The sequence below is a fragment of the Bos mutus genome, chromosome 6 (assembly GCF_027580195.1).
Source record: "Bos mutus isolate GX-2022 chromosome 6, NWIPB_WYAK_1.1, whole genome shotgun sequence".
In the NCBI taxonomy this organism is placed as follows: Eukaryota; Metazoa; Chordata; class Mammalia; order Artiodactyla; family Bovidae; genus Bos; species Bos mutus.
Window position 1 is genome coordinate 84,873,575 of NC_091622.1, and position 72,089 is coordinate 84,945,663.

Genomic DNA, 72,089 nt, shown 5'->3' on the forward strand with positions numbered 1-72,089 from the left:
TGGTTTTAGTTTGAAATTCATTCGTATCTCTTGAGTGACATTGTATTATGTTCACTTCCTATGCTTGTGTTCATATGAACATATGATTGTGCTCACTTCAGGAGAAAGAATAGCCAACTTGTCTTATTGGCTTTCAAAATCAAAGAATTATTTCATCTATAATAAACAAGCCATTATTTTAGCTTAAAATAAGACTCTTGTTTATTTCTTTGACTTCCATTAACCTTTGCAGGATCCATGTGAGTGTCAATGTTGGCTTGAACAGTGTTGTTTTCCTGGCAACCACGTCACCTAGTATGTCATTATTACCTCATGTCAGAATGTTCTCACTATCTGGGAAATTTCACTGGGTAAATGCTTTGAACTAAACACATCTGTAATAGCTGAATGGGGCAGAATTAAGACAGTTACAAAGTGAGGTGCTATCTAAGGTAGATCATAATTGCCTCCCAGTTCTAGGCATGGCTATGTTTGCTCTGCTTTTTTTTTCTTTCTTTTTTGTGTGTGTTTTAAGTATTTATGTCAGATTAATCATATTTAATTTTGTACTCCTTGGTATACATATGACAGATAAATTTTATAGAACAATTATAAGGCAATATTCTCAGTATATTTCACCCATTGATTCAATTTTTTTCAAAAATAATTTGGACATAATTTTCTATTAAGGATTATGAAAAAAATAAGGAAAAAAAATGTATATGTATACCTTATGTATACCCTGACTTACCTTAGTTCATGTCCATTGAATTGGTGCTGCCATCCAATCATCTCATCCCATGTCACCCTCTTCTCATTCTGCCTTCAGTCTTTCCCAGCATCAGTGTCCCAATGAGTTGGCTGTTCTCATCATGTGGCTGAAGTATTGGAGCTTCAGCTTCAGCGTTGGTCCTTCCATTGAGTGTTCAGTGTTGATTTCCTTTAGGATTGGCTGGTTTGATCTTGCAGTCCAAGGGACTCTCAAGAGTCTTCTCCAGAACCACAGTTTGAAAGCATCAAAATAACATTTCATATAATATCTTAACAAAACTTCCTTCTATACCTATACTGTCCCTCCTCCCTTTCTTCTCCCCACTGGTAACCATTGTTAAAGAACCATGTTATTTAAAACACCCATAAGATAGGCATTAATCACTGAGTAGGGTCTTCATATATCTTCAGTTTTCACTGTAGGACATCAGATCTTTCAGGGCTATGAAAAGGTAAAGTAAGAAAGATTTAATTTAAATTCACTGTTTAAAATCTGCTCCACTCAATAAGTCATGATGGCCAAGGTCTTGTAGTTATTAACTGAGAACATCCAGATGCTAACCTGGGGGTTGTTTTTTTATCTAAAGACTAAATTCATTTTACTTCTGCATCTTGCTGTTTTGCAATTTGTTATTTGTTTTATATTTGTGTGTATGGGTGTGTGTTTAATGATAACAGAGAAGACTGGATAGCTTAACAAAATCATAGATTTTAGCTTCAAATACCAGATTAATTCTGACACCAAATTGTGCAAATAGAAAATATTGCTTTGAGGGAAACCATGTATCTTAGAAAAGAATTTAGATGACACTTTTCTGGACAAGTGAAAACTAAAATGCTTTTAGGGCCTTTGCCACATCACATAAATACATAAATCAACACGAGACTGTAGGTGGGCTTATGTGGAACTGGAGATTATATGTCCCAGCTAAAGATATTAATTCTTTAAAAAGTGAAGATCACACAAAACCCACCAATAAAAGCACTGAAAATTCTGCTGTCCAAACAAAACACTTCAAAAGCCAAATTCCAGTCACAAAATTCTACTTTACCACTTAATTGCACACAATAATCAGCGTCTTATTTTCAAAAGTAAATTATTGCATTAATCATTCAAAAACAAACAGACACTTGACTTCATACATTTTACACATACAGTCTCCAAAGTAGGGAGAGGAAAATCAGTTCATTTAAAATAACTTCATTATTTCTTGTGAAGTAGGAGGTGCCTACCACTTTGCATGTCATTCAAAACTAGTAGTTATTTTTATTTAAGTTAAAAATAATACAATGAAAACCTTAATTATCGATTAAGCTCATTTAGGTCAAAAAAATATAAGGGTAAAGATAGAGTCATACATACACTGCTGTTGTTCGGTCACTAAGTCATGTCCGACTCACTATGGAAAAACTATTTTTATTTTCTCTTCATTTACCCTACAGAACTGCTTTTGAGCTGTGGTGTTGGAGAAAACTCTTGAGAGTCCCTTGGACTGCAAGGAGAACAAACCTTTTAATCCTAAAGGAAATCAATCCTGAATATTCATTGGAAGGACTAATGCTGAAGCTGAAGCTCCAATACTTTGGCCACCTGATGTAAAGAATTGATTCATTAGAAAAGACCCTGATACTGGGAAAGATTGAAGGCAGGATGAGAATGGGATGATAGAGGATGAGATGGTTGGATGGCATCATTGACTCAATGGACATGAGTTTGAGCAAGCTCTAGGAGATGGTGAAGAACAGGGAAGCCTGGTGTGCTGCAGTCTATGGAGTCATCAAGAGTTGGACATGACTGAGCGACTGAACAGCAACAACTCTACAGAAACTTTAATTGCCCTTAAATTTCTCCAGCATTTTTTCTGGAAATCATCAGGATATTTCAAGGCTACCATGATAATCTCTGATTTCTTCTAATACTCTTCTAGTATTTGTTCTCTTTATTCACTGGGTTTAACCATGTAACTGTGATGGACTAAGGATAAGTTCATTTCCCTTGAGGGATGACTCAATAGTTTAATCCAGGACTGTCTTGATACCAGTTTGCAAGGTCATTTCTCCAAGATCAGTTTATTCTTCCAGGACTGTGAGTAGTTAGATTTTGCCCATTAAAACAAACAAACAGGAAAATGGCTTAAAACAACATATCAATTAAGTCAACTGAAAGGTCATTCTACAGTTTATCTCCTATTCTGTTTATCAGTCAAATTATGTCCAGCCATATGGAATAAAATAGATTAATCACAGATTCTGCAATGAAATTATATGACATAATTAAGATAAAATGCAAAAAATTCTAATAAGTAAATGCTAAAGAAGGAAAGCTATGACAAACCTAGACAGCATATTAAAAAGCAGAGACATCATTTTGCTGACAAAGCTCTGCCTAGTCAAAGCTATGGTTTTTCTAGTCATGTATGTATATGAGAGTTGGGCTGTAAAGAAGACTGGGTGCCAAAGAATTGATGCTTTCAAATTGTGGTGCTGGGGAAGACACTTGAGAGTCCCTTGGACTTCAAGGAAATCAAACAAGTCAATCCTAAAGGAAATCAACCCTGAATGAGATGGTTAGATAGCATTACCAACTCAAGGGACAAGAATGTGCATAAACTCCAGGAGATAGTAGAGGACAGAGGAGCCTGGTGTGCTACAGTCCTTGGGGTCACAAAAAGTTAAACACGACTGAGCAACTGCACAACAGCAATAACATAAGGTATTCCAAATTTGACTACAGTCTCACTTCCTTTATTAAATTTCTAAATAAGTTAAAAGTTAAATCCCATTGCAACCTCGAATCCAAAGAAACTAAATAGCAAAATAAAACTTTCTTGCCCTTGAGAAATAAAGGTTCATACTCCAAAGTATTTCTCTCAAGTTCTAAATCTCCTAAGTCATTGCCAGATAGGTTCTTAGTAATTTATTAGAGACAGGAATGCTTTCAGCAATTACAACCTAAAATCTTCATCATTTAAACAGGCCTGGTTCTTCAAGATCTCAGAAAATCTAAGACCCTGTAATGTACATTGTGTATGCTTAGTTGCTCAGTTGTGTCTGACTCTTTGCAACCCTATGGACAGTAGCCCGCCAGGCTTCTCTGTCCATAGGGATTCTCCGGGACAGAATTCTGGAGTTGGTAGCCGTTTCCTTCTCTAGCAAATCTTCCCAACCCAGGGATCAAACCCAGGTCTCCATCATTGGAAGCAGATTCTTTAACATCTAAGCCACTAGGAAAACCTGTAATGTACATTATATTAAGAATTTCAGGAGAGAAGTGGGCATGGTACAGCCTTTAAAAGAATGGCATTGCCATAGAATATGACGAAAATTGGTTAGATCCAACTAGATCCAAGGTGGTGGAAAATTCAACTTCTAGTGGTGTTGAGGTCCTTTAATGGACCAGAACCTGGTGGTCCTGAGTCGACGATAAGAAAGTAAAAGAGAGAGAGAAAGAGGCTGATGTTCCTTGGTTTATGCAGAAAACCAGTAAAGCCCTTTGACACAGAGCTTATGTCGCTCACGAAGGCACCTGGCGCCCTCTTTAGGGGGTGAAGGCACAATGCATCTTAACCAGAGGGTCTAAGAAGCCTGGGCAGGAGAATGAGCACGATGGGTCCCTGCACTCCAAAGAATTAGCCTGAGAGAGAGAGAGAGAAAGAAAGCAAGAAAGGGGACCAAAGCTCTGATGGAGCAAAGGTGTTTTAATCCACATGGTGTGGGCATATATACTGTCTTACAAGGTAGTTATTCTCAGCAAAGATAAAGATTAAAATTACAGATTACAAAACATAGGCGATCCATATTAAAGAGAGAGAGTTGTAAACAATCACTTTTACTGTATGATTCACAAGAAGGAAGAGGGTACTTATCACCGTATTGAAAAACTAACGAAGGAAATGACTGGATTCCTCAGCCCCCGGGAGAGGCTTGCCTCTCAATTCCTGAATATTCAGGAATTAATAAGGAACAGAGGATTCCTGACAGATCCAATACAGCAAGATCAAGATTATAGCATGAACTTGATGGCATTTGAGGAAAGAAAAAAATATTCATAGTTTTAAATTTTCTAAAGTGCCAGTTAGGAATACCAGACCACCTGACCTGCCTCTTGAGAAATCTGTATGCAGGTCAGGAAGCAACAGTTAGAACTGGACATGGAACAACAGACTGGTTCCAAATAGGAAAAGGAGTACGTCAAAGCTGTATATTGTCACCCTGCTTATTTAACTTCTGTGCAGAGTACATCATGAGAAACGCTGGACTGGAAGAAACACAAGCTGGAATCAAGATTGCCGGGAGAAATATCAATAACCTCAGATATGCAGATGATACCACCCTTATGGCAGAAAATGAAGAGGAACTCAAAAGCCTCTTGATGAAAGTGAAAGAGGAGAGTGAAAAAGTTGGCTTAAAGCTCAACATGCAGAAAACGAAGATCATGGTATCTGGTCCCATCACTTCATGGCAAATAGATGGGGAAACAGTAGAAACAGTGTCAGACTTTATTTTTCTGGGCTCCAAAATCACTACAGATGGTGACTGCAGCCATGAAATTAAAAGATGCTTACTCCTTGGAAGGAAAGTTATGACCAACCTAGAGAGCATATTGAAAAGCAGAGACATTACTTTGCCAACAAAGGTCCGTCTAGTCAAGGCTATGGTTTTTCCTGTGGTCATGTATGGATGTGAGAGTTGGACTGTGAAGAAGGCTGAGGGCTGAAGAAGTGATGCTTTTAAACTGTGGTGTTGGAGAAGACTCTTGAGAGTCCCTTGGACTGCAAGGAGATCCAACTAGTCCATTCTGAAGGAGATCAGCCCTGGGATTTCTTTGGAAGGAATGATGCTAAAGCTGAAACTCCAGTACTTTGGCCACCTCATGAGAAGAGTTGACTCATTGGAAAAGACTCTGATGCTTGGAGGGATTGGGGGCAGGAGGAGAAGGTGACGACAGAGGATGAGATGGCTGGATGGCATCACTGACTCGATGGACATGAATCTGAGTGAAGTCCGGGAGTTGGTGATGGACAGGGAGGCCTGGCGTGCTGCTATTCATGGAGTCGCAAAGAGTAGGACACGACTGAGTGACTGAACTGAACTGAAAGTGCCAGTTAGTTTATAATGATTCACATATTGAGATATCATATGAACCTTCAGGGTTATCTTGAGAAATAAAACCAATACTATAAATATAAAACATACATACATGTGTATATATATATATAGATAGATATACATATGTACACACACACAGAAATATACAAATATCTTTCAAATCAATAAAAAAAGACAGGACATTGAAAAATAAGCAAAAATTTGAAAAGACACCACACAAAAAGAATATTAAAATAATAAATTTTCATGAAAAGTTATTGAACTTCATTAGTCTACAGGGAAAATATATTAGAATTACAGCATAATATACACTTACCAAGATGACTGTGATGGCATTACATTAAATACTAAATGGCATCCCACTCCGGTACTCTTGCCTGGAAAATTCCATGGATGGAGGAGCCTGGTGGGCTGCAGTCCATGGGGTCTCTAAGAGTCAGACATGACTGAGTGACTTCACTTTCACTTTTCACTTTCATGCCTTGGAGAAGGAAATGGCAACCCACTCCAGTGTTCTTGCCTGGAGAATCCCAGGGATGGGGGAGTCTGGTGGGCTGCCATCTATGGGGTCACACAGAGTCGGACACCACTGAAGCGACTTGGCAGATATGAAGAATATGGAACAAAATCTCTCATGCACTGCTATTGTAGTTATTAATCAGCACAACTAATTTAAAAAAATTTTTGGTGGTATGGCTTAAACCTGTGGATATTACATTTTCTAGCAATTTCATCCTTAGGTTGAACTCAAGGAAAATGCATTGGAAATGTTTATTTATACATACCAAAAATATGACCAAGAGTGTTCATAGCAGAAATATTTGTTAAAAGCCAAACACGAAACTCTTCAAATGCCCATCAACACCAAATAAATGTTTGTATATTTCCACTGCTGCCGCTGCTGCTGCTAAATCACTTCAGTTGTGTCCGACTCTGTGTGACCCCATAGACGGCAGCCCACCACGCTCCCCCATCCCTGGGATTCTCTAGTCAGGAACACTGGAGTGGGTTGCCATTTCCTTCTCCAATGCATGAAAGTGAAAAGTGAAAGGGAACACTATATAGAGATAAAAACATGAACTGATGCAACATGGGTAAATCTCCCAATTATAAGGTTGAGTAAAAAAGAAAGTTAAAGACTCTGTCTGCATCATTCCATTAATCGAAATATCAAAAAACAGAAATCAAATCTTTAATTTTATAAATCAGAATTGTGGTTTTCACTGTGGGAAATACTGATGGAAGAGAGTGCATGGGAGAGGAGAGCTTTTGCACTGATATTATTCTGTGTCTTGGAATATGAATATGGTTACCCAGATATGTTCACTTTGAAGACTTATCTCAATACTTAATGTATCTGTGTGTCTGTTGTACAGAAAAGTTAAACTGCAATGATGGTGGAAAATTCAAATATCAGGATAGATTTTTTTGACCACTCAAATACTATGCCTTGACCAAGAAGCTGCTATGAAAAGCTTTTATTTTTTATCTAGTTGCTATATTATTTTTTATTTTTTCTGGTTTACTTCCTAATGAGGCCCAATGTTCTTTAAGCCTAAGAACCCCAAGCATGCCAATAAGAACAATTCAGGCCAAACAATGAGAGTACAGTTTTCACACATACTAATCTTTTAGAAATTTAGATCTTATATAATGGAAGGAATAATTATCCAGGAAATAAGCAAAAATGTTCTCAGTGAAACTGAATCTGCCTCAATTGTTTAAGTTAGTGAATAGTTCACACATTGAGCAAACTGTACTTGAAAAGTTACCCATTTCTGTTATTTTGAGACACAGTGGACATTCGGCTAAAGGCCCAGTGCTGAGTTGTATAATTCAATTAACTTCCTTCTTCTTTTCAAATTATATTATACCACTGAGTTTAAGTTTGTTTTTTTTTTTAACATTTTCAAGTATGAATTTAATCAGTACAAAAGGAATGTCATTATCTCTCTACCTAGCTATCTAATTTATCTTACTTGAAAAAGAAAGCTAACTAATCTTTATCATATGAAAATATAATAGATAATACAACCATTAAATCTCCTTTGATATTTATGAAGACTGCATAATCTGGGGCCTTGTCCAGTCTATCTTATCAAAATCTCCAGTGAGAACCCTGAGAACTTTCCTTTCTTTACAAATAATTTGAATAAGTTCAGGAATTTTGGTACTTGTACCCCTAGCAGCAGCGGAAGGGAGGAGATACAGAAGATACAAGCTGTGAGGAAATATTTTGTTCTTTCTGCTCGGTCCTTTTCCTCTCATGTTCATTCAAGTTGCACGGGAAGTTTCTCCATAAGATTTACGACAGCTTGTTCTCTTCCTTCCTGAATAGGAAAGAACAGAACAGAGCACAGTCAGACCTTGCCTTATGAATAGGCAGCATTACAAAAACAATTAGTCATTCATTTAGACTGTATGCATTTTACCCATGACATTGCTTTTAATTTTATTATTTGAAATGTATGTTAAGCTAGATGAGCTTGAAAAAAGCTATTTCATCTTTATTTAAACAACAAGCAAGTACCAATTATGACATAGCTTATAAAGGAAAGACATTCACAAATCTAACCTTATAGGTTTGCAGTCAGTGTCCCTTCAACAGCTGGATTCTGAGACTGGATGAAGCGTGGAGCCTTTATATTGTCAGCTTGGGCATCATTATCTAATTATATTTATGAGAATATTTTGAGAGATAGTGAAGTATGTAATATCTGAAGATTATTTTTAAATTTTATGTAGTATCATATAGTGATTAAGAATGACATTTAAGAGTCAAGCAAACATAGCTTTGAATTTTAGTGCAAAGTTTCAGTTTCTTCACCTCAAAATGAGTACATTAATACTTCTGCAAGATTGTCTGACACTTAATAAGTGTACACGCTGCTAAACTTAAAATAGATAACGAACAAGGATCTACTGTATAGTATAAGGAATTCTACTCAGTTTTCTATAATAACCTAAATGGAATAAGAATTTTTAAAAGGAAACATATATATGTATAACTGATTCAATTTGCTGCACATCTGAAACTAATACAACTTTGTGAATCAACTATGTTATTGCTGCTGTTTAGTCACTCAGTCATGTCCAACTCTTTTGTGACTCCCATGGACTGTAGCCGGCTAGATTCCTCTGTTAATGAGATTTCCCAGGCAAGAATACTGGAGTGGGTTGCCATTTCCTTCTCCATAATCAACTATACTTCAATATAAATTTTTTAAAATAAATGATCAATAAAAATTGGAATAAAATATAATTTATGATCCCTAAAAGATTACTAAAGGATTACTGTTGGAGACATCAGTGTGAACTCTGTTTTACTTAATAATGGTACAGATAGCCACCTATAGAAATTTTTATAAATATATGCACATACACAGTATACACACATCAAACTCTTTGTTCTGTTAGCTGAGAGGGCTTAGGATCAATGACAACAGAGAAATAATAAACACATCTAGAACCAAAATCTTGATTTTTATTAATTCTCCAAAAAAGGGAACTAGAGTTTCTTAGAGAAATGGCTGATTCTACAACTAAGACACAGAATATACAAGATGAGCCTGGAGCATTTCTCAGTGCCAGACATTAATAAAAATGCTCAAAATAAGTAAGTAAATAAAAACAACTCTACAATAATGGGAATATATCAAAAGTATTCAGAAGCCAACTAAAAGAGCTCCCAACAGACAAACTGGAACAATTTGAGCAAGGAAATATAGTATTAGCAACATAACCAAAAGTATAATAGGAGCTCATAATGATTTGAATAAATCATTAAGTAAATAAGTGGTTGAGAATTTAAAAACCCTTCACATAGATTGACTTTAATTTCTGTAGATACTTCACTTTTTAGTAGATAAAGTGTTACTTCCTGCTTATTAAGTGTGAGCTACAGACTGTGATTTATTCCAAAGTGTACAATATAGAAAGGGAGGGAAAAAAAAAAAAAAAGAGTAACTTTGCAGTGGAAAGTACTGATAAACATTACTTCAGTCAGGTGACCAACATTGATAAGCTGTATAGTTACTATACATTCTTGATGTGATGTGGTATGAATGGTAACATTAATAAATCTATGGTCTTTTCCCCCAAAATATTATCTCAGTATAATCATGGGGAAAATATTATATAAATCCCAATAGAGGGACATTCTACAAAATAGCTAATCAGTACTTCTCAAAACTATTAAGGTCATCAAATACAGAGAAACTCTAAGAAGCTTTTCATATCTAAGAGGAATCTAAGAAGACACAACAATTAAATGCAATGTGATGCCCTGAATAGTAGCCTGATAAAGAAAACTAATATTAGAGAATAATCAAGTAAATCTTAGCAATATTTGGATTTTAGTTAATAATATCAATATGTGTTCATTTATTGTGATAAGTATGTCATATTAATGTAAGATTAATTATAGAGGAAACAATGTGAGGTGTCCAGGTGTGAGGCTGTCTGTACTATTTTAGCAGAAATTCTGTAAATCGAAAAGTGTTTTAAATGAAAAGTTAAAAAAAAAGCACAGTTGTTATATTCGGAAAAAAAGAAGAGAGATATAGCTTGTGTTCTTGGATTGGAAGAATTAATATTACAAAGTCCATACTACCGAAAGCAATCTAGAGTTTTAATGCAATCGCTAACAAAATACTCAAAACATTTTTCATAGAAATAGAAGAAATAATCCTAAAATATGTATGGAACCACAAAAAACTGTGAATTGCCAAAGTAACCTTGAGAGAAAAAAAGAACAAACTGAAAATATCATGCTCCCTGATTTCAGGCTACCCTACAAAGTTACAGTGAAAGTCATTCAGTTGTGTCCCACTCTTCGTGACCCCATGGACTAGTCCATGGAATTCTCCAGGCCAGAATACTGGAATGGGTAGCCTTTCCCTCCTCCAGGGGATCTTCCCAACCCAGGGATGGAACCCAGATCTCCTGCATTGCAGGCAGATTCTTTACCAGTTGAGCCACAAGGAAAGCCCAAGTGTACTGGAGTGAGTAGCTTATTCTTTCTCCAGGGGATCTTCCCGTAGACTCCAGTTCAATCCCTGGGTCAGGAAGATCGCCTGGAGAAGGAACTAGCAACCCACTCCAGTATCCTTGCCCGAAAAATTCCATGGACAGAGGAGCCTGGTGGGCTGCAGTCCATGGGGTAGCGAAAAGTCTGACATGACTGAGTGACTAACACTTAACTTCACAAAGTACGTAATTTAAACAGCATGGTACTCACACAGAATCAGGCACATGGTCCAATGAAACAGAATAAAGAGCTTATGAATAAATCCAGGCACTTATGGTCAATTAATATGTGTCAAAGGAAGCAAGAATATACAAGAGAAAAAGTAGTGTCTTCAATAACATATTCTGGGGAAACTGGACAATTATATGTAAAAGAGAAAAAATAGAACATTTTGCAACACCTTATACAAAAATAAAATTAAAATGGATTAAAGACTTAAATGTAAGATCTGAAACCATAAAACTCCTAGAAGAAAATACAGGCAGAACACTGTTTGACAGAACCCATAGAAGTTATGTATATACTGATATGTTTGGTTCTGTCTACTAAGGCAAAAGAAAAAAAAATAAATAAGTAAATGGGACCTAATTAAACTTAAAAAAATTTTGTACAGCAAAGGAAAGCATAGATAAAATGAAAAGACAACCTACTAGGAAGGTGGGAGAAAACATTTCCAAATTATATGACCAATAAGTGATTAATATCCAAAATATACACACAGATACAATTCAATATAAAAAAAAAAAGAACTGAATCAAAAATGGCAGAAGACCTGAATAGATATTTTTCCAAAAAAGATATATTTATTTCCAAAAGGAAAAAAAAAATCTCAACAGGTATGTCCTTGGTAATCCAGGGGCAAAGAATCTGCTTTCTAGTACAAGTTACTCAGGTTTGATCCTTGGTCAGAGAACTAATATCCCACGTGCCGGGAGGAAACAAAGCCCATGCACCACAACATGCACAAACAGACTTTCTAGTCTGCATGCTGTCTGTATGCTGTCACAAAAAGCACAGCCAAGCACAGCAATCAAGATTTAAAACCCAGAGCAGCCAAAATTTAAAAAAAATAATGAATAAATAAATAATAAAAAGTTTGTTTTTTAAAGTTCAACATTGCTAATCATCAGAGAGAAACAAAAAACACAAGAAGATATTATCTCACACTTGTCAGAAGGCTATCATTTAAAAGACTAGAAATAATGAGTTTTGATGAGTATGAGGAGAAAAGGGAACCTTAGTACACATTGTTGGTCGGAAAATAATCTGGCACAGACTCTACGGAAAACAGTATAGAGGTTCCTTAAAAAACTAAAGATAGAAGGCCCATGTGATCCAGCAATCCCACTGTTGGGTATAAATCCAAAGAAAACGAAAACGCTAATTTGAAAGATATATGCACCCCAACGGTCGTAGCAGCATTTATAATACATGAGATGTGGATACAACCTGTGTCCTTCCACTGATGAATGTGTAAATAAGATGATGAATGGATAAATATGCACATGGAATAGTACTGAGTCATAGAAAGAATGAAATTCTGACATTTGCAATAATGTAAATACACTTAGAGAGCATTATGCTTAGTGAAATGAGTTAGAGAAAGACACATACTCTATGTTAACCTTCCTGAGTGGAATCTATAAAGTAGAACAAATGACTATAACATAACAGAAACAGATTCAGAGATATAGAGAACAAACTAGTGGTTACCAGGAGAGGGAGGTATGGACAGACAAAATAGTGGTATGTGTTTAAGCTATACAAACTACGATGTGCAAAATAAATAGACAACAAGGTTGTATTGTACAGCGCAGAGAGATATAGTCTTTATTTTGTAATAGCTTTAAACAGGGTACAGTCTATAAAAAAATTGACTCACAATGCTATACATACGAAACTAACATAATATTGTAAATCAACTATGTTCAATTAAAAATAAAAGAATGCTAATGTATCTCTTAGATATAAGAGATCTCTTGTAATGAGACATCTCTTATAAAAGTTTACCTTAAAACTTATACATATTTACTAGAAGATTTATATTCCAAGGGAAAATCCATCAAAGAGACCAACAGATAGACCTAAAAGTAGAAAAATGGGTAGAAAAGACATTGGATTGGAAAGGTGTAGCGGAGATTCAGCCTAGAGAATCTCTTGTAGGCACCAGATTGTATATGAAATATTGAAACTATTATTAAGGGATCCACATCTATTCAGATACAAGATGAAGAATCTAAGATGCTCCCAAACGTAACCATATCATGGCAATAGGAAATTCTCAGGAATCACAGGAAGCTGTTGAATTCTGCAAGGACTCACCATAGGAAGTAAGTTCCTGCCCTCAGCTTAGGTGCTCAGAGAAGAGCTCCTATTCCCAGGGAATAGCCATAGGGAGATTAATGGTGATCTTTCCTCTTTGGAGACTTGAAAATTACATACTCAGAATTTAGGAATTTGGATAAACAGAAATTAGGATAGAAACAACATTTCCAAAACCTGAACCATACTATCTGAGGCATGAACCGTATAATTCCAAGAGAGGCAAGGCCAGATGAGCTATGACTCAGGGAACAACTTGAAATTCTGAAGACAGACAGTAATGGCACAAAGTGTTCTGGGTCAAATTTTAAGGAAAGGGAAATTGGAGCAGAGGTAGGAAACACAGTATCAGTGTTAAAGCAGCATTTCTTGAGTCATGTTAGTAGGAAGTAGAACTTAATTTTAAACCACAAGGAAAATGCAGGAATAGTTTATTAAAAGGTGACAGTTTGTCCTAGTTTTAGGGACTCTCAGAGTGAGTGATTAACCACATTGAAAAATCAAAGCTTAGAAGCACATTTTTTTTTCCTTTTTAAAACCATTCAATTGCCTAAATTAAATCCTAACTGTCCTTATTTCACCAAACTGCAGATCAGACTTCTTTCCTCAGATTTTCAGTTTAGGTTCCTCAAATCTCTGTACGGAACTGAAGTTCAGTCTCAGACATTTCCTTCTTATAAATGGCATCAAATTTCTCATTTTGGGCCACTGTGAAATAATTCTTCCAGTCACCTGCAATCCCTAAAAATTACAAATAAGAAAACATATGAAAGAATAAAATATTTTCTTTATGAAGGAAAAGCCATTGTATACCAAAAGAAAAGACTGAAAGACTTTAAAGGAAGCCTTTCTTTGTATTTGGATACTTTAAAATTCATCTCTTTTTTTATTGGTAATTACTGCCATCTGTATATAAATAAACAGCAGGCTTCTCTGGTGACTCAGATGGTAAAGAATCTGCTTGCAATGCAGGAGACCCAGGCTTGATTCCTGGGTCAGGAAGACCCCCTGGAGAAGGGAATGGCTACCCATTCCAGTATTCTTGCCTGGAGAATTCCATGGACAGAGGTGGATTACAGTCCATGGGGTCACAAAGAGTTGGACACAATTGAACAACTAACTCTTTGACATGTTCATAATTAAATAGACCCTGGTTTTAAAGAAACATTATACAAAGGGTTAGTTTTGTTGTCTAAATTTGCAGCTGTACAATAATTTCCTGAAAGAAATTATTTTAGTGTTTCTAATTGTCCCAGATCATGGGGTTACCACTGGTCACTGAATCGATGATCAGGGAATATTTTACAGTCTTTCATGAGTTGCTTTTGGAAACTGTACAAAGAACTGGTCATGAGTATAGTCACACTGTGAAACAGAAAGTTGATAAATATCATTTCCAAGAAATAATAAATGAGGATGTTAGGATATTTGGATGATTCTTGTGTTCCCTGAACTCACTAGATACATCTTATTTTAATTTTAGAGGAGAAGAATAGCATTAAAATCAAACATATAAAATCACTGAACAATTTTTATAGAAGTGAAACTGTTGGGATATAAATTTACATTTAATCTTTTATTCTTGGATGCTTAAAAATATTTATTTGAAAATAAATGTTTAATGTACTGCTGGTGTGTTTGGAGGAAAACATTAATTTTGCAATTTATTTAACATTAAATTGAACTTCCCTGGTGGTCCAGTGGTTAAGAATCTGCCTGCCAATCAAGGGGCCATGGGTTCTGTCCCTGACCCAGGAAGATCCCACACGCCATGGGGCAACTAAGCCCATGCGCCACAACTACTGAGCTCATGCTCTAGAGCCCGTGAGCTGCAGCTACTGAGCTTGGATGCCACCACTGCTGAGCCTACATGCCCTAGAGCCTCTCGTCTGCAACAAGAAGCCACCACAAAGAGAAGCCTGTTCTGTGCAACCAGAGAGTAGCCCCCAGTTGCCAAAACTGGAGAAAGCCCATGTGCAGCAATGAGGACTCAGAGCAACCAAAAATAAGTAAAATTTAAAAATAAATAAATACATCATATTGAACTTCAAGTCTTATTAAACCATGATGGTTTCATGAAGATTTTAAATCATTTTAACAAGAGATGTCCCCATAGACAAAATTGTTTCCCTGGTTATTATACTTTATTCTATTTTCACCAGAAGTTGATAGTTCTTTGGAATGTATGTGAGGATAGTTCATAGTTGGGATAGTACACCTCTAAAGATGTCATTGAAAAGAGGAAGTGTAGATTTAAACAATAAAGAGATATATAAAGCATTCTAATAATAAATTCTATTTTGAGTATAAATATTCTATACACAAAAACGTTTGCTTCACAAGAGTGAGGAAGTATAAAAATTTTTTGATAAAATAAATTCTGGCCAAATCCCAGGATTTTCTGTTTTGTTGCAGTTTGGGACATAAGCATTAACATTGGACTTTATCATCTCCCTATCGTCATTAATATTGTGTGACTAAACTATGACCTTGATTATCCAGGGTGGAATCCTTCAAAACTGTTCTTAGCCCTTTGTTCATACTTCACTTTTCAGAATTTTCCAATATCCATTCTCTTGTGTTACAATATGAGCTTCTTGAGCATATATGTGTTATTTACATTCTAGAAAATATGATCTGCATATAGTTATTCATTAAGACCTTTTCTTGAATATTAACTAACAAATAAAAGGTATCTTTTAAGTATTATTGAACGCATGAATAAATAAACAAATAGATGTTATATTAGATAAGAACATACTAAACTGCAAGACAATAGGACTTGCTACTTTTGTGTATATAATTTTTGGTCAGAAAAAAATACAGTGTAAGCTTACATATCTTCTATGAAAGTCCTCCCCCAAAGCTTGTGCTTCAGATGTTATTCTTTTCTCCATTTTATCAGTGATGGAACCAGAACTTTGGCAGATTTATTAGTGTATGCAGTGTCAAAGGTTCAGGGAATGGCACAGCCTGGGTAAATCCCAGAGCAAACTGACCACAAAAGTTGTGTCCTTCACTACTCCCAGAGGGGTGGAAAGAGTGTCTTTCTTGTGTACTCTCTTCCTTTGAAGTTGTAGAAACCGTGGAATCCAGACTGAGGTTATTTCTATACCCTAATGAGATATCATCTAATGGCATAAATTTTCATGACTGGGGGAAAGCTCTCTTGGAAGTTACATTCAATGACCTGGTATAATGAAAATTTGCCTTATTTAATTAATAAGGGTTTGGGTGTTTTGTTTTTTTTTTTTCGTCTCTGTTTCTTCCACCAGGAAAACACGTGTGTGTTGTTGTGTGTTGTGTTGTATCAGTCTTTGTTCAAACTTGTAATGCACCATTTACAATGAAAAATTAGCCTTGACCTCTTATACTAGAGCTTACTTTTTAAGTAGTGTTTTGAAAATTAAAAAAAAACATAATTTGAAAACACTAGGTGTACACTAAGGTACAGAGAAATATGAGTTAGAAAATTCTGTAATCATATAATACTTTCGGAGAAGGAAATGGCAACCCACTCCAGTGTTCTTGCCTGGAGAATCCCAGGGACTGGGGAGCCTGGTGGGCTGCCATCTATGGGGTCACACAGAGTTGGACACGACTGAAGTGACTTAGCATCGAGGGTCTTAATCCACATGTTCATACATACAATATATTTCCAGGTTATGTTTACTTTCAGGCACACCAACTGAAATTTTATCTTTCTCTCCAGTTCAGTAAAGAATATTGAAAAGATAGGGTGACATGACTAGGTGGATAAATTCTCACATTTAAGATAATAACACATTTTTGACCCAAAACACATATGATAACCCACAATTTATAGTACTTGACAATTGAAATAGAGCTGTATTTTGACAGTGAATGTCGTATTTCTCTATTGTTATCTTAAGTTAAATTTAGATTCCATGTTTACCATTAACATAATTCAGATAGTATTTTTAGGGAACAAAAACTTCCCACATTCCCTTTCTTTTTGTGAATCCTTCTTAACAAAATAACCACTGCTTTCTAATGATAATGAGTCTATAGAGAAGATGCTACTGCACTGACTGACATTAATTTATTACTGGGAGGAAGGAGGAGGCCTGTGCCCATTTAAATAAAGATTTAAGTTTTAGGAATAAAAAAATACAGAATGACTCACATCAGAAGTGACAAAACCACCCCCTTTTTGCAGGGTTGTAAAGAAAGGGAGAAAGATTATTAGGTACTCAAGGTGTTCAATAACAGGTCTACATGCATTAGTCCCTTTAATAATTTCCAATCTAACTCAGCGACTTTTATGGTAGGTATTTTTAGTGTCCTTATTTTACAGATGAAAAAATTGAGCCCCAAACTGGCTAAATAACTGGGTAGAGATTACAAAGCTCACCCTCATTTCAGAGCAATTCATAAGAAAGCAGAAAGGAAAAATAAACTGAAGAAAATAATTACCTTTGCGCATAAATGAGGACTTGCTGTGGTCCATCACTTCACTTGGTAGATGTGTATAATTCACTAGAGGGTTGTCCTTCATCATTTCAAATGATGTGTGATAGATTATCTTATCCAAGATCTCATCATCCAGGTTTTTCTCTAGAAATCGAACAACCTTCTTGATCTCTTGCTTTGGATTCTATCAATAGGGTAGAGATACACCCAAGAAAATGGTAAACAATAAATCATTAAAATAGTATGAAAAAAATCATGAAAATGAAAAAAGATCAATAATTTATGTTTAGTAAAGGTAGAGTGGAAATATTTTGTTTATTCTGTCTTATTTTTCATTCAAAGTACAATAATAATAAACTTTAACATAATTATTAATAGCATTTAGTAAAACAGATTGTAGCAAAAATTTTCAGCTCAATTTGCAGTTAAATTTGAAAACTGAATGTTTTAGGGACCCAGTATCTTTATTCCTTCTATCTTTATTTTTCTGTTACTCCTCCAAATTGGTTTCTTGTTTATAATAATAATATTTAATAAAAATAATGTAATAAATTCAGGCAAAACTGAAGATATTTTTAAAATTTATTAACACTGATGAAATCTTGCTTAGATGTACATTATTAAAAACAAACCAGTGAAGTTGCAAAGATAGCAAATTATTCATTAGTCATTGAGAATAAGAGGAAAAAAATCTCAGAAATGAATAATTTTTTCAAATTCTAATGGCATTAACTTAATATCTGGAACCTTTTAGGAAGCTAAGCAAAAATATATATAGATATGTCTAGAAAGATTTTGAAGGGATTAACATCTAAGCTTAATTTAGAAAGATGTGTCCGAGTTTACCAAGATGCAGTCTCCTGAGCAGTTGGAGAGTAAATTTCCAGTAAAGAAAATATAACTCTTGGAAGCATCAACTCACTGTGTTCAAGTGAAAAAAAAAAAGAAAAGTGGTTGGAGTTGGGGTTGAGTTGTTCATAGGAGTGAGAGAGGCTACGAGGCAGTAAAGATGAATTGAGATAAAATTTAGAGCATCACTGGATGTCCTGCTGAAGGATTTGGATTGTATCTGTTATGTAGTAGGGACACAACTCTTTAATAATGTGTCTTATTCACTCTGTGTGTGTTGAGTGTGTGTGTGTGTGTGTGTGTGTATTGAATGTTTTTGCATGTTTATGTTTTGGTAAAGAGTTTCCTATAATGGAAGTTCTGACAATATTTTATGTATCAGGCCTTGACAAGAGAACACTGAGATGGCTACTAATGTGATGCCAGGGGTTAGCATGACTTAAATGTCAGAAATGATGATAGTGGAGAAAAGACTAAGAGAAAAGTCAGTAGTGAAAACACAGAAAAAACATATGGACAGGCAAACAAATATAGAGCAATTTCTGTTACATATTTATAGTGTTTGAAGAATAATTTGGCCACGGCCAAAGTATCAATGACGATGCTAATTTACAGACAAGTAGAAGTTAAAGCAGAGAGTGCTAGCTTCTACTTCTTTTTCACCTCATTGATTGAGAGTTTGAGAATTGATGCAGACATTCATAAACCTGATGTAAATTACTAGACTTCTCTCTGAATTTTATTCTTGATCTATAGTTATAATTTTGTCATATTATTGTTTTTATATGAAAACCATTTCTGTAACATTGTCTAAAATATAACCATGATAGGAAAAAATGTTGTCTAAAAAGTTTAATGTATAGTAAGTTTGAGTGGGATTCAAAATATCAGGATATTCTTATAGAACTGACTAGGCCAGACTGTAAATTAATATGCATAAATTGACCTGAAAAAGGCATTTTCAGTGAATAAGGAGAGAAATATTTGACACAAGAGTGTAATGTGGGGAGCAGCATGATGTCTGACTCAGAATTTGGATACCAGCTCAGCCTAGGAAATGTATTACTTTGTTTATCCTATGGAGAAAAAGAACTACATCCAGAAGTTAAATTTGCTCTCTTCATAAAGTGAATAAGTTTCACTTTGGTCTCCAGAAAGTAAAAATAAAATACTTGGCACAGAAAGACAATTTTCTGTCTTATGAAGAACTTATAACTTAATTCTGATTAGTCAAGCACCCAAGGGAGAGCACCACTTTTTAAAAGTGGTTTCATAAAACCACTCTAGTTTTACAGCTGTGTATTGTGTTGCCAGCAAATTGTCATAAAGGGGCAATGGTAATGTTTAGATCACAGATTCTCTATGAGCTACAAGTAAGTGTGATAGAGAGTGGGAGCCTGAGCAGAGTAGAAAAGGACTCTTATTGATAAGATATGAGAAATGCCCTGAGAGTTTCTCAGAAATACATGCAACAAGAGAGATTTTACATAAGGTAAGGTTTCTGTGCTGAGTAGGATAAAAAAAAAAAAAAAGTGAAAGTGTTTCTCACTCAGTCCTGTCCAACTCTTTGTGACCCCATGGACTGTAGCCCACCAGTCTCCTCTGTCCATGAAATTTTCTAGGCAAAAATACTGGGATGGGTTGCCATTCCCTTCTCCAGGAGATCTTCCCAATCCAAGGACTGAACCAGAGTCTCCCGTATTGCAAGCAGGTTCTTTATTGATGTCACTCAAATATTTGTAAGGAGAAGGAAATGGCAACCCTCTCCAGTACTCTTGCCTGGAAAATTCCATGGATGGAGGAGCCTGGTAGGTTACAGCCATGGTAGGTTACAGTCCACGAAGTGTCAGACACGACTGAGCAACTTCACTTTCTTTCTTTCTATAGATCTTTTTGGAGAAGGAAATGGCAACCTACTCCAGTGTTCTCGCCTGGAGAATCCCATGGACAGAGGGGCCTGGTGGCCTACAGGCTATAAGGTTGCAGAGAGCTGGACACAACTAAGCAACTAACACACATACACACACACACACAAATGTTTGCAACCACTACTCATTCATTCATTCAAGCAATCACTTATGCATACAATAAGTGGCCATGAGCACCTATATATATGGTAGGTGTTGTAAGTACTGTGGATGCTGTTACAAGAAAGGTAAATATGCCTTCCATCAAGAATCTGAAATTCCACAAGATATCCTTATTTGCATGTTCAGGCTTTTACAACTAGATAAGCTTGGTTTCCGTGTGTGTGTGTGTGTGTGTGTGTGTGTGTGTATTACCTAATAAAATAGCCTGAGGATAGGCCTGGAACTTTGCAATAGTATTTAGGTTAATACTAGTTCATATGGGAGACTAGAAAAATCTTTATGAATCCCTGAACTAACAGTTAAGAAGAATGTAAAAGAGAGGAGCACACTTAAGATATAATATGTAGGGCATGTGAACCAATGGGATGTTCAGGAGAAAATGAAACCATATTCACTACATGATAGTCAGTGAGGACAATTTACTTTCAAACTTTCAATACTGAATGAACAACCAAACATCATTAACCAAAAGACAGAATAAAAGAAAAGGATTACTTTTTGGACAGAGAGAGAAGCAAGATGAGTTTAATTTTCAACATGTTAAATTTGAGGGTCGTTTAAATGGCAACCCACTCCAGTACTCTTGCCTGGAAAAATCCCATGGACGGAGGAGCCTGGAAGGCTGCAGTCCATGGGGTCGCTGAGGGTTGGACACGACTGAGCAACTTCACTTTCACTTTCATGCATTGGAGAAGGAAATGGCAACCCACTCCAGTGTTCTTGCCTGGAGAACCCCAGGGATGGGGGAGCCTGGTGGGCTGCCATCTATGGGGTCACACAGAGTAGGACACAACTGAAGTGACTTAGCAGTAGCAGTTAAGAAAAACAAGGATCTGAAGTCAGGTTAGAAGTTAAAATGGAGTTTTTGGTGGGTAATTAGCACATAGTTTTGGCAACAGTGGGAATAGATATGATCATCAATCTGTAACAAAGAGTTTAAAAAAAATGAGGACCAAATGATAGAGATTCACAGGAAAACCATGACAGAATGATAACCCATTAAACGAAGGAGACAAATTTGAAAAGAAAGGTGCTCAAGAGAAACACAATGATTGAAAAGGATAAGAGGATTAAAACGTCACTGATTTCACAATTAGATTCATTAAAGATCTTAGCAAGATCTGGGTAAACAGACATGGAAAATAGGCAAAGCAATTATATCATTTGAACTCCATAGATTAATTGAAAAAACTATTAATCCTTTTGCTCCAGGATGTAGTTGAGGAATTTTCTATAATGTATTTCTACTATTTTACCTCTTTCATATCTTCATAGAATAAGAAAAGTATCGGGTGTCCTTCCTTTTTCTTCCACCAACTTTTAACATGATTAAACCAGGAACCATAGGCCACTAAAACCAGAGAAATAACTTATTTCCATAAACATTTATCAAATTGAAGATTTGTTTGTGAAAAATAAGTCAAATTATACAAATATTTTGTCGAATTTAGTAATCAAGGAACTGAAACTATAAAGTCTATGTAAACAAGTATATATAATCAGCTACTTATGGATGCACAAATTTCAGATTTTTAAATATATTAATTGCAAAAGAAACATTTCAAATGGAAATACATTGTCCTCCAATAGGTTACACTTGGCCACATGCAGAAGAAAACTATTCTTTTATGAAATACTCATATCACTTATGTATCTAACTACTGTAAATGTATGTATAAAAGATTTAACTAATGATTTGGGCAAATAAATTTTTGTTGTGAGTAGGAACTGAGAATGGGTTTTTATCGACTGAAAAGAGATTTGAGAATATTTTCATTAAGCTGATGTTTAATAGCAGGATTATATATTGAATGTCAGCAAATATTAAATGTATTTGATTTAATTTGAAATGATTTTTGAATGTACTTGTTACTGATTTGGAAAAAGAAGTGTTTTGAAAGGGAAATTCATACTTGTAATGGTTAATATTATTAAAAATAATTTTTAGTGACATTAATTTTTAGCTAAGACCATCCTACCATTTCCAGTCAAGAATTTCTCTAGATATTCTCCCCAGGTTCCAGGAAGAGGCTGCAAATTATTCATTAAGTCAAAGTGGTAAAATGAGACAGCAACATCCTTGGCATTTCGAGCCAGATAAATGATCTATAGGGGGAAGATGAAGAAAATCAAATGCATGATATTTTATTTAAGAAAAAAAGTAACATACAGTAGGCATGTAAAACAACAGATCTGAAATCCATGAAATTAAAAACAGTGAAATATTAAGAAAATTAATAGAAATGAAAAAGTTGGTTCTTTTTTTAAAAAACCAACAAAATTGATAAATATCTAACAAGTGTGACAAAATAGAGAGGACATAAGTTACTGATAATGAAAAGTCTTTGGATGTGCAGGCACAAGAGATATGTGAAAAATCTCTAACTTCCTTTCAATTTTGCTATCAATCTAAAATTCTTTAAAAATAAAATCACTGTAGAAAATAAAATCTGTTAAAGAATAAGGAGGGAGTATTTTTAACAACTTTTCTTTTTTTTTAATTTACTTTTTATTGAAGGATAATTTCTTTACAGAATTTTGCTGTTTTCTGTCAAACCTTAACATGAGATAGCCATAGGTAAGTGTTAGTCGCTCAGTCATACCCAACTCTTTGAAACCCCATGGATTGCAGCCCACCAGGCTCATCTATCCATGAGATTTTCCAGGCAAGGATACTGGACTGGGTTGTCATTTCCTTGTCCAGAATCAGCCATCAGTTCAGTTCAGTTCAGTCGCTCAGTTGTGTCCGACTCTTTGCGATCCCATGAATTGCAGCACCCCAGGCCTCCCTGTCCGTCACCAGTTCCTAGAGTTCACTCAAACTCACATCCATCGAGTTGGTGATGCCATCCAGCCATCTCATCCTCTGTTGTCCGCTTCTCCTTCTGCCCCCAATCTCTCCCAGCATCAGTCTTTTCCAATGAGTCAACTCTTCACATGAGGTGGCCAAAGTACTGGAGTTTGAGCTTTAGCATCATTCCTTCCAAAGAACACCCAGGATTGATCTCCTTTAGAATGGACTGGTTGGATCTCCTTGCAGTCCAAGGGACTCTCAAGAGTCTTCTCCAACACCACAGTTCAAAAGCATCAATTCTTTGGTGCTCAGCTTTCTTCACAGTCCAACTCTCACATCCATACAGGACTACTGGAAAAACCATAGCCTTGACTAGACAGACCTTTGTGGCAAAGTAATGTCTTTGCTTTTCAATATGCTATCTAGGTTGGTCATAACTTTCCTTACAAGGAGTAAGCATCTTTTAATTTCATGGCTGCAGTCACCATCTGCAGTGATTTTGGAGCCCCCCAAAATAAAGCATGACACTGTTTCGACTGTTTCCCCATCTATTTCCCATGAAGTGATGGGACCAGATGCCATGATCTTAGTTTTTTGAATGCTGAGCTTGAAGTCAACTTTTTCACTCTTCTCTTTCACTTTCTTCAAGAGGCTCTTTAGTTCCTCTTCACTTTCTGCCATAAGGGTGGTGTCATCTGCATATCTGAGGTTATTGATATTTCTCCTGGCAATCTTGATTGCAGCTTGTGCTTCTTCCAGCCCAGCGTTTCTCATGATATACTCTGCATAGAAGTTAAATATACAGCGTTGACGTACTCCTTTTCCTATTTGGAACCAGTCTGTTATTCCATGTCCAGTTCTAACTGTTGCTTTCTGACCTGCATATAGGGTTCTCAAGAGGCAGATCAGGTGGTCTGGTATTCCCGTCTCTTTCAGAATTTTCCACAGTTTATCATGATCAACACAGTCAAAGGCTTTGGCATAGTCAATAAAGCAGAAATAGATGTTTTCCTGGAACTCTCTTCCTTTTTTGATGATCCAGCAGATGTTAGCAATTTGATCTCTGGTTCCTCTACCTTTTCGAAAACCAGCTTGAACATCTGGAGGTTCATGGTTTATGTATTGCTGAAGCCTGGCTTGGAGAATTTTGAGCATTTCTTTACTAGTGTGTGAGATGAGTGCAATTGTGTGGTAGTTTGAGCATTCTTTGGCATTGCCTTTCTTTGGGATTGCGATGAAAACTGACCTTTTCCAGTCCTGTGGCCACTGCTAAGTTTTCCAAATTTTGGTATATTGAGTGCAACACTTTCACAGCATCATCTTTCAGGATTTGAAATAGCTCAAGTGGAATTTCATCACCTCCACCAGCTTTGTTTGTAGTGATGCTTCCTAAGGCCTACTTGACCTCACATTCCAAGATGTCTGGCTCTAGGTGAGTGATCACACCATCGTGATTATCTTGGTGGTGAAGATCTTTTTAGTACAGCCATAGATATACATATATCCCCTCCCTTTTGAACCTCCCTCCGTCTCCCTGCCTATCCCACCCCTCCAGGTTGATACATAGCCCCTTTTTGAGTTTCCTGAGCCATACAGCAAATTCCCATTGGCTATCTATTTTATATATGATAATGTAAGTTTCCATGTTACTCTTCCATACATCTCACTGTCTTCTCCCCTCTCCCCATGTCCATAAGTCTATTCTCTATGTTTGTTTCTCCATTGTTGCCCTGTAAATAAATTCTTCAGTACCATTTTTTTAGATTCAGTATATATGTGTTAAAATATGTTATTTATGTTTCTCTTTCTGGCTTACTTCACTCTGTATAATAGGTTCTAGGTTCATCCAACTCATTAGAACTGACTTTTTATAGCTGAGTAATAATATTCCATCATGTATATATACCACAATTTCTTTATCCATTCATCTGTCGATGGACATCTAGGTTGCTTCCATGTTCTAACTATTGTAAATAGTGCTGGGATACATGGGTCTCTTTCAGTTTTGGTTTGCTGAGGGTATATGCCTAGAAGTGGGACTGCTGGGTCATATGGTGGTTTTATTCCCAGTTTTTTAAGGAATCTTCATACCATCTTCCATAGTGGTTGTATCAATTTACATTCTCACCAACAGTGCAAGAGTGCTCCCTTTTCTCCACACTCTCTCCAGCATTTATTGTTTGTAGACTTCTTGATGATGGCTTTTCTGACCAGTGTGAATTGATATCTCATTATAGTTTTGATTTGTATGTCTCTAATAATGAGTGATGTTGAGCATCTTCTCATGTGTTTGTTAGCCATCTGTATGTCTTCTTTGGAGAAATTTCTGTTTAGGTCTGTTTCCCACTTTTTGATTGGGTTGTGTGTTTTTCTGGTATTGAGATGTATGAGCTGCTTACATACTTTGGAAATTAATCCTTTGTCAGTTGTTTCATTTGCTATTATTTTCTCCAGCTCTGAGGGTTATCTTTCACCTTGTTTATAGTTTCCTTTGCTGTGCAAAAGCTTTTAAGTTTAATCATGTCCCATTTGTTTACTTTTATGTTTATTTCCATTACTCTAGGAGGTGGGTCATAGAGGATCTGCTTTGATTTACATCATAGAGTGTTCTGCCTATGATTTCCTCTAAGAGTTTTACAGTTTCTGGTCTTACATTTAGGTCTTTAATCCATTTTGAGTTTATCTTTGTGTATGGTGTTAGGAAGTATTCTAATTTCATTCTTTTACATGTAGCTGTCTAGTTTTCCCAGCATGATTTATTGGAGAGCCTGTCTTTGCCCCATGGTATGTTCCTGCCTCCTTTGTCAAAAATAAGGTACCCATAGGTGCATGGTTTTATTGCTGGGCTTTCAATCTTATTCCATTGGTCTATACTTCTGTTTTTGTGCCAGTACCATACTGTCTTGATGAATGTATCTTTGTAATATAATCTGAAGTCAGAAAGATTGATTCCTCCAACTCCATTTTTCTTTCTCAAGACTGCTTTGGCTATTCAGGGTCTTTTGTGTTTGCATATGAATTGTGAAATCTTTTATTCTTGTTCTGTGAAAATTTTCATTGGTAATTTGATAGGGATTGTAGATTGCATTTGGTACTATAGTCATTTTCACAATCTTGATTCTTCCTACCCAGGAACAGGGAATATTCTTTCATCTGTTTATGTCCTCTTTGATTTCTTTCATTAGTGTCTTATAATTTTCTGTGTACAGTTCTTTTGTCTCCTTAGGTTAGTTTATTCCAAGATATTTAATTCTTTTTGTTGCAATGGTGAATGGGATTGATTCCTTAATTTTTCTTTCTGGTTTTTCATTGTTAGTATATAGAAATGCAAGTGATTTTTGTATCCTGAAACATTGCTAAATTCACTGATTAGCTCTAGTAATTTTCTGATACTATCTTTAGTGTTGTCTATGTACAGTATCGTGTCATCTGCAAAGAGTGAGAGCTTTACTTCTTCTTTTCTGATCTGGATTCCTTTTATTTCTTTTTCTTCTCTGATTGCTGTAGCTAGGACTTCCAGAACTATGTTGAATAATAGTGGCAAAGGCGAACACCCTTGTCTTATTTCTGGTCTTAGGGGGAATGCTTTCAGTTTTTCACCATTGAGAATAATGTTTGCCATAGGCTTATCATATATGGCCTTTATTTGTTGAGATGGGTTCCTTCTATGCCCATTTTCTGAAGAGTTTTAATCATAAATAGGTGCTGAATTTTGTCAAAGGCTTTTTCTGCATCAATTGAGATTATATTATGATTTTTATCTTTCAACTTGTTAATATGGTGTATCACATTGATTGATTTCATATATAGAAGAATCCTTGCATCCCTGGAATAAACACAATTTTATCATGGTGTATGAGCTTTCTGATGTGTTGCTGAGTTCTGTTTGCTAAAATTTTGTTGAGGATTTTTACATCTATGTTCATTAGTGATATTGGCCTGTAATTTTCTTTTTTTGTGTTGTCTTTGTCTTGATTTGGTATCAGGGTGACAGTGGCCTTGTAGGATGAGTTTGGAAGTGTTCCTTTCTCTGAAATTTTCTGAAAGAATTTTAAAAGGATAGATTTTAAAAGGATAGATTAGCTCTGCTCTAAATGTTTGATAGAATTTTCCTGTGATGCCATCTGGTCCTGAGCTTTTGTTTTTAGGGAAATTTTTTTTTTTAATCACAGCTTCAAATTCAGTGCTTATAATTGGGTTGTTCATAATTTCTGTTTCTTCCTGGTTCAGTCTTGGAAGATTTAACTTTTCTAATAAACTTTCCATTTCTTCCAGGTTATCTATTTTATTGTCATATTGTTGTTCATAATAGTCTCATAATCCTTTGTATTTCTGCATTGTCTGTTGAAATCTCTCCTTTTTAATTTCTAATTTTGTTGATTTGATTCTTCTCTCTTTTTGTCTTGATGAGTCTGGCTAAAAGGTTTGTCAATTTTGTTTATCTTCTCAAAGAACCAGCTTTTAGTTTTATTAATCTTTACTATTGTTTCATGTTTTTTTTTTTTCACTTACATCTGCTCTAATCTTTATGATTTCTTTCCTTCTACTAATTTTTGTTGTTGTTGTTCTTCTTCTTCCAGTTGTTTTAGGTGTAAAGTTAGATTGTCTATTTGGTGTTTTTCTTGTTTCTTGAGGTACAATTGTATTGCTATAAACTTCCCTCTTAGAATTGCTTTTGCTGCATCCCATAGGTTTTGAGTTGTTATACTTTGTCATTTGTTTCTAGAAATTTTTCGATTTCTTTAGTAACCTGTTGTTTATTTAGAAACATGTTGTTTAATCTCCAGGTATTTGTGCTTCTTATAGTTTTTTTCTTGTAATTGATATCTAGTCTGATAGCACTGTGGTCAGAGAAGATGCTTGACACAATTTCAATTTTCTTAAATTTACTGAGGTTTGATTTGTGACCCAAGATGTGGTCTATCCTGGAGAATGCTCCATGTGCACTTGAGAAGAAGGTGTATTCTTCTGCATTTGGATGTAATGTCCTGAAGGTATCAATGAGATCCATCTCATCTAATGTGTTATTTAAGACTTGTGTTTCCTTATTAATTTTCTATTTTGATGATCTATTGATGTGAGTGGCATGTTAATGTCTCCTACTTTTATTGTATTACTGCCAGTTTCTCCTTTTTTGTCTGCTAGTGTTTGTCTTATGTATTGAGGTGCTCCTTTTTTGGCTGTATAGATATTTACAATCATTATGTCTTCCTCTTGAATCGACCCCTTGATCACTTGTCCTTCCTTATCTCTTTCAATCTTCTTTATTTTAAGGTCTATTTCATCTGATATGAGGATTGCTACTCCAGCTGTCTTTTGCTTCCCATTTGCATGGAATATATTTTTCCATCCTTTTACTTTCAGTCTATATGTGTCTCAAAGTCTGAACTGTGTTTCTTATAGACAGCATATATATGGGTCTTGTTTTTGTATGTATTCAGCCAGTCTGTGTCTTTTGTTTAGAGCATTTAATCCATTTACACTTAAAGCAATTATTGATATATATGTTCCTATCGCCATTTTCTTAATTGTTTAGGGTTGATTTTGTAGATCTTTTTTCCTCTCTTGTTTTTCTTGACTGCATAAGTCCCTTTAACATTTGTTATAAAGCTGGTTTGGTGGTACTAAATTCTCTTAACTTTTCCTTGTCTGAAAAGCTTTTTATTTCTCCATCAATTTTGAATGAGATCCTTGCTGGGTACAAGGTTCTCTTGCTGGTTGTAGACTTTTCCCTTTCAGTTCTTTAAATATATCCTGCCATTCCCTTCTGGCCTGAAGAGTTTCTGCTGAAAGATCAGCTGTTAAGTCTTTGGGGTTTCCTTTGTATGTTACCTGTTGCTTTTCCCTTGCTGCTTTTAATATTCTTTTTGTGTGTGTGTATTTGAAACTTCCCTCATAGCTTAGTTGGTAAAACATCTGCCTGCAATGTGGGAGATTTGAGTTCAATTCCTGGGTCAGAAAGTTCCCCTGGGGAAGGAAATGGAAACCCATTCCAGTATTCTTGCCTGGAGAATTACATGGACAGAGGAGCCTGGCAGGCTACAGTTCATGGGATCGTAAGAGTCAGACACAACTTAGCACTATCTTTTTCTTTCTTTGTGTTTAGTCTTTGTTAGTTTGATTAGTATGTGTCTTGGCATGTTTCACCTTGGGTTTATCCTGTATGAGACTCTTTGTGCCTCTTGAAATTGTTTGACTATTTCCTTTTCCATGTTGGGGAAATTTTCAGCTATAATCTCTTCAAACATTTTCTCATATCCTTTCTTTTACTCTTCTTCTTCTGGGATCCCTATAATTCGAATGTTGGTGTGTTTGATATTGTCCCAGAGGTCTCTGAGACTATCCTCAGTTCTTTTTATTCTTTTTAATTTATTCTGCTCTTCAGAAGTTATTTCTACCATTTTATCTCCAGCTCACTGATTCCTTTTCCACTTCAGATATTCTGCTATTGACTCCTTCTAGAGTATTTTTAATTTCAGTAATTGTGTTGTTTGTATGTTTATTCTTTAATTCCTCTAGCTCTTTGTTAATTGATTCTTGCATTTTCTCCATTTTGTTTTCAGGGTTTTTGATCATCTTTACTATCATTATTCTGAATTCTCTTTCAGATAGTTTGCCTATTTCCTCTTCTTTTTTTTTTTTTTTTTTTGACTTCTGTGTTTCTAGTTTGTTCCTTCATTTGTGTAGTATTTCTCTGCCTTTTCATTTTTTGTTTTAACTTATTGTGTTTGAGGTCTCCTTTTCCCAGGTGTCAAGGTTTAATTCTTTCTTCCTTTTGGTTTCTGCCCTCCTAAGGTTAGTCCAGTGGTTTGTGTAAGCTTCGTATAGGGTGAGATTTGTGCTGAGTTTTTGTTTGTTCGTTTTTCCTCTAATGGGCAAGGCTGCTGATGACTGGGTTTGTAATGTTGTTTTGTTTGTTGTTTAGATGAGGTGTCCTGCACAGGGTGCTACTGGTGGATGGGTGATGCTGGGTCTTGTTTTCAAGTGGTTTCCTTTGTATGAGTTTTCACTATTTGATACTCCCTAGTGTTATTTTTCTGGTAGTCTAGGGTCTTGGAGTCAGTGTTCCCACTCTAAAGGCTCAGAACTTGGTCTTTTCTGTTCACTTAGCTTCATTTGAAAATGATCTACTTTAATTAACTTCTCACCACTGTGGCATCAGAGACCAAGCTTGTCCTTCTTCATAGAGGAGACACCAAGTCAGCCTTTCACGAGGTGCTCATTCTAAGCCCTGTGGCCCTGGTGTCAAACCATTTCTCCCAAGTTTAACAACATGGTCGAAAATCTCCATGAAATCAAGAATGCATGGCCAGGAGAGTGGTCAACTGTCAGAAATACTTGAGCTCTGAGCCAAGCACTGCGTTTTACTTGCTGTGCCACCTTGAGCAATCCACTTGGTATTTCTGAGCCTCTTTCCTCCTCCAAGGCAGAACCTGAGAGCGCAGCAGTCAAGGAGCAAGCAGATGCCTTTGTGCGGGTCTCCACGCCTGTGTGCTCTGCCCAGACAGTCTCAGCCTCGGTGCACTGTGAGCTCCCATGGGCGCCTGGACAGCCAGGAATGCGGCTCCTGCTCCCAACAACTTTTCATTACAAAGTTCAACAACTTAGAATTTAACAACTTAGATTCCAACATGTGACAAACTAGTAAATGCCAGATAGATAATCTGAATAGCTTCAAAATATTGGGGTGGGGGTGGGAAGTTTACAATTTAAAAGTTTCCTAAAAGCAAATACCCAGGCTCAGATGTCTCACTGAAGAATTTTACCAAACAAATAAGAATTGACAACTTTATGTTGAGTTTTCAGAGAAGATTAGACTATTGAGGACAGCTGGGAAAGAGTAGTAGCAATATTGTGCTGAGATAAGGATTCTGTTCCTACATAATTTTGGAAATTTTGAATATGCATGTTTAGGCTAAAACATACTGTGTTTTTACAAATTTAAACACTTTCCTACATAGCTCACTTCTTATGGTAACAGGTGAACAAAGCCTTTGAGCAATCACTTTACTATGTGAGTGAGAAAGAGTTAAAAGACATGTTAAAAACTGACTTGTTGTTTAGAGTATACCTTGCAGTTGTTTTCCCAGAAAGATTTAGGAATGAGATCAATTGGCAGATGTGTTTTCACAACCCGGGGTGATGGATTCTTCTCCAGTTGTTCTAAACCTGAGGAAATTTAGTTTGGTTATATAGGTACTACAGTTTCCAAGGAACCTGCATTTCCTGAATTTCTCAACCAACCTTTTGAAATACTTTTGAGCAGTATATAATGTTGCTAAATTTTGAACAAATCACAAGCCTCATAAATGTGGATTTTAAGAGCCAGAATTTTCTAATGAATAAGGACTTGGGTTCTCTGTTAACCTCTTCGGGCTCAAATCCTAACTTTCTCACTTATTCATCATCAAGCATTTGAAAGTATCCTGGAGTTTCAAGGATTCACTTTCTTCACTTCCAAAATGAGGAGTAATAATACCAACCTTAGCAATTTGGAGTTTCATCATACCTCACACTGACTTATGCTTTGCAACAGCTATTATATTGATAGTATACATGATACATTTGTAGAGCATCAGCTGTTATATCTGCATTTTCATTATCTCCTTTATGAGTCATATATATATATATATATATATATATATATACACACACACCCCATGTATATACAAAATGAACCTGTTGCTTCATTCTGTCTCCTAACTTCACCAAAAGATTTCTCAGCCTTTTCTGCCTTGTGATTATTTTGCCATGCAGGGTCCTTTAAAGAATCCTCCTACACACATAAATATGAATGTTGGGAATATGTAATGACATCTCAAGTATGCACATTCAGGTTCCAGAATAAATCTGAGTGCCAGTTTACTCTCCTTCACCTGCTATATCTCACCTACTCCCTCTCCGGTGAGGCTTCACAGACTTGTTCTCCACCCTACCCTCATCTCTCATCAGTTATCTGATTCCCTCGTCCCTTATTACTTTGATTCTATCACTTTTTCATTTAATATTTTTCTATGGTTCTGGAATCTCAACTCATTCTGCACTCATTTTGGTTACTTGTCCCAGAATGATCCTTTAGTTGCAAGCCTTATCATTTCCTTTCTGACTTCAGACAACCACACAGAAAGAACAACACCTTTTCAGTTGATCCTTGTCTAACTGTAGAAGTAATGAGTTCTAGTAGAGGAGAGAATATGAATTCTTCTCTTTACACTGATAGACACATTCACCACCATAATAGTGTCTTCTTATCCCATGTTTCCAGCAGCATTCGAGAGCCAACCCTTGCTTTCGAACCCTTCTCACTTGCCTACAGGACACCCTAGTCTGCTGATTCTCTCTTAGTTCACTGAATAATCCTAAGAATTATAAGCCCTGTCTAGTCTTCAATTGTTTTAAATCTCACCTTTCCAATCTTTCATTGTTGTTGATTTTTGGTGGTGGTGATTTTTTTTTTTAATCCCCAGAGTCTACCACCCAGCTCTTTTCTGCATCTAGGCCACCATATCTACTCCTTCATCTTCCTGAAATATGCCTTCTCTAGCTGTGTACAAAGCTTTAGGTCTCCATTCAGAGCTAAGATCCCTAAATATATAGTCTAAAGTCAAATTTCACGTTCCCTTTTATAGAGCCCTACCTCTGGATATGTTAAACTAACAGTATTCATATATCATTAGTTTATTACTTATTTAATGTCACAATATTATTGTAAGCTCATTGGGGACAGGAAATCCAGTTTACTTATTATTTTATATCTAGTCCATAGATCAGTGCATGATTCTTTAGAAATACTCAATAAATATTTGTGCAATGAAAAAATGAATCATTAAAAATAAATTTTGTATTTTAAGAATTGGTACTTCTTTACTTAATTACAGCAAGGATCTAAGAAATTAATCTACCAAATTTTTTTTTTAAATAAAGTTTTGTTACTTACAGGACCTGGAAATTATATAGCACACCTGGTGCCACACAGCAAGGTCATTGGTGGAGAAAGAGTGAGTGGGCCCGGAGTTCTGCTTTTATTTTATTCTGGAGTGGGAGGCTTAGGGTTTTAAGTGCTCACTCTTTAATGGTGAATTTAAAACATAAAAGCATTCAGCTGTGAAACCGTCTGGACCTGGGCTTTTGTTTGCTGGAAGATTTTTGATTACAGTTTCAATTTCCTTGCTTGTGATGGGTCTTTTAAGATTTTCTATTTCTTCCTGGTCCAGTTTTGGAAAGTTGTACTTTTCTAAGAATTTGTCCATTTCTTCCACGTTGTCCATTTTATTGGCATATAATTGTTAATAGTAGTCTCTTATGATCCTTTGTATTTCTTTGTTATCTGTTGTGATCTCTCCATTTTCATTTCTAATTTTATTGATTTGATTTTTTTTCTCCCTTGTTTTTTCTCCCTTTGTTTCTTTGAACCAGTTTGGCTTAATGGTTTTTCAATTTTATTTATCCTTTCAAAGTGACCAGCATTTTTCATTTCTAATTTTGTTGATTTGATTTTTCTCCCTTTTTTCTTATGAGTCTCTTTTGGTTTTCAATTTTATTTTCCATTTATTTTTGGCTTTGTTGGTTTTTTTAAGGTTATTTGTTTCTTTTGCATTTATTTCTAACCCTAATTTTTAAGATTTCTTCATTTCTTCATTTCTTTTTCTAGTTGCTTTAGGTGTAGGGTTAGGTTATTTATTTGAGTTTTTTCTTGTTTCTTTAGGTATGCCTGTATTGCTATGAACTTTCCCCTTAGGACTACCAAAAATTTAGAGAAGAGCTAACACCTATCCTGCTCAAACTCTTCCAGAAAATTGCAGAGGAAGGTAAACTTCCAAACTCATTCTATGAGGCCACCATCACCCTAATACCAAAACCTGACAAAGATCCCACAAAAAAAGAAAACTACAGGCCAATATCACTGATGAACATACATGCAAAAATTCTTAACAAAATTCTAGCAATCAGAATCCAACAACACATTAAAAAGATCATACACCATGACCAAGTGGGCTTTATCCCAGGGATGCAAGGATTCTTCAATATCCGCAAATCAATCAATGTTATACACCACATTAACAAATTGAAAAACAAAAACCATATGATTATCTCAATAGATGCAGAGAAAGCCTTTGACAAAATTCAACATCCATTTATGATAAGAACTCTCCAGAAAGCAGGAATAGAAGGAACATACCTCAACATAATAAAAGCTATATATGACAAACCCACAGCAAACATTATCCTCAATGGTGAAAAATTGAAAGCATTTCCTCTAAAGTCAGGAACAAGACAAGGGTGCCCACTTTCATCGTTGCTATTCAACATAGTTTTGGAAGTTTTGGCCACAGCAATCAGAGCAGAAAAAGAAATAAAAGGAATCCAAATTGGAAAAGAAGAAGTAAAACTCTCACTGTTTGCAGATGACATGATCCTTTACATAGAAAACCCTAAAGACTCCACCAGAAAATTACTAGAACTAATCAATGACTATAGTAAAGTTGCAGGATATAAAATCAACACACAGAAATCCCTTGCATTCCTATACACTAATAATGAGAAAACTGAAAGAGAAATTAAGGAAACAATTCCATTCACCATTGCAATGGAAAGAATAAAATACTTAGGAATATATCTACCTAAAGAAACCAAAGACCTGTATATAGAAAACTATAAAACACTGGTGAAAGAGATCAAAGAGGACACTAATAGATGGAGAAATATACCATGTTCATGGATTGGAAGAATCAATATAGTGAAAATGAGTATACTACCCAAAGCAATTTATAGATTCAATGCAATCCCTATCAAGCTACCAACGGTATTCTTCACAGAGCTAGAACAAATAATTTCACAATTTGTGTGGAAATACAAAAACCTCGAATAGCCAAAGCTATCTTGAGAAAGAAGAATGGAACTGGAGGAATCAACCTGCCTGACTTCAGGCTCTATTACAAAGCCACAGTTATCAAGACAGTATGGTACTGGCACAAAGACAGAAATATTGATCAATGGAACAAAATAGAAAGCCCAGAGATAAATCCACGCACATATGGACACCTTATCTTTGACAAAGGAGGCAAGAATATACAATGGATTAAAGACAATCTCTTTAACAAGTGGTGCTGGGAAATCTGGTCAACCACTTGTAAAAGAATGAAACTAGAACACTTTCTAACACCATACACAAAAACAAACTCAAAATGGATTAAAGATCTCAACGTAAGACCAGAAACTATAAAACTCCTAGAGGAGAACATAGGCAAAACACTCTCTGACATACATCACAGCAGGATCCTCTATGACCCACCTCCCAGAATATTGGAAATAAAAGCAAAAATAAACAAATGGGACCTAATTAACCTTAAAAGCTTCTGCACATCAAAGGAAACTATTAGCAAGGTGAAAAGACAGCCTTCAGAATGGGAGAAAATAATAGCAAATGAAGCAACTGACAAACAACTAATCTCAAAATATACAAGCAACTCCTACAGCTCAACTCCAGAAAAATAAACAACCCAATCAAAAAATGGGCCAAAGAACTAAATAGACATTTCTCCAAAGAAGACATACAGATGGCTAACAAACACATGAAAAGATGCTCAACATCACTCATTATCAGAGAAATGCAAATCAAAACCACTATGAGGTACCATTTCACACCAGTCAGAATGGCTGCGATCCAAAAGTCTACAAATAATAAATGCTGGAGAGGATGTGGAGAAAAGGGAACCCTCTTACACTGTTGGTGGGAATGCAAACTAGTACAGCCACTATGGAGAACAGTGTGGAGATTCCTTAAAAAACTGGAAATAGAACTGCCTTATGATCCAGCAATCCCACTGCTGGGCATACACACTGAGGAAACCAGAAGGGAAAGAGACACGTGTACCCCAATGTTCATCGCAGCACTGTTTATAATAGCCAGGACATGGAAGCAACCTAGATGTCCATCAGCAGATGAATGGATAAGAAAGCTGTGGTACATACACAATGGAGTATTACTCAGCCATTAAAAAGAATACATTTGAATCAGTTCTAATGAGGTGGATGAAACTGGAGCCTATTATACAGAGTGAAGTAAGCCAGAAGGAAAAACATAAATACAGTATACCAACGCATATATATGGAATTTAGAAAGATGGTAACAATAACCCGGTGTACGAGACAGCAAAAGAGACACTGATGTATAGAACAGTCTTATGGACTCTGTGGGAGAGGGAGAGGGTGGGAAGATTTGGGAGAATGGCAATGAAACATGTAAAATATCATGTATGAAACGAGATGCCAGTCCAGGTTCGATGCACGATACTGGATGCTTGGGGCTAGTGCACTGGGACGACCCAGAGGGATGGTATGGGGAGGGAGGAGGGAGGAGGGTTCGGGATGGGGAACACATGTATACCTGTGGCGGATTCATTTTGATATTTGGCAAAACTAATACAATTATGTAAAGTTTAAAAATAAAATTAAATTAAATTAAAAAAATAAATAAAACATAAAAGCAGAAATTTAAACCACAGGAAGAAGAAAAACAAGATTTATTAGCAATCACCTTTTTAAAAATAATTGCCTCTTTGAAATTGATGCTTCATTGGCAATTAAAGCATATGTCAGGCACTTGGATTATGAAAAAGAAAAATACAAAACCAAACTATTAGGTTTTACACTACAATTGGCCACCAAGAAATTCAGTGATTAAGAACAAAGAACTTAAGCTGCTTTAGGCAATGCCAGGCTAAATAGGAGAAATTATAAACAGCCTTATAGGGCTGCCAATAAAATATGGAAATGGAGTTGCTCAGTCGTGTCCAACTCTTTGCAACCCCATGGACCAGTCTCTTCCATCTGTGGGATTTTCCAGGCAAGAATACTGGAGTGGGCTGCCATTTCCTTCTCCAGGTGATCTTCCCAACCAAGGGATAGAACCCAGGTCTCCTGCACTGCAGACAGGGGCTTAACCATCTCAGCCAACAGTGTTTAAACAATAAAATATAAAATATAGGATACTCATATACTGCCAAATTTATTAATAATGAATTTTTTATTTTAAAAGGCATTGGTACTTATTTAGTTGAAGCTTCCTCAGTGGTTCAGCACTAAAAGAATCCACGTGCAATGCAGGAGATGCAAGAAATGTGGGTTTGACCCCTGGGTCAGGGAGAACACCCGGAGGAGGTCATGGTAACCCACTCCAGTATTCTTTCCTGTAGAATCCCCTGGACAGAGGAGCTAATGGGCTACAGTCCATGGGATCACAAAGAGTCGGACATGCCTGAAGAGACTGAGCATACACACACGTTTATTTAATTACAATAATATTCTAAATTGAAAAATTAGTCGAATAAATTTTATACAACAGAACTCAGTAAAAGGTAAGAAACTTTTTTATCAGTGAGATTTCTAGTCATTTTCCATAACAGAATTCTTTTATCTTTGGTTATTATACCTGGATGTGCATGCGATGGACTAAACTACAGTTTCTCTGTATGCCTTGGTTACCGTTCTACTTGCATGCTTCTATTTCATGTTACCAAATACACTCCATTCTTCTTGAATGGAAATCACAGATACAGTAACTAATGTGATACTAATATGTTGCTATAAAATTATAATTCCTGGGTCATTTAAAATTACCTGAAGTCCTTAGTCCAGGAAGAGCCAGTTCCAACATTGGAACTTTAGCAGTTATAACATCTCGCTTACATTTTTCAACATCCCCATCATGTAGAACCATGTCCACAATTTCACTGATCCAAGTGGTACCTGTGGCAAAAGAACATTTTCTTAACCTTCACCCGAATGTGGGGGAAGGTCCCTGTTGGAAGCCTGCCATCTTAATATACTCTCTTAGAAAATTAATTCTGTAGAATTTCCCCTTCTATGCCCCAAATGTCTATTTTCATATAATCAAAGTAGGGGGATAGACTGACTGTTAGGAATACTAATTTTATTTAGTATATTAACAATTTTGTACAGAAGCTAATTTTCAGGAAACAAAAGTTGAAGTTAGACCTGCATTTGTCAGGTCACAGAACTCACCTGATTTGGGGTAAGTGACTATCATGATGTCATCTGGTCTGCTTTGGAACTTTTCAATCTTTTCCCAGTTGTTTGCGAAAGCATAAGTGATGGGACAGCCATGGATTAGCTTCAGATTTTTTCTCAGGACATCTTTTGGAGAAGTCATCTTTGTTCCAGATTATACAAATACCTAATGCACAATCAAATCATGGAGAAAAGAGAGAATGAAACTAGAAAGCTGAGTAACTAAAGTTATTAAGACACGGCAATTTGACAGAGTAAAACTGGCCTTTAACACAGAGAGAACAAGAAGTCTAAATACAAAGGGCATTTTTATGGGTGTTCAGCAGTAGATTGCAAGAGCAGCAGCTGGCTTAGTGACAAGCAGATCAAAGGTCTTTAGTGGAATGGAAGCCTGGGAAAGAAATAGGAGTGAACACTTAAAAATCCCATTTTCCAGAAATACGCTAAAAAAAACTGGACCTATCATTCTTCATCATACTTCTGTTGAATCTCATTTTTAAAATTTATTTATGTTTAATTGTAGGATAATTGCTTTACAATATTGTGTTGGTTTCTGCCACATATCAGTATGAATCAGCCATAGGTAAACTTAAGTCCTTTCCCTCTTGGACCTCTCTCCCAACTCCCGCCCCACCCCACCCTTCTAGTTGTCATAGAGCCCCGGTCTGAGTTCCCTGAGTCATACAGGAAAGTCTCATTGGCTATCTATTTCACATATGGTAATGTATATGTTTCTATGCTACTCTTTCCATTCTTCCCACTCTCTCCTTCCCTTCCCTCCCCCCAGTGTTCATAAATCTGTTCTCTATGTCTGCATCTCCATTGCAGCCCTGAAAATTAGTTAATCAGTATCATCTTTCTAGATTCCATATATGCATTCATTAATATGCAGTATTTGTTTTTCTCTTTCTAACTTACTTCATGCTGTATAATAGGCTCTAGGTCCATCCACATCTTTAGCACTGACTCAAATGTGTTCCTCTTTGTGGCTGAGTAATATTCCATTGTATATATGTACCACAGCTTTTTTTTTCTATTAATCCATCAGTGGATATGTAGAGTACTTCCAGGTCCTAGTTACTGTAAATAACGCTGCAATGAACACTGGGGTATACGTTTTTTTCAATTAAAGTTTTCTCAGGATACATGCCCAGTGGTTGGATTGTTGGATCGTATGTTAGTTTTAGTCCTAGTTTTTTAAGGAATCTCCATACTGTTCTTTCATAGTGGTTGTATTAACTTACATTCCCACAAATAGTTCAAGAAGGTTCTCTTTTCTCCACAACCTCACTAGCATTTACTGTTTGCAGATTTTTTTTGATGATGTCCATTCTGACCAGTGTGAGGTGATGTTTCACTGTAGTTTTGATTTGCATTTATGAAGCAAGGTCCAATGCTATAAAGAGCAATATTGCATAGGAACCTGGAATGTCAGGTCCATGAATCAAGGCAAATTGGAAGTGGTCAAACAGGAGATGGCAAGAGTGAACAACAACATTGTAAAAATCAGCGAACTAAAATGGACTGGAATGGATGAATTTAACTCAGATGACCATTATATCTACTACTGAAGGCAGGAATGCCTTAGAAGAAATGGAGTAGCCATCATGGTCAACAAAAGAGTCTGAAATACAGTACTTGGATGCAATCTCAAAAATGACAGAATGATCTCTGTTCATTTACAAGGCAAACCATTCAATATCACAGTAATCTAAGTCTATGCCCCAACCAAAAAGGCTGAAGAAGCTGAAGTTGAACAGTTCTATGAAGACCTACAAGACCTTTTAGAGCTAACACCCAAAACAAGTGTCCTTTTCATTATAGAGGATTGGAATGCAAAAGTAGGAAGTCAAGAAACACCTGGAGTAACAGGCAAATTTGGCCTTAGAATACAGAATGAAGCAGGGCAAAGGCTACATAGAGTTTTGCCAAGAGAACACACTGGTCATAGCAAACACCCTCTTCCAACAACACAAGAGAAGATTCTACACATGGACATCAGCAGATGGTCAACATCGAAAACATCTTTGCAGCCAAAGATGGAGAAGCTCTATACCGTTAGCAAAAACAAGCCCAGGAGCTGACTGTGGCTCAGATCATGAACTCCTTATTGCCAAATTCAGACTGAAATTGAAGAAAGTAGGGAAAACCACTAGATCATTCAGGTATGACCTAAATCAAATCCCTTATGATTATACAGTGGAAGTGAGAAATAGATTTAAGGGACTAGATCTGATAGATAGAATGCCGATGAACTATGGTCGGAGGTTCATGACATTGCACAGGAGACAGGGATCAAGACCATCCCCATGGAAAGGAAATGCAAAAAAGCAAAATGGCTGTCTGGGGAGGTCTTACAAATAGCTGTGAAAAGAAAAGAAGCAAAAAGCAAGGGAGAAAAGGAAAGATATAAGCATCTGAATGCAGAGTTCCAAAGAATAGCAAGAAGAGATAAGAAAGCCTTCCTCAGCAATCAATGCAACGAAATAGAGGAAAACAACAGAATGGGAAAGACTAGAGATCTCTTCAAGAAAATTAGAGATACCAAGGGAACATTTCATGCAAAGATGGGCTCGATAAAGGACAGAAATGGTATGGACCTAACAGAAGCAGAAGATATTAAGAAGAGGTGGCAGGAATACACAGAAGAACTATACAAAAATGATCTTCACGACCAAGATAATCATGATGGTGTGACCACTGACCTAGATCCAGACATCCTGAAATGTGAAGTCAAGTGGGCCTTAGAAAGCATCACTATGAACAAAGCTAGTGGAGGTGGTGGAATTCCAGTGGAGCTGTTTCAAATCCTGAAAGATGATAATGTGAAAGTGCTGCACTCAATATGCCAGCACATTTGGAAAACTCAGCAGTGGCCACAGGACTGGAAAAGGTCAGTTTTCATTCCAGTCCCAAAGAAAGGCAATGCCAAAGAATGCTCAAACTACCACACAATTGCACTCATCTCAAAAGCTAGTAAAGTAATGCTCAAAATTCTCCAAGCCAGGCTTCTGCAATACATGAGCCGTGAACTTCCAGATGTTCAAGCTGGTTTTAGAAAAGGCAGAGGAACCAGAGATCAAATTGCCAACATCCGCTGGATCATGGAAAAAGCAAGAGAGTTCCAGAAAGCATCTATTTCTGCTTTATTGACTATGCCAAAGCCTTAGACTATGTGGATCACAATTAACTGTGGAAAATTCTGAAAGAGATGGGAATACCAGACCACCTGACCTATATATTGAGAAACCTATATGCAGGTCAGGAAGCAACAGTTAGAACTGGATATGGAACAACAGACTGGTTCCAAATAGGAAAAGGAGTACATCAAGGCTGTATGTTGTCACCCTGCTTATTTAACTTATAGGCAGAGTACATCATGAGAAACGCTGGGCTGGAAGAAGCCCAAGCTGGAATCAAGATTGCTGGGAGAAATATCAATAACCTCAGATATGCTGATGACACCACCCTTATGGCATAAAGTGAAAAGGAACTAAAAAGCCTCTTGATGAAAGTGAAAGAGGAGAGTGAGAAAGTTGGCTTAAAGCTCAACATTCAGAAAATGAAGATCATGGCATCTGGTCCCATCACTACATGGGAAATAGATGGGGAAACAGTGGAAAAAGTGTCAGACTTTATTTTTTTGGGCTCCAAAATCACTGCAGCTGATGACTGCAGCCATGAAATTAAAAGACGCTTACTCCTTGGAAGAAAAGTTATGACCAACCTGGATAGCATATTCAAAAGCAGAGACATTACTTTGCCAACAAAGTCCATCTAGTCAAGGCTATGGTTTTTCCTGTGGTCATGTATGGATGAGAGTTGAACTGTGATGAAAGCTGAGCACCGAAGAATTGATGCTTTTGATCTTTGGTGTTGGAGAAGACTCTTGCGAGTCCCTTGGACTGCAAGGAGTTCCAACCAGTCCATTCTGAAGGAGATCAGCCATGGGGTTTCTTTGAAAGTAATGATGCTAAAGCTGAAACTCTAGTACTTTGGCCACCTCATGCGAAGAGTTGACTCATTAGAAAAGACTCTGATGCTGGGAGGGATTGGGGGCAGGAGAAGAAGGGGACCACAGAGGATGAGATGGCTGGATGTCATCACCGACTCGATGGACGTGAGTCTGAGTGAACTCCGGGAGTTGGTGATGGACAGGGAGGCCTGGCCTGCTGCGATTCATGGGGTCACAAAGAATCGGAAGCGACTGAGTGACTGAACTGAACTGAACTGAACTGAATAAGTGATGTTGAGCTTATTTTCATGCGTTATTAGCCATCTATATGTCTTCTTTGGAGAAATGTCTGTTCGGGTCTTTTGCTCACTTTTTTATTTTTTTTTTTTTTTTTTTTTCTGGTATTGATTTCATGAGCTGCTTTTATATTTTGGAAATTATTCCCTTTTCAGTTGTTTCATTTGCTATTATTTTCTCCCATTTTCCCAAGGTATTATTTTTTCCTTGTTTATAGTTTCCTTTGCCATGAAATCTTTTCAGCTTAATTAAGTCTTTCTTGTTTATTTTTGTTTTTATTTCCATTACTCTGGGAGGTGGGTCATAGAGGATATTACTGCGATTTATATTATAGAGTGTCTGCCTATGTTTTCTCTAAGAGTTTATAGTTTCTGGTCTTATATTTATGACTTCAATCCATTTTGAGTTTATCTTTGTGTATGATCTTAGAAAGTGTTCTAATTTCATTCTTTCAAGAGTAGCTGTCCAATTTTTCCAGGATACTTATTAAAGAGACCATCTTTTCCCCATTGCATATTTTTGCCTCCATTTCTTCCAGGTGTCCATTTTATTGGCATATAGTTGCTTGAAATAGTCTCTTATGATCCTTCTTATTTTTTTTTTTTTAAGAGTTTTTAGTATGAAATTGTGTAACCATCACCACAGACTGAATTTCAAAACCCATTTATCCCTCCAAAAGGAAACTTCCTTTTTGGAGGGATCCTTCTTATTTCTATGTTGTCTCTTGTATCTTAGTCTTTTACATTTCTAATTATGTTGATTTGATTCTTCTTTTTTTCTTGATGATTCTGGTTGATGGTCTGTAAACTTTGCTTATATTCTCAAAGTATCAGATCTTAGTTTTACTAATCTTTACTATTGTTTCCTTCATTTATTTCTGCTCCGATCTTTATCATTTCTTTCCTTCTGCTAATTTTGGGGTTTTCTATTCTTCTTTTTCAAGTTATTTCAGGTGTAAAGTTAGGTTGTCTATTCAATGGTTTTTTTGTTTCTTGAGGCAAGATTGTATTGCTATAAACTCCCTCTTAGAACTGCCTTTGGTGCATCCCATAGGTCTTGGGTCTTCATATTTTCATTGTCATTTGTTTCTGGGAATACTTTTATTTCCCTCTTTAATTTCTTCAGTAGCCTGTTCATTATTTATAAATGTATTGTTTAATCTCCATGTTTTTGTGGGTTTTTTTTTTTTACAGTTTTTCCCCTATAATTGATATCTAGTCTCATAGTGTTATGGTCAGAAAAATGCTTCATATAATTTCAATTATCTTAAATTTACTGAAGCTTTATTTGTGACCCATGTTGGGGTCTGTCCTGGAGAATGTTCCATGTGAACTTGAGAAGAAAGTGTATTCTGCATTTGGAGGTAATGTCCTGAAGATACCAATTAGCTCCATCTGGCCTAATGTGTCATTTTAGGCTTGTGTTTCCTTATTAATTTTATGGCTTGATAATCTGTCCATTGGTGTAAGTAGGGTGTTAAAGTCCCTTACTATTATTGTGTTGCTGTCAATTTCCTCTTTTATGTCTATTAGTGTTTGCCTTATGTATTGAGGTTCTCCTATGTTGGCATAAATAGTTACAATTGTTATGCCTTCTTCTTGGATTAATCCCTTGATCATAATGAGTGTCCTTCATCTCTTACAATATTCTTTATTTTAAGGTTTATTTTGTCTGATATGAGAATTGCTACTCCAGCTTTCTTTTGATTTTTTTTTTTTTCTAATTTTATTTTTAAACTTTACATAATTGTATTAGTTTTGCCAAATATCAAAATGAATCTGCCACAGGTATACATGTGTTCCCCATCCCGAACCCTCCTCCCTCCTCCCCTCCCCATACCATCCCTCTGGGCCGTCCCAGTGCACCAGCCCCAAGCATCAGCAGCATCGCATCAAACCTGGACTGGCAACTCGTTTCCTACATGATATTTTACATGTTTCATTGCCATTCTCCCAAATCTTCCCACCCTCTCCATCTCCCACAGAGTCCATAAGACTGTTCTATACATCAGTGTCTCTTTTGCTGTCTCGTACACCGGGTTATTGTTACCATCTTTCTAAATTCCATATATATGCGTTAGTATACTGTATTTATGTTTTTCCTTCTGGCTTACTTCACTCTGTATAATAGGCTCCAGTTTCATCCACCTCATTAGAACTGATTCAGATGTATTCTTTTTAATGGCTGAGTAATACTCCATTGTGTATATGTACCACAGCTTTCTTATCCATTCATCTGCTGATGGACATCTAGGTTGCTTCCATGTCTTGGCTATTATAAACAGTGTTGCGATGAACATTGGGGGCAAGAATATACAATGGATTAAAGACAATCTCTTTAACAAGTGGTGCTGGGAAATCTGGTCAACCACTTGTACAAGAATGAAACTGGACCACTTTCTAACACCATACACAAAAACAAACTCAAAATGGATTAAAGATCTCAACGTAAGACCAGAAACTATAAAACTCCTAGAGGAGAACATAGGCAAAACAATCTCCGACATACATCACAGCAGGATCCTCTATGACCCACCTCCCAGAATATTGGAAATAAAAGCAAAAATAAACAAATGGGACCTAATTAACCTCAAAAGCTTCTGCACATCAAAGGAAACTATTAGCAAGGTGAAAAGACAGCCTTCAGAATGGGAGAAAATAATAACAAATGAAGCAACTGACAAACAACTAATCTCAAAAATATACAAGCAACTCCTACAGCTCAACTCCAGAAAAATAAACGACCCAATCAAAAAATGGGCCAAAGAACTAAATAGACATTTCTCCAAAGAAGACATACAGATGGCTAACAAACACATGAAAAGATGCTCAACATCACTCATTATCAGAGAAATGCAAATCAAAACCACTATGAGGTACCATTTCACACCAGTCAGAATGGCTGCGATCCAAAAGTCTACAAATAATAAATGCTGGAGAGGGTGTGGAGAAAAGGGAACCCTCTTACACTGTTGGTGGGAATGCAAACTAGTACAGCCACTATGGAGAACAGTGTGGAGATTCCTTAAAAAACTGGAAATAGAACTGCCTTATGATCCATCAACCCCACTGCTGGGCATACACACTGAGGAAACCAGAAGGGAAAGAGACACGTGTACCCCAATGTTCATCTTTTGATTTCTTTTTGAATAGAATACCTTTTTCCTTCCTCTCACTTTCAGTCTGTATGTGTCTCTAGGTGTGAAGTGGATCTATTGTAAACAGTATCTATATGGGTCTTGCTTTTGTATGCATTCAGCCAGTCTTTTTCTTTCGGTTGAAGCATTTTATCCATTTACATTAAAAATAGGTGTTGATATATATGTTCCTACTGGCATTGTCTTAATTGTTGTGAGTTTGATTTTGTAGGTGTTTTCCTACTCTTGTGTTTCCTATCTATAGAAGTCCCTTTAACATTTGTTGTAAAGCTGGCTTGGTGTTGCTAAATTTTCTTAACTTTTACTGTCTGTAAGTTTTTGATTTCTCCATCAATTTTGAATGAGATCTTTGCTGGGTAAAGTAATCTTGGTTGTAGATTTTTTTCTTTTCAGTATTTTGAATATATCCTGCCTTTCTGTTCTGGCTTGCAGAGATTCTACTGAAAGATCAGCTGTTAATTGTATGGGGTTTCCCTTGTATGTTACTTGTTGCTTTTCCTTTGCTACAGTTAATATTCTTTCTCTGAATTTAATCTTTATTAGTTTGATTATTATGTGTTTCAGTGTATTTCTCCTTGGGTTTATCCTGTATGGGGCTCTCTGCACTTCTTGGACTTGGTCTATTTCCTTTCCCATGATGTGAAAGTTTTCAATTATCTCTTGAAAAATTGTCTCAGACCCTTTCTTTTTATCTTCTTCTTCTAGGACCTCTATAATTCAAATGTTGATGTGTTTAATATTTTCCCAGAGATCTCTGAGACATCCTCAATTTTTTTCATTCTTATCTCTTTATTCTGCTCTTCAGCTATTATTTCCACCATTCTACCTTCCAGCTTACTTATCCATTCTTTTGTCTCAGTTTTTCTGCTATTGATTCCTTCTAGAGTATTTTTAATTTCAGTAGCTGTGTTGTTCATCTCTGTTTGTTTTTCCTTTATTTCTTCTAGGTCCTTGCTAAATGTGTTAATCAATTCTTTCATTTTCTCCATTCTACTTTTGAGGTTGTGTATCATCTTGTTATAATTACTCTGAATTCTTTTTCAGATTTTTTCTAACTTACTGTGCTTGAGGTCATTTTTTCATAGGCTTTAGGGTCGTATTCCTTCTTCCATTTGGTTTCTGCCCTCAGTAGGTAAGTTTGGTCCAGTGGTTTGTGTAAGCTTTGTACTGGGAATGAATTGTGCCTGTGTTCTGGTGGGAGGTGGTGAGGTTTTGTTTTTTTTCCCCTCTAATGGGGAGGGCTGTGTGAGGTGGTATATTTTGGAGTGTCTTTGGGAATCCTCTGTACTGATGACTGGGTTTGTAATTTTGTCTTGCTTATTTGGGCAAGGTGTCCTTCACTGGGTGTTGTGGGCAACTGGGTGATGCCAGGTCTTGTATATAGTTGGAGGCCTTCATGACAGTTCTCACTAACTAATACTTCCTGGGATTAGAAGTTCTCTGGCAGTCTAGGGTCCTGGACTCAACACTTTCAGTCCAAAGGCTCAGGTTCGATTTCTGGCCAGGGATCTGAGATTACACAATTTGTAAGTTATGGCATTAAAGATGATTAAAATAGACAAGAACAAAAGAAAAAATAAAACAAGAAACAAAAAATGACCCTTAGACAATGGTAAGTACAAAATCAGACTAATAATTTTTAAACAGTAGAATATACACCCATGCACACACAAACACACAAACGAAACCAAAACAGTCCAAAGAAAGTACAAGAGGGTGACCCAGTGAGCAAAGGAAACCAAAAATGATATAGACCAATTAAAATCAAAGCTAAGTAAAACACAAACTGAAAAACAAAACCAAAGCAGAATGCCAACTAGGAAATAAAGCAAAGAAAACAAACAAAAACTAACAAACATGATGAATAAAAGAAAGAAAAAGAAAAAAATAGAAAAGCAAAGTTAAATCCAAGTATATAAAAAAGGGGGGTGGCACTTCTCAGGTATTGCTAGGGGTAAAACACCTGCCTGCTAATGCAACAGACATAATGAGATGGGGGTTTGATCCCTGGGTTGAGAAGATCCTCTGGAGGAGGGCATGGCAACCCACTCCAGTATTCTTGCCTGGAGAACCCCATGGACAGAGGAGCCTGGTGGGCTACAGTCCATAGTGTCACTAAGAGTCAGACATGACTGAAGCTTCTTAGCACACACACACACAAATATATATATATTATATATATATATATATATATATGAAAATATCAAAAAATAAATTTTAGAAAAAATTTTTAAAAGAAAAAAATTCCACAGAACTGCAAAAGGCCAACATAGAGGTAGAAATATATAAAGGAAATGAAAAATTGGATTTAAAAAAAGTTCTCAAAAGCTTAAATAGAGTAATATCAATAATAAAATCAACCACAGGAACAGGGAAGAAAAATCCAGAGCCAATTACAGAACAAATTAAAATATAAGAATAATAATAGACATTTTTCTTGGATAGTCCACCTCTGCCTCCTTAAAATGTCTTCCAATAACGGGTTGGTTGGTCTCTGGACCTGCTATGGGGACAGCTCAGACTAACTTGACCCTACTCCTGCATGTTCCTGGCTCTAATGCTGCATGTTCTTGCCTCCACTGTCCACAGGTGCCAGAGCTACTGCATTTTCTTTTGTGGGAACTCTCATTGCCCTTTTATATATTCCATAGACAGAGTCTGCCTAGGTGATCATGTGGATTTAAACTGCAGCTTGTACAGTTATTGGGAAGGTTTTCAATCTTATTCCTTAGCCACACTGCCCCTGGGGTTCAATTGTGGTTTTATTTCCACCTCTGTATGTGGGTCGTCCACAGGAGTTTGCTCCTGAGGCTTCCCTGGAGGTTTTAGGTCTGCTTCAGTGAGGACCGGATGTGGAGGTGTTGCAGCTGCTTGGATCATGGGGACCTTGGCAATGCCATGTACACAGGGGAGCCAGCAGCCATTGGTGCAGGAAATATGGTGCTATTAGTTTTTTTTCTAGCCTCTGGCACCTGGCTTCAAAGGATCTCTTTATCTGATCTTTCTCTGTTGCTCAGGGCATCAGGCACTTAAAGGGATACCCTCTCTTGGGTCTATTGGCCAGCTGCTGGCTCTTGCATGTGGGGAAAGAGAGGCTACAGTGATGGCTCCACCCTCTGTGTGTGACTCAGCAGTTTTGCCTTACCTCCATGGCTGGCCAGCTTTCCTTCCAAGGTATTTCCCCCTCCACCTCCTCCCTCATGTCCCCTCTCACTGTCTCCCTGCAGTTAACAGCAGATCTCACCCTGGGATTGCTCTCCAATCCCTACAGTCCAGCTCCAAGTCACTGCGCATTCCAGGGGACTCGAATCCTGTCCAGGGTAGGTAGAGCTGCGGCAAAGATTGTGTGGTTCTCATTGCTTTCAGACTGTCACAGATGAGCTGCTGCACTCTCCAACAGCCTCAAATGCTTCTCCTGTGTCCCAAACAATTGCCCTGATGTGGGTATCTGATCCCTGCTTCAGGTCCCCCACCCCCCGGGTACATGTCTAGTCCTGATAACTCTCCTTTTTTCCCCCTCCTTCCTTCATCCTACTGTGATTTGTGTGCAACTATATATTCCTTTCCAGTGGTCAAAGGCTCCTGCCCACTCTCAACTGGTGTTCTGCAAGATCTTCTTTGTCTTAAGGTGTATTGCTGATGCATCCATGGAGAGAGAAGTACACCACACCCACCTTCTCCTCCACCATCTTGTTTCTCCTTATTTTTTCTTACAAGAAATGTGTTGTCTTTCTCACCTTGGTTCTTCTGTGTATAATGCATTTGTTTTTTTTGTCTGCTTCTAAGATATTCTATAATATCACTGGTTTTGAGCAATTAAATTATGATGGGCCTTCATGTGGTTATTTTCATGGGTTTGTATGTGTGCCTGTGCTTCCTGTTTATTGAACTTCTGTGAATTTGGGGTTTGCATTCAATATTTCTTCAAATACCTTTTTTGAGGGTCTCTTTCTCTTCCTTCTGATACTCCAAGATACATGAATTTGTTTACAGCTCATTGAAGCTCCTTTAATCCTAAAAAAACCTTTTTTTTTCTCTTTGTGTTTCAGTTCAGATAATGTCTATGGCTATATTTCTTTATATTCACTAACTTTTTCTTTTGCAATGTGCAATCTGATTTTAATCCCTTCCAATGTTTGTTTTTTGTTTTTTGTTTTCCCCTCAGACATTATAGTTTTCATCTCTAGAAGATCATTTGGGAAATGATTATACTCTTCCTGTCTCAACTTTTCAGTTCAGTTCACTTCAGTTCAGTTCAGTCATGTCCAACTCTTTGTGACCCCATGAATCACAGCATGCCAGGCCTCCCTGTCCATCACCAACTCCCAGAATTTACCCAAATTCATGCCCATTGAGTCAATGATGCCATCCAACCATCTCATCCTCTGTCATCCCCTTCTACTCCCACCTTCAATCTTTCCCAGCATCAGGGTCTTTTCAAATGAGTCAGCTCTTCTCATCAGGTGGCCAAAGTATTGGAGTTTCAGCTTCAGCATCAGTCCTTCCAATCAACACCCAGGACTGATTTCCTTTAGGATAGACTGGTTGGATCTCCTTGCAGTCCAAGGGACTCTCAAGAATCTTCTCCAACACCACAGTTCAAAAGCATCAATTCTTCAGTGCTCAGTTTTCTTTATGGTTCAACTCTTACATCTATACATGACCACTGGAAAAACCATAGTCTTGACTAGATGGACCTTTTTTGGCCAAGTAATATCTCTGCTTTTTAATATGCTGCCTAAGTTGGTCATAACTTTTCTTCCAAGGAGTAAGTGTCTTTTAATTTCATGGCTGCAATCACCATCTGCAGTGATTTTGGAGCCCAAAAGAATAAAGTCTGTCACTGTTTCCACTTTTTCTCCATCTATTTGCTATGAAGTGATGGGACCAGATGCCATGATCTTAGTTTTCTGAATGTTGAGCTTTAAGCCATCTTTTTCACTCTCCTCTTTCACTTTCATCAAGAGGCTTTTGAGTTCCTCTTCACTTTCTGCCATAAGGGTGGTGTCATCTGCATATCTGAGGTTATTGATATTTCTCCCAGCAATCTTGATTCCAGCTTGTGCTTCCTCCAGCCCAGCGTTCCTCATGAAGTGCTCTGCATATAAGTTAAATAAGCAGGGTGACAATATACAGCCTTGATGTACTCCTTTTCCTATTTGGAACCAGTCTGTTTTTCCATGTCCAGTTCTAACTGTTGCTTCCTGACCTACATACAGGTTTCTCAAGAGGCAGATCAGGTGGTCTAGTATTTCCACATCTTTCAGAATTTTCCACAGTTTATTGTGATCCACACAGTCAAAGGCTTTGGCATAGTCAATAAAGCAGAAAACTTTTAGAGCATATTGAATATTGTTATAATGATTGTTTTAATACATTTGTTTGCTAACTCTAACATCTGTGTTAGTTCTAGATTATTTTCAATTACCTAATTTTTCCTTTCACTATGATTGCCTTCTGCTAATTTGCTTGCCTGATACTTTCTATTGGATTTCTGATGTTGTACCTGGGTTTTCCTCCCTGAGTTGTGGCCCAGTAATTCTCTCAAAGCAGTAAATAGGGGAAATAATAGGGCCCAAGTTGTTTTCTATCCACATTCCTGTTGGTTGTTTCACACAAAGGGGAACATTTAATTTATGATACTCTATTTTTCCTAGAAGCTATGATGATTAATTTTATGTGTCCACTGGACTGGGCCACCAGATGCCCAGACATTTGGTCAAACATTATTCTGAGTGTTTCTGTAAGGATGTTTTGGGATGAGATAATGTTTAAATGGGCAATACTAAGTAAAGCAGATTGTCCTCCCTAGTGTGGAATGACCTCGTTCTGTGAATTTAAGGCCTGATTAGAACAATAAATCTGAGTAAGAATGAATGCATCCTACCTGATAGCCTTTGAGGTGTAATACATTTTTTTTCCTGCCTTCCGGTTGGAACTAAAACATCAACTTTTCCTGAGTCTGAAGCCTGGCAGCTTTCGAATTAAACTATACCATTAACTCTCATTGTTCTTAGATTTCAGACTCAATTGGAATTAAATCACCAGCTATTCTGGGTCTCCAGCTTGCAAATCATCTTGCATATCTTGGGACGTGTCCACCTCTAAAATCATCTAAGCCAATTACATACGATAAATCTCTTTATGTATGTATTTATATACAATAAAAATTGTCTTGCATATTTTTGAGTGGTAACTATTCTTATCATAATAATCCTGAATTAGAATCTTATTGATCTGCTAACCTATTCAAAACATTTTGAGAGTATATTAGTCAGGATTCTCCAGAGAAATAGAATCAAGTTATCCCAAGCTGGAGACCCAGGACAGTCAATGGTGTAGTTCCCTTCTGAAGGCCTGCAGGCTTGAGACCCAATGAGAACTCATGTTTAAGTGTGAAGATAGGAAAACATGATATCCCAGCTCAAAAACAGTCAGGCAAGAGGAATTCCACCTGACTCCCAGAGCGTCTGCCTTTTTATGTGATTCAGACCTTCAACTGACTGGATAAGGCTTGTCCACACTAAGGAGGGTACTTTGTTTTGTTCCTATAATAATTCAAATGTTAATCTCATCCAGGAAATACACTAACAGGCACACTGATAATAATTTTTGACCAAATATATGGGTTTCCTGTGTGTCAATCATTTTGACACACAAAATTAACCATCACATAGAGCTCATCATTATTTACTTTTTCCACTTCATCTTCACTGAACTTTGGATATGAAACTGTAGCCTGGCTCTTGCTAATGTGTTTCTGATTTTACAACCCTTCTCTCTGCCCTCAAGGAACATAAGCCTCTCAGAAATAGAAGGAAAGGTAGAATGTAGAAATTTTAAGATCCATTATAATCTACTATTCCATTTATTTCTGCTGCTGATGCTAAGTCATTTCAGTCATGTCCGACTCTGTGTGACCCCGTAAACGGCAGCCCACCAGGCTCCCTCGTCCCTGGGATTCTCCAGGCAAGAATACTGGAGTGGGTTGCCATTTCCTCCTCCAATGCATGAAAGTGAAAAGTGAAAGTGAAGTCGCTCAGTCGTGTCCGACTCTTAGCGACCCCATGGACTGCAGCTTACCAGGCTCCTGCATCCATGGGATTTTCCAGGCAAGAGTACTGGAGTGCAGTGCCATTGCCTTCTCCTATTTATTTCTGAGAACTTGTCAGTCAATAATAATGATAGATAATGTATACAACAAGATGAATAGAGTTTGAATTAACAACATAAATTATGTATCTCAGATAAACTTGTATTGCCTCTAGCAAATAATTATAACTAGACATCAAAGACTGCTGATTGCTGATTGGCAAATTGATACAAATATTTTATCAGGAAAATATTTTGAAAGTAATTTGGTGATTTGAAAATTGTTGAAACTTGTTAAGCTAACAATCTGTGTAATGGGAACCACACAAAAAAATCACTAACATAAAAGCTAGCTGCTATTTAAACTCACATGCTTTTCTATAGAAAAAGAAATGCTTTAGATTAGGAAAAATATATTGTGTAACAGCCTTGTGTTTTAGAGATAACTGCTCCACACCCTGCTAGACCCCATTCTCCAGGCTCTTAAAAAAAGTCTAGAAGAGGGGCTTCCCTGATGGTCCAGTGGTTAAGAATATACAGGCGACACAGGTTCGATCCCTCATCTGAAATATCCCACATGCAGTGGAGCAACTAAGTCCGTGTGCCACAACTACTGAGCCCAAGTGCAGCAGCTATGGAAGCTCCAACTTTCTAGAGCCCGTGCTCCACAAGGGAAGCCACTGCAATGAGAAGCCCGCACACTGCAATGAAAAGCAGCTCCCACTCTCTGCCACTAGAGAAAGCCTGCACACAGCAACCAACAACCAGTGCAGCCAAAATAATAAATAATGTTTAAAAAAGTCTAGAAGAGAGAAATCTGCATGTATTTTTCATTTTAAACTATAAGATACGCATTATATATCATATTTTATGTCTGACAATTGGTGGATATGCCCACAATAATGCATTTTTTAGTTTTCCCAATAAAAGTTATTATTATATAATGCATTTGTCTAAAAATATATGGCATCTTATGCTAGAAATATAGGAAAAATAATTTGAATTTTACATCTTCATTACTGCTCACAGAGTAAAAGATTTGGGGACCTGAGGAGCCTAGAAAAGAGTATCTAAATGAAAAAGCAGTCTCAGCACAGGACACAAATAGGTTTAGAGCCAGCAAGACACTAAAACAAGGATGCAGGTGAGAGCTATGTGGTCTGGGCATTTTAGAAAATTAAATATTCCATATTAAATTGCTGTCTTCATGATGCTTCTTAATTATCCTATCTGTTTGCATCTGTAATCCCTTGTTAGGTCCAGAAAAAATTCTGGAACATGTCAGCAGCTTCAAGAATGGAACAAATAATGTGGTTGGTCAAAAATTCAACAGAGCAAGAAGTGAAAGGAAGAGGAACTGAGTAGGTAAACGCCGTACCGAGAATAAAATAGGTGTTAAATGAATTGAATAAATGAATGAATGAATGATGCGACATGTATTTCCCATACAGAATCTTCTAAGATCTTAGGGATAGTGTTACTTTGGAGTTTGGATATAAGGAATGAGTGAGAGCAGAAATAAACATAGTATATTCAGATATTAGATTTGAGCTTCACATAGTAAATGAAATAGTTTTCCTTGAAACATTTTATTCTATTAATTACTTAGCAAATTAAAATTTCCAGATTATGTAAAGGTAAATATCAATTCCAGGCCTCATTTGAACACTGGCATATTCTGAATCAGTTGAGAAAAATAAATGAGGCTCTCTTTTTTTTTATTTTTGGCTCTGGAATTTAGCATTTAGTAGAAATATAACTCCACTTACCAACTCTTATTAAACACACAAATTGTCATCGGAAAAGCAAGTAGGTATTGAAGACACAGATTTATTTTCCATATGGTCTGCAACAAATCACACAGACAAATTTGTTTCTCACATAATATGTGCTTAACATTATGTTATACATTTATAACATCATTCCTGGTTCCATTTCATGTCTTAAACTTTTTAGTTTCTTTACTTACTCATTTTAATTTAACTTGTACTGTTGCAAGGAGATACAACCAGTCCATCCTAAAGGAGATCAGTCCTGGGTGTTCATTGGAAGGACTGATGTTGAAGCTCAAACTCCAATACTTTGGCCACCTCATGCAAAGAGCTGACTCATTTGAAAAGACCCTGATGCTGGGAAAGATTGAGGGCAGGAGGAGAAGGGGACAACAGAGGATGAGATGGTTGGATGGCATCACCGACTCGATGGACATGGGTTTGGGTGAACTCCAGGAGTTGGTGATGGACAGAGAGGTCTGGCATGCTGTGGTTCATGGGGTCACAAAGAGTCGGACATGTCTGAGTGACTGAACTGACCTGAACTGATTGTCTTATATTTACATAATTGATTCATAATTGCTATTTAAATATGGTACATATGCAAGCCCCATGCACTATTGTCATCACTTGATAGCTTGTAATACAAATGCAGAATCTGAGGCTCCAATGCAGAATCAGAACTTATATTTTAATAAAATCCCCAAGTAGCTTACATTTAGAAGAAAATTGGGGAAGCATGGTTTTAAACTACTGTTAAGGTACTCTCTAACAATATAGAGTGCATATAAATGATTTATAAAAATGAATTGTTTTCCAGAAAATAAATTATATTGAATGTGCTTCATATATATTATCTCCCTGATGATAAATCTTACTTTCATTTTACAGACTGAGATTAGGAAACAGTTGCAGGAAGTCTGCTCAGACTCATAGCAAGTGAGGTGTGTCTCAGAAATAGAGTTCAGTTTTCCCAGCTTTGCTCACTTGGTCATACTGCCTGGGTAGGCCTGACTAGAGTCAAAGGTGTTCCTGATTTATCTCATTTGGTTAAGGGTGTTCACAGTTTGTAGGGGATTTTTTTTGTTTGTTTATTTGACAAAGCAAACTTCCCTCTGACAAAAACTTCAACTCCTCATGCTGCAAAAATGTTGTCAGAGAAGGAGGGCTATGAGTAACAAAAGGATAATGACTACATACTAGTCACATCTGGGAAGTGGGTGTAACCAATTCAAGAACCTTGGAGTAACAGTCTGGGATTAGCATTGCCTCATCATGACCAGTGGATGATGATGAGTTTAGAACTATATAAGAAGATATATTCAGGGGAGAGAGCCCAAAGATATAGGATTGTGCATAGTCTCTTAGTCGTGTCTGATTCTTCGAGATCCCGCAGATTGTAGCCCACCAGACTCCTCTGTCCATGGGATTCTCCAGGCAAGAATTCTGGAATGAGTTGCCAAGCCTTCCTTTAGGGGATCTTCCCAACCCAGGGATTGAACATAGGTCTCCCACATTGCAGGTGGATTCTTTACTATCTGAACCAGCAGGAAGACAAAGAATTCTGGGGTGAGTAGCCTATCCTTTCTCCAGGGGATCTTCCCAACCCAGGAAGTGAACTAGAGTCTCCTGTATTGCAGGCAGATCCTTTACCAGCTGAGCTACCACTAACATTATTGAGTAAGATACTTTGGCAGATGGTTGATGAGGGATATTTACTTTAAAAAATCAGTTCCTAGAAGTCTCTTAAATCTTAAAATGACAAAAAATTACAAAAACTTTTAATGTGTTATATAGTACAGTCTACACAATACTACAAATCTACCCAGTTGAGTGATAAGTTAAAAATTAAAATGTCTAAAATTGACTTAAGAAACATTAATAGAAAATCCCATGAACAGAAGAGCCTGGCAGGCTACAGTCTATAGAGTCACAAAGAGTTGGATACGACTGGCACACACAAACACACAATAGAATAAAAGAGGAAAATGGAAACCATTGTCCCTCTTAGGAGAAACAAACTGAATCATATGACACTGAGATTCGTTTAGTGGGAAAAGAATATTTGCTCCATTTGTTTCACTCTAACTGCAGCTCTACTTAGTCTACATCGAACTCCAGCTAATGAAATATATGAATTAAATAACATGTTCGGTATTCTGGAAAGTACCCTAAAGGGTGTGTATGTGCACGTGTGTATATGGGGTGAAGTACAGATGAGAGCAGAAAAATGAGAGCTTGGAGTGGATTCCATTTTCCCTTATGAGCCTACAGTTTGATGAGAAGACCCACAATCCTGGCATGCTTAAGCAGAGTCCCACTGAACCTAGAAAAATGAAAGGGATCACTGAAAGACTAAGAGTCTGTACAATATAAACAACACCGAGTTTCCTGAGGGAAAACTGCAATTAGGTAAAAACGTTCTAACAATAAACATATGTTCAAAACGGAAATTATTCAAGGAGCTCATTGTGCCGTGGATGCATGATAAAAACTCAGAGAAAAGAGATTTAAAAAGAAAACTTTACCTCAGGATTTAATCCCTCTTTTCAGTTTTCCTTTTCAGTTGGTGGCGCAGCTGCCAAAAGGAATCCTGGGTCCTGGTGGGAGTCCTGAAGGGAGGGAAAGACCAGCTTGGCGAGGTTCATTCCAGTCTCTGGAATTTAAAAAAAAAAAAAAAGTTTAAAGACATGATCTGAATGCTGTAGTCATTGACTTCATGGGCAGTTAAGATATACAAATTTGAACTACATACACAGAGGCAGGGCCGCTGCTTCAACAGCTGGAAAAGGCAGGAAGTCCTGAAAGGAAATGAATCAGGGTGGCAGCCAAGAGTAAGCAAAGTCAGAAATTACCTAGATTTAAAGGTTTACATGGCTTCAAAGAGAGAAAAACAAAGGGAAAGAAGCTGAAGTTTCAATAGGTGGAATCCTGTTGTTTCTCTACAATTTTTAAAGAATGTCTTGTAATAATTTTGATCATGATAAAAAGTCATTGTGTGTATATTTTCATCTGAAAGAAACATGAGTTTCCAACATTACAGAAAAAACAAAGCTACACAAACATACACTAAAAACACATTTTGGCAGAAGAAATAGAGTGGAGCTGATGGTTTCAGAATACACTTGTTTTCTGTCACTCTAATCATTTCCACAACCTCTTTTTTTTTTTTTTTTGGTAAGTCACATATACACAAAGGAGTTTAGCGAGAGAAAAATGTGCTAATGATGCTGATGCTGGAGAGGCAAGGGTCTACCACATCCTTTTCATGCAGAAAAGAGGGCAGCATTTTTAGAGATCTAGATTCTTTTTGTGATATGTCCAAATATTAAATTTTTAAATATTGGCAACTAACTATTAATACATACATGAAACAATATAAGTATTTCTGTATGGCAGGACATGCCAAGGAATGCAACTGGCAAACTTTGGCAACAAGGTGTTAATTTCGGGCAAACCCTACTTCAGATGTGCATAAGTTGCCTGGCAACCACATTATCAATTAAACTGTTAAGGGAAACACTGACTGAAGGCCCCACCCCGGTCAGACACCATAGTAACCATTTGCCTGAGTTATTTTATGACAAGAGGTCCTGATAAGGAACATGTAACTAACCAGCCACCATCAATAGGAAAAATTTGGGAAAGCTCAAAAGAAGACATCACATGTCCTATCAACCTCCCAGAATCCTTCTTTCTGGAATCCAGCTTGGCTGGGTAATGTGTGCGACACCAGAAGGGACTCTGAGTCAGAAGATTGACCAGTGACAACTTGGCAAGTAATCCCATTACCATAAGACCCAAGACTATAAACCACAGGGCAGAGCAGTTTTCCTGGGTCCCTTACCCTCCTGCTTTCCAGGATCCCCTTCCCAATAAAGTCTCTTGCTTTGTCAGCACTTCGATCTCTTCAGACAACTCATTTCTGATTGTTAGTCAAGAGCCCATTCTCAGCCCCTGGAAGAGGTCCCCGTTCCTATAACAAAACCATCAAACTTCAATTAATATTAATACTAATTGAAAAACAACATAAATCAGAGCTTCTTGAGTTTTAGCATGTTTCAGAATCATTTTGGAGGCCATGACAAAATACAAATTACTGGATCCCAATACCCAGTGTTACTGATAAATTTGGTGTAAGATGGAGCCTGAAAATGTTCTATTAATATTTCAACAAACTCAGAGATATTACTGATGCTATTAGTTTGAGGATCATATTTTGAGAACCATGAATAAAAATTCTCTCTTTTAAAACTTGTATTAATATTCTATATTTCATTCATTCATTTATCTGTCCATTCATTTGTTTATTCATTCAGTCACCAGACCTAAAATGTCCCAGACACTACACTGGGAAAAAAAAAGAAAGACATTGTGTTTGCCTTCCTGATTTACAAATAATTATTGATTGAAGGCATCCTCAATCTATTGATAGCTCAAATTTTACCTTTAAGATTCAGAAATTTTAAATGATTTATCTAAAATCTTACAAATATTAGGTAAAGTATCAGGTTCAGAAAACAACTTGTGACTTCTAAGTCATGTGGGCTTAACAAACAAAAGAGCTAGATTAAGAAAGAAAAGATTCACAGTGCATGTATTCTTTTTTCCCTAAAATTAACCCTGTATACACTTTAATCAATCTAAACAGAAGTGTTCAAGAAGTTTGAGTTCTTCCAATGTCACTACGTGTCTAATAAAATAAATACATAAATAAATTCTATGAAGAGTTAAATAAAAATTAAGGTTTTATTTTATTTCAAGTGGGAAAGATAAAATTTTAGAGGCACATGAAATCTTAAAATATTTTTTAAAGTAATATATTTACATTGCAAGATAATTCTAGAAGATACAGAAAATGTGAATTTAAATTTGTTCTAAGAAACAACTGCTATTAATATTTGGGTATTTAAAAATATTCTAAATATTTTTACACAAAATGCCCTACCCAATGGTATTATGCTATACATGCCAGTTTTGAGCTGAATTTTGCTATTAAGAAAAAAAATTCATACTTTGAAAAAAATGTTAGACAGAATTGCTAAATCAAAGTTATGTACTTCATCCAATTTAAACTTTCATGATTGGATTATCAATGCACATTTTATCAACCCTAATGACCAACATCATGCAACTTTCCTTTACACAATAGCCTGATATGTATTAATAAATTTTAGTTTTTTATTATCTATCTTATAAGAAGATAAGTTCTTTGAAGACAAGGAATGTGTACTATGCTTTAAAAAATGCATATGCAAAGTAAATACAAAGAAATGATAAATATGCATGTAATTTTTATAGATTCATTTGTGAGGAAAAGGGCTTCTAAATTTTAGCCATGCATGCTTATGTCCACAGTGAATTTTACTTTTCACTACATGTTAATAAAAATAATATCCTCAATTTTCGAACCTAGTAATACAGAATAAATGTTCTAATTTTTTTAAAGATCAAGTTTAAAAGTGATAGTGAGGAAATGTTGAAACTGGACATTTTACTTTATGATATTTAACTCCAGGCAAAAGTGATGACAGCTTTTCTCAGATTGTGATGTTTTCCCTAGCTCTCTATTTATATTTTAAGAGCATTTCTTTTTATTTTCCATATTTGCTGTTGTTGTGGTTCAGTGGCTAAGTTGTGTTCAACTCTTTGTAACCCCATAGACTGCAACATGTCCGGTTCCTCTGTCCTCCACTATCTTCTGGAGTTTGCTCAAATTCATGTCCACGGAGTTGGTGATGTACCTAGCCATCTCATCCTCTGCTACCACCTTCTCCTCTTGCCCTTGGTCTTTCCCAGCATCAAGGTCTTTTCCAATGAGTTGGCTCTTTGTATCAGGTGGCCAAAGTATTGGAGCTCCAGCTTGAGGGACAGTTTTTCCAATGAGTATTCAGGATTGATTTCCTTTAGGATTGATTGATTTGATCTCCTTGCTGTCCAAGGGACGCTCAAAAATCTTCTCCAGTACCACAATTAAAAAGCATCAGTTCTTTGCCACTCTACCCTCTTTATGGTCTAATTCTCATATTTGTACATAGCTACTGCGAAAACCATAGCTTTGACTGCATGGATCTTTGTCAGCAAAGATCTACTTTTTAATATGCTGTCTAGGTTTGTCATAATTTTCCTTCCAAAGGAGTTTGCATCTTTTAATTTCATGACAGCAGTCACCATCAGCAGTGATTTTTAGAGCCCAAGAAATTAAGATCTGTCACTGCTTCTACTTCCCCCCTTCTATTTGCTATGAAGTGATAGTATCAACTGTGAAATTTAATGTTCTAATATTTATCTACTTTCTCCAAGTTTCATTTTTCTTATACCAGTGATGTCTGCATACATAATAGTTTTCTACTTACCCTTCTTATGGATGCATGAGTCTAAAGGAAAAGGTAACCTTTTTTTTGAAATTGCTTGTTTGCCTTTAATTCCTGAGAATGGGGCTGTCTTCTTCCTCCTGTGGTAGAAATAATGGTAAGAGTCACTTCCTTGAAATTCTTGGTGTCATCATAGCTCATCTACCTAAGAAAGCAGGGATTAGGTGGAAGATCTCTCTTCCTCCCTCTCTGAAGGCAGATTACACTGACAGGCGTTGCCAGAATGGGTTTTTCCTCACTTCCCTATTCAGAACTGGAGAAATCCTTCATCTGAATATTAATACCCTCATAAACCTCAGTCACCTTTGATGAGGAAAAAGGATGGTAACAGTGAAGGAATATTATTGGATAAAGAAATATTAACAAGAAATACAAAAAATTATTGGCATTGGGAAATAAAATATACAAAAGTGAGCTTAAATAGTTTAGACTTCTTTCCTTAGATGTCTTCAAAAGGAAAAAAAAACCACTCATTTGACATAATTTAAAGTGCCTTTGTGGCAAAACCTGGAGCTTATTCTTCTTCAGAAACCAATTGTCTGTTAAGATCTCAGGGACATTAGTTTTTTTTTTTTTTTTTTTTTACTTCAATATGAATTGTACCACCTAGAATTGTAGAGTGCACAACACTCAAAACTTTACTTGCTAGTCATATAGACTAGCACTGATCTTGACCCTTCGAATGAACTTGGTAGATGTTCTGGTGAATTAGAGGCTTTTAGATTTATGTCAATACTCATAAAGTTATGTAATATATTAAAAGTTTTTAGTCCTAGATATAGGAACTAGGTTAATTTTATTTAATCAATTGTGCTTGGTAAATGCCAGCATGTAATTAATCTCACAATTGCTTTCTTCAATCCTTAATTTGACCCAAAATCTGGTAATTACCCTTAAGTGAGAACATAGTAGAGTGATGAGATCATGAAATTCAATGTCTACAAGATAAATTTGAGTTCAAATACAGACTTTCTCACTTGTTGCTTGTTGAGTACAATTATTAAAACCAAAATAAACATTAAATTTTCAACTGACACCAATCAAATATATTCTCTTCTTCCTGAAGAAAGACAGCTTCATTTGTTTAGGCAAGGCAAGGATTTGGGGTTTATGGATATGGACATGCATTTTTTTTTTCTTTCTTCTTACCGTTAATAAAAATGAGTTTTCAGAACAATAGATAGTGAATGTCTCAGCACCTAAGTTATCATCTTGAGTGCTACAGGAGTGCTAACTATCTTTGCTGCCAAAGGGAAAAGTCCTGTTTGACACTGTAGTTTTTGTTTATAATCCTGACTTTATCTTGACCCTGGAGAAGGAAATAATAAAGCCTACTACTTGGTATCCAGTTTTCTTCTTCCATTTGTACAAACTCACTCCATCCCCAGCACACACACCACACATACACATACACACACGAAGGGTAAACATTGTTCACCATAACATTAGAAGGGCTTGAGTGGAAGACCTTTCTCCTCTTATTGCAAGGTAGGAAAGGAGCAACTGGAGACACCCATCGGTTCTGTCTTTTCTTTAGTATACACTTGGGAAAGGTGAGTGAGCAGCTACCTCTACTGCCCATACTTTTTCCTGAGGTTTGTATTTCTTGAAAAAGAAACAACAAAAACTCTCTTAAGGAAGTGTGTCTTTAGCCCAAGTCCTCATAAGCTGCCTCAGCAAAAAGTAAAAATGATATTTTCTATTAACATATAACTTGTATTTCTATATCCCATCCTTTATCCCATTATTCCTCCCTCCCCGACCTCTGTGGCTTTGGAGATACACACCTCATATCTGAACCTCACCCATTCTCAGCCTGATAAAGTTTGTTGGTTGGGCAGGAGTCCCTATTGGGAATCTTGTTTGGTATAAGTTTTTAAAAATGAATATTTATTTGTTTGTATCTTAGATTAGTTTTGCCTTCTTTTAAATTCTTATTATCTAGATTTTTACTAGAAATTGTTTTTGCATAAATTTTATGTTGTTAATACTTTTGAGAATGTTTACTTTCATAGCTGGATGAGGCAAACATATATCAAAGAGTAACTAGTCTTTTTTTTTTTTTTTTTGGCTGTGCCATGTGACTTGCAGGATCTTAATTTCTGATCAGAGATTGAAACTGGGCCCCCATCAGTGAAAGCCCAGAATCCTAACCACTGAATTTCCAGGGGAATCCCAACAGAGACTAGTCTAAAATGTTATTTTATGACTATTTGAAATACAAAACAAATTACTGCTTTTACTTTATTTGCATGAAATAAAATGTATTTTTTTCTTTTGCAAGGTATAATAATGATGTTTTCATTTTTCTTTAATAAAATTAAGTTGATATTATACACTGTAGTTCCTGAAATTTCTAAAATTTATATTAACTTGAGATAAGTGACATCTTTAAAGTTATTGCATGTTTTTAAAGAAATAAAAATCTGAGTCTAGGATTAATTTTATGTCATCTGACTATGTGTGCTAGTCACTTAGTTGTGTCAGACTTTTTATGAACCCATGGACTGTAGCCCACCAGACAGTAATTCAGTTGACATTGTTGGCTGAACACACACCCTATGAACATCTCAATGTGCTCATAAAATAATAAAGAACTTTAACCAAAAAATAAATATAAAATGGTGATTCAGACTTCTATAAATATAGGTGGCTCATGCTATTCTTTGCAACATTTTTAACTTTTCCTGAAGAATCGAAAATTTCTGAGACAGGTTGAATATAGTGAGTCTATAGGAGGTAAAAGTATAGAAAGTATAGAATAATGTATTAGAACTCACACCCCTACTCCACACTCTTTGCCCAAGATGTAATTAATTCTGTTTAGTTTTGTTGTGACCTTATTTTTAAATACCCTTCACTTTCTAGTCTCCGCCATTTATAGTCAATTAGGTTAGAGATTTAGAGTTGAAGGTCAGACCTAAAGATACTTTCTAACCTGATCTGAGCCACTTTTCTCTCAGTATAGACTAAGAAATATTTTTTAATTTGTCCACTGTTGATTTTTTAATTAATGAAATGCTGAGTTTGGTCAAGGGTGCTGCTGTTGCTGCTCCTAAGTCACTTCAGTCATGTCCGACTCTGTGCGACCCCATAGACGGCAGCCCACCAGGCTCCCCAGTCCCTGGGATTCTCCAGGCAAGAACACTGGAGTGGGTTGCCATTTCCTTCTCCAATGCGTGAAAGTGAAGTCGCTCAGTCGTGTCCGAATCTTAGCGAACCCATGGACTACAGCCTATCAGACTCCTCCATCCATGGGATTTTCCAGGCAAGAGTACTGGAGTGGGGTGCCATTGCCTTCTCCGTGGTCAAGGGTGAGGTAGAACAGAGCAGAACAGAATTGCCCAGATTCCAGTCCCAGTTCTGTTGGACATTGGGAAAGCCACATATTGTAATACAAATCTCCCTACTTTCTATATGTAAGATTTTGGGGAAATCATTTAATCTCTTCTTTTTGCAGTGAATTTTTCTCTGTCAGTGCATATATATATCCCACTATCTATTACTGCTATATATAATAGTATTCAATTATATATATAATGGAATAATATTTAGCCATAAACAAGAATGAAATTTTACCATTTGAGGCAGCATCAATGTACCTGGAGAGTATTAAGTGAAATAAGTCAGACAGGGAAAAACAAATGCTATATTATTTCTCATATGTGGATATAAAGAAAAACAGAAAAAATGAACAAAAATAACAAAAGAGAAACAGAGTTACAGATACAGAGGAGACACAGGCGGCTGCCAGAGTGTAGAGAGATGGAGAGATGATGAGAGATAAGAAATTGGTGAGGGGGTTTAAGAGGCATAAACTTCCAGTTTCACAATAAATGAGTAACAGGTATAAAATGTACAGTGTGGGGAATATAGTCAATAACTATCTAATATCTTCATATGGTGCATATCATAACTAGACCTATCATGGTGATAATTTTACATCTAGAGAAATACTGACACTATATTGTCTAGCAAGAATAAACACAAGTTTAGGTCAACTCTACTTAGAAAACAAAGTCATAGAAAAAAGAAATCGGTTCTATGGTTACCAGAAGTGGATGGGGGTGAAGGTGGATTTGGATGAGGCATTTAAATATTACAAATTTCTACTTATAAGATAAAGAAGTACTTGAGACATAAGGTACAATGTGCTAAATATAATTAACACTATGTCATATATAAAATGGAGAAGGCAATGGCACCCAACTCCAGTACTGGAGCCTGGAAAGTCTCATGGATGGAGGAACCAGGTAGGCTGCAGTCCATGGGGTCGCTGAGAGTCGAACATGACTGAGCGACTTCCCTTTCACTTTTCACTTTCATGCATTGGAGAAGGAAATGGCAACCCACTCCAGTGTTCTTGCCTGGAGAATCCCAGGGATGGGGGAGCCTGGTGGGCTGCCATCTATGGGGTCACACAGAGTTGGACACGACCGAAGCGACTTAGCAGCAGCAGCGGCATATATGAAAACTGTTAAAAGTAAATCCTGAGTTCTCATCACAAGGAAAATATTTTTTTCTATTTTTAAAATTGCATCTACATAAAATGACAGATGTTTACTAAATCTACTGTGATAGTCATTTCATGATGTATGTAAGTCAAATAAGTAAGCTGTATGTTTTATACAGTGATAGTTGTCAATTGTATCTCAATAAAATTTGAAGGTAAAAACTCATTGTTAAATAAAGAAAGGAAGAAAGTGAAGGACATTGATTGAAAATTTGGAATGATCACTGCTTTATTTCAGTGATATGCATTGGAAAAGCAAATGTCAGTTATTAGTATTATAAAGCAAATCTGATTGCTTTCTAAATGTAAGATTTTAGGGAAATCATTTAAATTCTTAGTAATGGATTTTCTTTGTTTGTAAAATGTTTATAATTATCAAGAATACCTGTAATGTGAAGAAATGTGAGGGATACTTCATGAAAGTAAGTCAAAACAGGAAATAAAGACAGATTAAAAATTTTTGAAAACTCAGTTTATAGCATCCACTGTGAATTCCTTTATTATTAACTGTCTCCTATGTGCATGTACCATAGTCAAGAAAAACAAAAACAAAATCTAAAAGTAGTTATTATTTATTCTGACTTGAAGACATAAGACACAGGCAGTTTTTTGTCCTCATTGATTAAAAAGGCATGTGTTCTACAAAGAATACATTTTCTTGGTAACACACTTCTGCAATATAAAGGATAATCCTCCTTACCTTTCAGGGGGAACAAACCTGGGGTTTTGTGCTGGTTTATTACCAGTGATATCTTAAGAACAAAGGCACAAGTTATGGCCCAATAACAAATATACGTCTTTCAGCCAAACAGTATGCTGACATTTTGCATCTTTAAATGCAGATTTTCAATTAATAATTAAATAAATTCTAGATTTTATTAAATCATATACAATAAAGCATATAAATTTGCTCATTAATAGGTTGTGAAATTTCTTTATTTCTCTGAAACACAAGAATAGCTTTTTTATCCCAAAATATTGCTTTCTCTGTATTGGAAGAATACTTTTCCTGTTTGCATATATAATCTAAGTAGATTAAAATAGTTAAACAAATCAAAGACAAGGAAAAATGCAATGGACATAATTATATTATTAAGGTAAATAGGGAACCAGTCTAAATTATTTTTGAAATGTTGTACATAAAATATGTTATTTTAAAATTTGGTGCAAAACAGCACTTTTGAAATGGGTAAGGAATTTGATTCCACAATGGAGAATACCTTGGGAACCTGAGACAAATGTGTCTAATGTGTGGAAAGGTGTAGGTAACTGAAAACAACAGACAAATAACTTTCCTTTGCCCAGGAAAGAAGGAAAAGATTTACCACTTCTGGCATAGAAGGCAGTCTCAATTCTATGGTATGAATATATTCCTTTTCTTTTTGGAACAATCTGAGTATAGATTTTACTTTTTTTTTTTAACACAATCTCTTTAATCAGCTTACATTCCTGATAAGAGATTAATAGATAGATCATTCAGTCGTTGCTTCTTATATAATTGAATAATATGGGACCATTATTAAAGGATTGCCAGAATGTTAAAGGATGTTATTTTCCCATATTTGCTGTTCTACAATCAATAACTGTAAAGGGTTCCCTGATGGCTCATACGTTAAACAGTATGCCCGCAGTGTGGGAGATGCCAGGTTTGATCCCTGGGTCGGGAAAATCCCCTGGAGAAGGATATGGCAACCCACTCCAATATTCTTGCCTGGAAAATCCCATGGACGGAGGAGCCTGACAGGCTACAGTCCACGGGGTCGCAAAGAGTGGGCCACGACTGAGAGACTTCACTTTCTTTCACTTTCTAACTATTGAGGGAAAATATTCCTTCAGTTAAGGTTATAACAGAAGTCTCAGAAAATTTCTATTTTTTTCATACTTGTCTGTATCACAAGATAGCTCAAAGGGTAAAGAATCTGCCTGCAATGAGGGACACCAGGGCTTGATCCCTGGGGTTGGGAAGATCCCCTGGAGAAGACATGGCAACCCACTCCAGTATTCTTGCCTGGAGAATCCCTATGGACAGAGGAGCCTGGCGGTCTACAGTTCACAGGGTCACAAAGAGTCGGACATGACTGAGAAACTAAGCACTTTAATCTTTTAAGAGAAGGGCATATTTTAGCTCTGTATCACCAGAGTACTCTGATGTGGGTCAGAAGGCAGATGAAGAAAAGAGTCCTGATGGAAAGGTGATTCATTATACCTGGGCATCTTGACAGAAGTGATTTAAATCTGACTTAATATTGTGAACAAATTATGAGGAAACAGAAAAATTCTAGGAAGGCAAAAGAATTAAGTGGCACTTTCAATTTTTTGAAAATTGAGGTATAATTGACATATAACAATACATTATTTTCAGATGTATAGTATAAGGATTCTATATGTAAATGTTGTGAAATGATAACCTTAATAAATCTAGTCAACGTCCATCACCACATGGTTACATTTCTGTTGTTATAAGAACATCTAAGATCTCTCTAATCAACTTTCAAATATACAACATAGTGTTTTAAGCTATAGATAACAATTTTTTTGTTTTTTATTCTGTGCACTGCAATGGATTCCAGTTTGCAGACAATAGGGTGCCTTGTACATAATTAATTGTATAAAGACAAGGCCTTTAAATAGGAACAAATTTTACTTTCTAAGGAGACAAAAAAATTCTTTAAGCACACCAAGGTTTTCCCATCATCTCATGGAAAACTACTTAACTGAATGTAGACTTACACTTTCCTTTCTCTTTAAAGATATCTTTTCAAGATTTTTACTTTCTAAGACAAAAAGTTCAGAGAAGGCAATGGCAACCCACTCCAGTACTCTTGCCTGGAGAATCCCCGGGACAGGGGAGCCTGGTGGGCTGCTGTCTCTGGGGTCACACAGAGTCGGACATGACTGAAGCAACTTAGCAGCAGCATGACAAAAAGTTACCATAAGTTGTGATTTCAAAGACATTTGATGTTAACAATGAGTGAGAAAATAAGGGCGTTCTGAAATATAAGTCAAAAGTGAACTAACGAGGGCATTTTGAAAATACTTTATAGTTATGAGATTGTAATAGTGAAAATAATGTAAATGTATCATTTAGGGGAATCATATCAACATTCTTAAAAACCTGGGAAACGTGATTTGTTAACTAATTTAAATTTTTTCCAAAGACTTTTGATGGCTTTTGAACTTCTTTGTTAAGACTCATAAAAATACAACATAGGGGGAGGAGACAAGATGGTGGAGGAGTAGGACGGGGAGAACACTTTCACCCCCACAAATTCATCAAAAGAGCATTTAAACGTCGAGTAAATTCCACAAAACAACTTCTGAATGCCGGCAGAGGACATCAGGCACCCAGAAAAGCAACCCAACTCTTCGAAAAGAGGCAGGAATAAATATAAAAGACAAAAAAAGAGACAAAAGAGGGAGGGACAGAGTTCCGTCCCGGGAAGGGAGTCTTAAAAAGAGAGAAGTTTCAAAACACCAGGAAACCTTCTCACTGCCGAATCTGTGCTGAGCTTTGGAAGCACAGAGGGCAACTTAACAGGGAGAAAAAATAAATAAACAATTAAAACTCGCAGATTGCGAGCCCTACAGTAACTCCCCCAGCAGAGAAGCAGTGCAGAGTCCTGCACACGCCATTGGCAAGCGGGGGCGGGGCAGGGAGGCGCGGCGCGGGCTGCATCGCTTAGAGTAAGAATCTGGCCTGAATACCCTGAGCGCTATCTGAGTGAAATAATTTGGGCTAGCAAACCAGACTGTGGGATATCTACCACGTGAAAAGCCAGCCCTAACCTAAGACACCGCCAGGGCCGCGCACGGAACAAAGGACTGAACAGAGATAGCCGGCTGCAGACCTTCCGCATCCGGTGACAGGCAGCCAGAGCCGAAAGGGGGAAATTGCAGCCCCAGAGAGACATTATCTACAAAACTGTAAGCAGGCTTCTTTGCTAACTAAAACTTCTTGGGGGTCTGGATGGTCAACATCTGCCTGAGAAGGTGCGCCGGTTTTACACCCAGATAACCGAGTGGCAGGGAGGCGATAAGTCGCAGCATTGGCGCTCGCCAAACACCTAATCACCTGAGCTGCTCGGACCTGGGAAGAGCACAAAACGCAGGCCCAACTGAGTCTGCGCCTCTGAGGACTACCCGAGTGCCTGAACCTGAGCGGCTTGGGCCTGGGAGGTACATGCAGCCCAAGGCCAGCCTCGGATTGTTCCTGGCGGAACAACCTAGAGCCTGAGCAGTGTGGGCAGGGAGGCTACACGCGCCATGAGCAGGGGCAGACCCACTGTGGCTGAGGCACTGCAAGCGCATGCCAGTGTTATTTGTTTGCAGCATCCCTCCCTCCCTCCCCAGAGCACGACTGAACAAGTGAGCCTAAAAAAAAAAAAAAAAGTGTCCTCCACCGTCCGCTTTGTGTCAGGGCGGAAACCAGACACTGAAGAGACCAGCAAACGGAAGAAGTTATAACAGAGGGAAACGCCTCGGAGATTAAAACACTGTGGTTACTTCGGACTACATAGGAAGGGGCCTATAGATCTTGTGAAATATAAGTCGGACCAAGGAACTAGCCAAAAATGAACTGAACCCACAATACTCACAAAACCAGAGAAAGTCCTAGATATATTTTTACTATTTTTACGATCATTCTTTCTTTCTTTTTTTTATTTTATTTAAAAAAAAATTTTTAAGTCCTCTATTGTTCCTTTAATTTTCACTTTTATGACCTATTACTTTGCAAAAAAAAAAAAAAAGACCTTATTTTTTTTTCTTCTTCAGCAAAACTTAATATATATATTTTTATAGTTTTTTGACCTTGTTTTTTTTTTTTTTTTTCTTTTTCTTTAACACTGTATTTTTGAAATTCCAAACTCTACTCTAGATTTTTAATTTTAGCTTTTTTGGTATATGTTATCAATTTTGTACCTATAGGTTTTTTATAATTTCTGTGACTTTTTTTTTTTTCTCTTTTTTTTTCTTCTTTTTTATATAACATTGTATATCTGAAATTCCAAACTCTACTCTAGATTTTTAGTTTATGCTTTTGGTATTGATATCAATTTTGTACTTGTATTTTCTTTATAATTTTTACATTGTTTGTTTTTTTTGTTTGTTTGTTTTTTCTTTATTTTTTTTCTTCTTTTTTTTTTAATATTGTATTTTTGAAATTCCAAACTCTACTCTAGATTTTTAATTTTTGCTTTTTGGTATTAGTTATCAATTTTGTACCGGTATTTTCTTTATAATTTTTGTGACCTTGTATGTTTTTCTTTGTTCGTTTTTTCTCTCTTTCTTTTCCTTCTTCTTTTCTTTAACATTGTATTCTTGAAATTCCAAACTCTACTCTAGATTTTTAATTTTTGCTTCTATGTATTTGTTACCAATTTTGTACCTTTAAGAACCCAATCTTCAGGACCCATTTTTCACTAGGGAGCGAGATTACTGGCTTGACTGCTCTCTCTCCCTTTGGACTCTCCTTTTTCTCCACCAGGTCGCCTGTGTCTCCTCCCTAACCCCTCTCTACTCTACCCAACTCTGTGAATTTCTGTGTGTTCCAGATGGTGAAGAACACTTAGGGAACTGATTACTGGCTGGATCTGTCTCCCTCCTTTTCATTCCCCCCTTTTATCCTTCTGGCCACCTCTGTCTCCTTCCTCCTTCTTCTCTTCTCTGTATAACTCTGTGAACATCTCTGAGTGGTCCAGTTGTGGAGTGCACATAAGGAAGTGACTACTGGCTAGCCCACTCTCTCCACTATTGATTCCACCTCATCTCATTTGGGTCACCTCTAACTCCCTCCTCCCTCTTCTCTTCTCCATGTAATGCTGTGAACCTCTCTGAGTGACCCTCACAGTAGAGAAACCTTTCATCTTTAATGTAGATGTTTTATCAATGGTGCTGTATAGAAGGAGAAGTTTTGAAACTACTGTAAAAATAAGACGAATAACTGGAAGCAGGAGGCTTAAGTCCAAACCCTGACTCCAGGGAACTCCTGACTCCAAGGAACATTAATTGATAGGAGCTCATCAAACGCCTCCATACCGACACTGAAACCAAGAACCACACAAGGGCAAACAAGTTCCAGGGCAAGACATACCAAGAAAATTCTCCAGCAACAAAGGAACACAGCCCTGAGCTTCAAGATACAGGCTGCCCAAAGTCACCCCAAAACCATAGACATCTCATAACTCATTACTGGACATTTCATTGCACTCCAGAGAGAAGAAATACAGCTCCACCCACCAGAACACCGACACAAGCTTCCCTAACCAGGAAACCTTGACAAGCCACCTGTACAAACCCACACACAGCAAGGAAACGCCACAATAAAGAGAACTCCACAAACTGCCAGAATACAGAAAGGACACCCTAAACTCAGCAATTTAAACAAGATGAAGAGACAGAGGAATACCCAGCAGATAAAGGAACAGGATAAATGCCCACCAAACCAAACAAAAGAGGAAGAGATAGGGAATCTACCTGATAAAGAATTCCGAATAATGATAGTGAAGTTGATCCAAAATCTTG

The 72,089-nt window shown here is 36.7% G+C and overlaps 1 protein-coding gene across 4 annotated transcripts; it reads right to left on the bottom strand.

Annotated features, from left to right (window-relative positions):
* Positions 1–6,195: 6,195 nt before the first annotated feature.
* On the bottom strand, positions 6,196–57,419 carry SULT1B1 (sulfotransferase family 1B member 1). 4 transcript variants are annotated; one of them, XM_070372964.1, is made up of 9 exons: positions 57,209–57,419; positions 38,402–38,573; positions 37,997–38,125; positions 31,449–31,546; positions 22,563–22,689; positions 21,840–21,934; positions 17,648–17,828; positions 8,435–8,527; positions 6,196–8,189 (listed from the first exon to the last, which is right to left on the bottom strand). In XM_070372964.1, exons 2-8 carry the CDS (start codon positions 38,547–38,549, stop codon positions 8,436–8,438), a joined length of 870 nt encoding a protein of 289 aa, XP_070229065.1. In that variant the 5' UTR covers positions 38,550–38,573; positions 57,209–57,419; the 3' UTR covers positions 6,196–8,189; position 8,435. The 4 variants fall into 4 exon arrangements, with proteins under 4 accessions (XP_070229065.1, XP_070229063.1, XP_070229064.1 ...); XM_070372962.1 differs by lacking the exons at positions 6,196–8,189; positions 8,435–8,527 and adding exons at positions 12,685–13,951; positions 54,678–54,754 and having other exon boundaries at positions 57,209–57,417; XM_070372963.1 differs by lacking the exons at positions 6,196–8,189; positions 8,435–8,527; positions 57,209–57,419 and adding exons at positions 12,685–13,951; positions 54,678–54,754; positions 54,878–54,896.
* Positions 57,420–72,089: the final 14,670 nt, after the last annotated feature.

What these genes read in the sequence shown, in the direction of transcription:
- SULT1B1 (XM_070372962.1), bottom strand. Translation starts at nt 38,549, where the DNA reads ATGACTTCTCCAAAAGATGTCCTGAGAAAAAATCTGAAGCTAATCCAT. An exon ending in GAAATTCTTGACTGGAAATG is followed by an intron (nt 21,935 to 22,562) that starts GTAGGATGGTCT and finishes CTCTGGTTTTAG; the next exon opens with TGGCCTATGGTTCCTGGTTT. An exon ending in TCTATGAAGATATGAAAGAG is followed by an intron (nt 17,829 to 21,839) that starts GTAAAATAGTAG and finishes CCCTATTGATAG; the next exon opens with AATCCAAAGCAAGAGATCAA.